Genomic DNA, 72,089 nt, shown 5'->3' on the forward strand with positions numbered 1-72,089 from the left:
AAGCAAGTAACTGAAACTGCATTTACCACAATGCCAGGGGCGAACCTTGCTGGGAGGTGAAGCGGAGTGCTCCCACCCCTGTTCCTGTTTAATAGTACTCCAGTGAATCATTGAGCTGACGAGCTCGTGGATGAAGCACCCGCATGCCCAAGAGAGGTACCTGACCTTACAAAGATGTTGGCAGCCTACTCAGCAAACCCCACATTTGAAAGACTGTAATCTCTACTGATGACCGTTAAAGAACCAGAAACACGTTTCTAGAGATCAGCACTATCTGCGCCAACTGTGGCGAAACACTAGAACACTCTTGAAGCAAGCAAGTAACCGAAACTGCATTTACCACAATGCCAGGGGCGAACTTTGCTGGGAGGTGAAGTGGTGTGCTCCCACCCCTGTTCCTGTTTAATAGTACTGCCGTCAGTCATTAAGCTGACGAGCTCGCGGATAAAGCACCCACATGCCTGTTAGAGGTACCTGACCTGAGAAAAATGTTGGCAGCCTACTCAGCAAACCCTAAATTTGAAAGACTGTAATCTCTACTGATGACCGTTAAAGAACCAGAAACACGTTTATAGAGATCAGCACTATCTGCGCCAACTGTGGCGAAACACTAGAACACTCTTGAAGCAAGCAAGTAACCGAAACTGCATTTACCACAATGCCAGGGGCGAACCTTGCTGGGAGGTGAAGCGGTGTGCTCCCACCCCTGTTCCTGTTTAGTAGTACTCCAGTGAATCATTGAGCTGACGAGCTCGTGGATGAAGCACCCGCATGCCCGAGAGAGTACCTGACCTGACAAAGATGTTGGCAGCCTACTCAGCAAACCCCACATTTGAAAGACTGTAATCTCTACTGATGACGGTTAAAGAACCAAAAACACGTGTGTAGAGATCGCCACTATCTGCGCCAACTGTGGCGAAACACTAGAACACTCTTGAAGCAAGCGAGTAACTGAAACTGCATTTACCACAATGCCAGTGGTGAACCTTGCTGGGAGGTGAAGCGGTGTGCTCCCATCCCTGTTCCTGTTTAATAGTACTGCCGTGAGTCATTAAGCTGACGAGCTCGCGTATGAAGCACCCACATGCCTGTTAGAGGTACCTGACCTGAGAAAAATGTTGGCAGCCTACTCAGCAAACCCCAAATTTGAAAGACTGTAATCTCTACTGATGACGGTTAAAGAACCAGAAACACGTGTCTAGAGATCAGCACTATCTGTGCCAACTGTGGGGAAACACTCGAACACTCTTGAAGCAAGCAAGTAACTGAAACTGCATTTACCACAATGCCAGGGGTGAACCTTGCTGGGAGGTGAAGCGGTGTGCTCCCATCCCTGTTCCTGTTTAATAGTACTCCAGTGAATCATTGAACTGACGAGCTCGTGGATGAAGCACCTGCATGCCCGAGAGAGGTATCTGACCTGACAAAGATGTTGGCAGCCTACTCAGCAAACCCCACATTTGAAAGACTGTAATCTCTATTGATGACGGTTAAAGGACCAGAAACACGTGTCTAGAGATCAGCACTATCTGCGTCAACTGTGGCGAAACAGTCAAACACTCTTGAAGCAAGCAAGTAACTGAAACTGCATTTACCACAATGCCAGGGTCGAACCTTGCTGGGATGTGAAGCGGTGTGCTCCCACTCCTGTTCCTGCTTAAGAGTACTGCCGTGAGTCATTGAGCTGACAAGCTCGTGGATGAAGCACCCACATGCCTGTTAGAGGTACCTGACCTGAGAAAGATGTTGCCAGCCCACTCAGCAAACCCCCAATTTGAAAGACTGTACTCTCTACTGATGACGGTTAAAGAACCAGAAACACGTGTCTAGAGATCAGCACTATCTGCGCCAACTGTGGCGAAACACTCGAACACTTTTGAAGCAAGCAAGTAACTGAAACTGCATTTACCACAATGCCAGGGGTGAACCTTGCTGGGAGGTGAAGTGGTGTGCTCCCACCCCTCTTCCTGCTTAATAGTACTCTTGTGAGTCATTGAGCTGACGAGCTCGTGGATGAAGCACCCGCATGCCTGTTAGAGGTACCTGACCTGAGAAAAATATTGGCAGCCTACTCAGCAAACTCCAAATTTGAAAGACTGTAATCTCTACTGATGACGGTTAAAGAACCAGAAACACGTGTCTAGAGATCAACACTATCTGCGCCAACTGTGGGGAAACACTCGAACACTCTTGAAGCAAGCAAGTAACTGAAACTGCATTTACCACAATGCCAGTGTCGAACCTTGCTGGGAGGTGAAGCGGTGTGCTCCCTCTCCTGTTCCTGCTTAAGAGTACTGCCGTGAGTCATTGAGCTGACAAGCTCGTGGATGAAGCACCCACATGCCTGTTAGAGGTACCTGACCTGAAAAAGATGTTGCCAGCCTACTCAGCAAACCCCCAATTTGAAAGACTGTAATCTCTACTGATGACGGTTAAAGAACCAGAAACACGTGTCTAGAGATCAGCACTATCTGCGCCAACTGTGGCGAAACACTCGAACACTTTTGAAGCAAGCAAGTAACTGAAACTGCATTTACCACTATGCCAGGGGTGAACCTTGCTGGGAGGTGAAGTGGTGTGCTCCCACCCCTCTTCCTGCTTAATAGTACTCTTGTGAGTCATTGAGCTGACGAGCTCGTGGATGAAGCACCCGCATGCCTGTTAGAGGTACCTGACCTGAGAAAAATATTGGCAGCCTACTCAGCAAACTCCAAATTTGAAAGACTGTAATCTCTACTGATGACGGTTAAAGAACCAGAAACACGTGTCTAGAGATCAACACTATCTGCGCCAACTGTGGGGAAACACTCGAACACTCTTGAAGCAAGCAAGTAACTGAAACTGCATTTACCACAATGCCAGGGGCGAACCTTGCTGGGAGGTGAAGCGGTGTGCTCCCACCCCTGTTCCTGTTTAATAGTACTCCAGTGAATCATTGAGCGGACGAGCTCGTGGATGAAGCACCCACATGCCCGAGAGAGGTACCTGACCTGACAAAGATGTTGGCAGCCTACTCAGCAAACCCCACATTTGAAAGACTGTAATCTCTACTGATGACGGTGAAAGAACCAGAAACACGTGTCTAGAGATCAGCACTATCTGCGCCAACTGTGGCGAAACACTAGAACACTCTTGAAGCAAGCAAGTAACTGAAACTGCATTTACCACAATGCCAGGGGTGAACCTTGCTGGGAGGTGAAGCGGTGTGCTCCCACCCCTGTTCCTGTTTAATAGTACTGTCATGAGTCATTAAGCTGACGAGCTCGCGGATGAAGCACCCGCATGCCTGTGAGAGGTACCTGACCTGAGAAAGATGTTGGCAGCCTACTCAGCAAACCCCACATGTGAAAGACTGTAATCTCTACTGATGACGGTTAAAGAACCAGAAACACGTGTCTAGAGATCAGCACTATCTGCGCCAACTGTGGAGAAACACTCGAACACTCTTGAAGCAAGCAAGTAACCGAAACTGCATTTACCACAATGCCAGGGGCGAACTTTGCTGGGAGGTGAAGTGGTGTGCTCCCACTCCTGTTCCTGTTTCATAGTACTCCAGTGAGTCATTGAGCTGACAAGCTCGAGGATGAAGCACCCTCTTGCCTGTGAGAGGTACCTGACCTGAGAAAGGTGTTCACAGCCTACTCAGGAAACCTTACATTTGAAAGACGGTAATCTCTACTGATGACGGTTAAAAACCAGAAACACGTGTCTAGAGATCAGCACTATCTGCGTCAACTGTGGCGAAACACTCGAACACTCTTGAAGCAAACAAGTAACTGAAACTGCATTTACCACAATGCCAGGGGCGAACCTTGCTGGGAGGTGAAGCGGTGCGCTCCCACCCCTGTTCCTGTTTAATAGTACTCCAGTCAATCATTGAGCTGACGAGCTTGTGGATGAAGCACCCGCATGCCCGTGAGAGGTACCTGACCTGACAAAGATGTTGGCAGCCTACTCAGCATACCCCACATTTGAAAGACTGTAATCTATACTGATGACGGTTAAAGAAACAGAAACACGTGTCTAGAGATCAGCACTGTCTGCGGTAACTGTGGCGAAACACTAGAACACTCTTGAAGCAAGCAAGTAACTGAAACTGCATTTACCACAATACCAGTGGTGAACCTTGCTGGGAAGTGAAGCGGTGTGCTCCCACCCCTGTTCCTGTTTAATAGTACTGCAGTGAGTCATTGAGCTGACGAGCTCGTGGATGAAGCACAAGCATGCCTGTGAGAGGTACCTGACCTGAGAAAGATTTTGGCAGCCTACTCATCAAACCCCAAATTTCAAAGACTGTAAACTCTACTGATGAGGGTTAAAGAACCAGAAACACATGTCTAGTGATCAGCACTATCTGCTTCAACTGTGGCAAATCACTCGAACACTTTTGAAGGAAACAAGTAACTGAAACTGCATTTACCACAATGCCAGGGGCGATCCTTGCTGGGAGGTGAAGCGGTATGCTCCCAACCCTGTTCCTGTTTAATAGTACTCCTGTGAGTCATTGAGCTGACGAGCTCGTGGATGAAGCACCCGCATCCCTGTGAGAGGTACGTGACCTGAGAAAGATGTTGGCAGCCTACTCATCAAATCCCAAATTTCAAAGAGTGTCAACTCTACTGATGAATATTAAAGAACCAGAAACACATGTCTAGAGATCAGCACTATCTGTGCCAACTGTGGCGAAACACTCAAAAACTTTTGAAGGAAGCAAGTAACTGAAACTGCATTTACCGCAATGCCAGGGGAGAACCTTGCTGGGAGGTGAAGCGGTGTGCTCCCAACCCTGTTCCTGTTCAATAGTACTCCCGTGAGTCATTGAGCTGATGAACTCGTGGATGAAGCACCCGCATGCCTGTGAGAGGTTCCTGGCCTGAGAAAGATGTTGACAGCCTACTCATCAAACCCCAAATTTCGAAGAGTGTGAACTCTACTGATGAGGGTTAAAGAACCAGAAACACATGTCTAGAGATCAGCACTATCTGGGCCAACTGTGGCGAAACACTCAAACACTTTTGAAGGAAGCAAGTAACTGAAACTGTATTTACCGCAATGCCAGGGGAGAACCTTGCTGGGAGGTGAAGCCGTGTGCTCCCAACCCTGTTCCTGTTTAATAGTACTCCCATGAGTCATTGAGCTGACAAGCTCGTGGATGAAGCACCCGCATGCCTGTGAGAGGTACCTGACCTGAGAAAGATGTTGGAAGCCTACTCAGCAAACCCCACATTTGAAAGACTGTAATCTCTACTCATGACGGTTAAAGAACCAGAAACACGTGTCTAGAGGTCAGCACTATCTGCGCCAACTGTGGCGAAACACTCAAACACTCTTGAAGCAAGCAAGTAACTGAAACTGCATTTACCACAATACCAGTGGTGAACCTTGCTGGGAGGTGAAGCGGTGTGCTCCCACCCCTGTTCCTGTTTAATAGTACTGCAGTGAGTCATTGAGCTGACGAGCTCGTGGATGAAGCACAAGCATGCCTGTGAGAGGTACCTGACCTGAGAAAGATGTTGGCAGCCTACTCATCAAACCCCAAATTTCAAAGACTGTAAACTCTACTGATGAGGGTTAAAGAACCAGAAACACATGACTAGTGACCAGCACTATCTGCGCCAACTGTGGCAAAACACGCGAACACTTTTGAAGGAAACAAGTAACTGAAACTGCATTTACCACAATGCCAGGGGCAATCCTTGCTGGGAGGTGAAGCGGTATGCTCCCCCCACCCTGTTCCTGTTTAATAGTACTCCTGTGAGTCATTGAGCTGACGAGCTCGTGGATGAAGCACCCGCATCCCTGTGAGAGGTACGTGACCTGAGAAAGATGTTGGCAGCCTACTCATCAAACCCCAAATTTCAAAAAGAGTGTCAACTCTACTGATGAATATTAAAGAACCAGAAACATATGTCTAGAGATCAGCACTATCTGTGCCAACTGTGGCGAAACACTCAAACACTTTTGAAGGAAGCAAGTAACTGAAACTGCATTTACCGCAATGCCAGGGGAGAACCTTGCTGGGAGGTGAAGCGGTGTGCTCCCAACCCAGTTCCTGTTCACTAGTACTCCCGTGAGTCATTGAGCTGATGAACTCATGGTGGAAGCACCCGCATGCCTGTGAGACGTTCCTGACCTGAGAAAGATGTTGACAGCCTACTCATCAAACCCCAAATTTCGAAGAGTGTGAACTCTACTGATGAGGGTTAAAGAACCAGAAACACATGTCTAGAGATCAGCACGATCTGCGCCAACTGTGGCGAAACACTCAAACACTTTTGAAGGAAGCAAGTAACTGAAACTGTATTTACCGCAATGCCAGGGGAGAACCTTGCTGGGAGGTGAAGCGGTGTGCTCCCAACCCTGTTCCTGTTTAATAGTACTCCCGTGTGTCATTGAGCTGACAAGCTTGTGGATGAAGCACCCGCATGTCTGTGAGAGGTACCTGACCTGAGAAAGATGTTGGAAGCCTACTCAGCAAACCCCACATTTGAAAGTCTGTAATCTCTACTCATGACGGTTAAAGAACCAGAAACACGTGTCTAGAGGTCAGCACTATCTGCGCCAACTGTGGCGAAACACTCGAACACTCTTGAAGCAAGCAAGTAACCGAAACTGCATTTACCACAATGCCAGGGGCGAACCTTGCTGGGAGGTGAAGCGGCGTGCTCCCACCCCTGTTCCTGTTTAATAGTACTCCCGTGTGTCATTGAGCTGACAAGCTTGTGGATGAAGCACCCGCATGCCTGTGAGAGGTACCTGGCCTGAGTAAGATGTTGACAGCCTACTCAGCAAACCCCACATTTGAAAGACTGTAATCTCTACTGATGACGGTTAAAGAACCAGAAACACGTGTCTAGAGATCAGCACTATCAGCGCCAACTGTGGCGAAACACTAGAACACTCTTGAAGCAAGCAAGAAACTGAAACTGCATTTACCACAATGCCAGTGGTGAACCTTGCTGGGAGGTGAAGCGGTGTGCTCTCATCCCTGTTCCTGTTTAATAGTACTCCAGTGAATCATTGAGCTGACGAGCTCGGGGATGAAGCACCCGCATGCCCGAGAGAGGTACCTGACCTGACAAAGATGTTGGCAGCCTACTCAGCAAACCCCACATTTGAAAGACTGTAATCTCTACTGATGACGGTTAAAGAACCAGAAACACGTGTCTAGAGATCAGCACTATCTGCGTCAACTGTGGCGAAACACTCGAACACTCTTGAAGCAAGCAAGTAACTGATACTGCATTTACCACAATGCCAGGGTCGAACCTTGCTGGGAGGTGAAGCGGTGTGCTCCCACTCCTGTTCCTGCTTAAGAGTACTGCCGTGAGTCATTTAGCTGACAAGCTCGTGGATGAAGCACCCACATGCCTGTTAGAGGTACCTGACCTGAGAAAGATGTTGGCAGCCTACTCAGCAAACCCCCAATTTGAAAGATTGTAATCTCTACTGATGACGGTGAAAGAACCAGAAACACGTGTCTAGAGATCAGCACTATCTGCGCCAACTGTAGCGAAACACTCGAACACTCTTGAAGTAAGCAAGTAACTGAAAGTGCATTTACCACAATGCCAGTGGTGAACCTTGCTGGGAGGTGATGCGGTGTGCTCCCACCCCTGTTCCTGTTTAATAGTACTCTTGTGAGTCATTGAGCTGACGAGCTCGTGGATGAAGCACAAGCATGCCTGTGAGAGGTACCTGACCTGAGAAAGATGTTGGCAGCCTACTCATCGAACCCCACATTTCAAAGACTGTAAACTCTACTGATGAGGGTTAAAGAACCAGAAACACATGACTAGTGACCAGCACTAGCTGCGCCAACTGTGGCAAAACACTCGAACACTTTTGAATGAAGCAAGTAACTGAAACTGCATTTACCACAATGCCAGGGGGGAACCTTGCTGGGAGGTGAAGCGGTGTTCTCCCACCCCTGTTCCTGTTTAATAGTACTCTTGTGAGTCATTGAGCTGACAAGCTCGTGGATGAAGCACCCACATGTCTGTGAGAGGTACCTGGCCTGAGAAAATGTTGACAGCCTACTCAGCAAACCCCACATTTGAAAGACTGTAATCTCTACTGATGACGGTTAAAGAACCAGAAACACGTGTCTAGAGATCAGCAATATCTGCACCAACTGTGGCGAAACACTCAAACACTTTTGAAGCAAGCAAGTAACTGAAACTGCATTTACCACAATGCCAGGGGTGAACCTTGCTGGGAGGTGAAGTGGTGTGCTCCCTCCCCTCTTCCTGCTTAATAGTACTCTTGTGAGTCATTGAGCTGACGAGCTCATGGATGAAGCACCCGCATGCCTGTGAGAGGTACCTGACCTGACAAAGATGTTGACAGCCTACTCAGCAAACCCCAAATTTGAAAGACTGTAATCTCTACTGATGATGGTTAAAGAACCAGAAACACGTGTCTAGAGATCAGCACTATCTGCGCCAACTGTGGGGAAACACTCGAACACTCTTGAAGCAAGCAAGTAACTGAAACTGCATTTACCACAATGCCAGGGGCGAACCTTGCTGGGAGGTGAAGCGGTGTGCTCCCACCCCTGTTCCTGTTTAATAGTACTCCAGTGAATCATTGAGCGGACGAGCTCGTGGATGAAGCACCCACATGCCCGAGAGAGGTACCTGACCTGACAAAGATGTTGGCAGCCTACTCAGCAAACCCCACATTTGAAAGACTGTAATCTCTACTGATGACGGTTAAAGAACCAGAAACACGTGTCTAGAGATCAGCACTATCTGCGCCAACTGTGGCGAAACACTAGAACACTCTTGAAGCAAGCAAGTAACTGAAACTGCATTTACCACAATGCCAGGGGTGAACCTTGCTGGGAGGTGAAGCGGTGTGCTCCCACCCCTGTTCCTGTTTAATAGTACTGTCATGAGTCATTAAGCTGACGAGCTCGCGGATGAAGCACCCGCATGCCTGTGAGAGGTACCTGACCTGAGAAAGATGTTGGCAGCCTACTCAGCAAACCCCACATGTGAAAGACTGTAATCTCTACTGATGACGGTTAAAGAACCAGAAACACGTGTCTAGAGATCAGCACTATCTGCGCCAACTGTGGAGAAACACTCGAACACTCTTGAAGCAAGCAAGTAACCGAAACTGCATTTACCACAATGCCAGGGGCGAACTTTGCTGGGAGGTGAAGTGGTGTGCTCCCACTCCTGTTCCTGTTTAATAGTACTCCAGTGAGTCATTGAGCTGACAAGCTCGAGGATGAAGCACCCTCTTGCCTGTGAGAGGTACCTGACCTGAGAAAGGTGTTCACAGCCTACTCAGGAAACCTTACATTTAAAAGACGGTAATCTCTACTGATGACGGTTAAAAACCAGAAACACGTGTCTAGAGATCAGCACTATCTGCGTCAACTGTGGCGAAACACTCGAACACTCTTGAAGCAAACAAGTAACTGAAACTGCATTTACCACAATGCCAGGGGTGAACCTTGCTGGGAGGTGAAGCGGTGCGCTCCCACCCCTGTTCCTGTTTAATAGTACTCCAGTCAATCATTGAGCTGACGAGCTCGTGGATGAAGCACCCGCATGCCCGTGAGAGGTACCTGACCTGACAAAGATGTTGGCAGCCTACTCAGCATACCCCACATTTGAAAGACTGTAATCTATACTGATGACGGTTAAAGAACCAGAAACACGTGTCTAGAGATCAGCACTGTCTGCGGCAACTGTGGCGAAACACTAGAACACTCTTGAAGCAAGCAAGGAACTGAAACTGCATTTACCACAATACCAGTGGTGAACCTTGCTGGGAGGTGAAGCGGTGTGCTCCCACCCCTGTTCCTGTTTAATAGTACTGCAGTGAGTCATTGAGCTGACGAGCTCGTGGATGAAGCACAAGCATGCCTGTGAGAGGTACCTGACCTGAGAAAGATTTTGGCAGCCTACTCATCAAACCCCAAATTTCAAAGACTGTAAACTCTACTGATGAGGGTTAAAGAACCAGAAACACATGTCTAGTGATCAGCACTATCTGCTCCAACTGTGGCAAAACACTCGAACACTTTTGAAGGAAACAAGTAACTGAAACTGCATTTACCACAATGCCAGGGGCGATCCTTGCTGGGAGGTGAAGCGGTATGCTCCCAACCCTGTTCCTGTTTAATAGTACTCCTGTGAGTCATTGAGCTGACGAGCTCGTGGATGAAGCACCCGCATCCCTGTGAGAGGTACGTGACCTGAGAAAGATGTTGGCAGCCTACTCATCAAACCCCAAATTTCAAAGAGTGTCAACTCTACTGATGAATATTAAAGAACCAGAAACACATGTCTAGAGATCAGCACTATCTGTGCCAACTGTGGCGAAACACTCAAAAACTTTTGAAGGAAGCAAGTAACTGAAACTGCATTTACCGCAATGCCAGGGGAGAACCTTGCTGGGAGGTGAAGCGGTGTGCTCCCAACCCTGTTCCTGTTCAATAGTACTCCCGTGAGTCATTGAGCTGATGAACTCGTGGATGAAGCACCCGCATGCCTGTGAGAGGTTCCTGGCCTGAGAAAGATGTTGACAGCCTACTCATTAAACCCCAAATTTCGAAGAGTGTGAACTCTACTGATGAGGGTTAAAGAACCAGAAACACATGTCTAGAGATCAGCACTATCTGGGCCAACTGTGGCGAAACACTCAAACACTTTTGAAGGAAGCAAGTAACTGAAACTGTATTTCCTGCAATGCCAGGGGAGAACCTTGCTGGGAGGTGAAGCCGTGTGCTCCCAACCCTGTTCCTGTTTAATAGTACTCCCATGAGTCATTGAGCTGACAAGCTCGTGGATGAAGCACCCGCATGCCTGTGAGAGGTACCTGACCTGAGAAAGATGTTGGAAGCCTACTCAGCAAACCCCACATTTGAAAGACTGTAATCTCTACTCATGACGGTTAAAGAACCAGAAACACGTGTCTAGAGGTCAGCACTATCTGCGCCAACTGTGGCGAAACACTCAAACACTCTTGAAGCAAGCAAGTAACTGAAACTGCATTTACCACAATACCAGTGGTGAACCTTGCTAGGAGGTGAAGCGGTGTGCTCCCACCCCTGTTCCTGTTTAATAGTACTGCAGTGAGTCATTGAGCTGACGAGCTCGTGGATGAAGCACAAGCATGCCTGTGAGAGGTACCTGACCTGAGAAAGATGTTGGCAGCCTACTCATCAAACCCCAAATTTCAAAGACTGTAAACTCTACTGATGAGGGTTAAAGAACCAGAAACACATGTCTAGTGATCAGCACTATCTGCTCCAACTGTGGCAAAACACGCGAACACTTTTGAAGGAAACAAGTAACTGAAACTGCATTTACCACAATGCCAGGGGCGATCCTTGCTGGGAGGTGAAGCGGTATGCTCCCAACCCTGTTCCTGTTTAATAGTACTCCTGTGAGTCATTGAGCTGACGAGCTCGTGGATGAAGCACCCGCATCCCTGTGAGAGGTACGTGACCTGAGAAAGATGTTGGCAGCCTACTCATCAAACCCCAAATTTCAAAGAGTGTCAACTCTACTGATGAATATTAAAGAACCAGAAACACATGTCTAGAGATCAGCACTATCTGTGCCAACTGTGGCGAAACACTCAAACACTTTTGAAGGAAGCAAGTAACTGAAACTGCATTTACCACAATGCCAGGGGAGAACCTTGCTGGGAGGTGAAGCGGTGTGCTCCCAACCCTGTTCCTGTTCAATAGTACTCCCGTGAGTCATTGAGCTGATGAACTCGTGGTGGAAGCACCCGCATGCCTGTGAGAGGTTCCTGGCCTGAGAAAGATGTTGACAGCCTACTCATCAAACCCCAAATTTCGAAGAGTGTGAACTCTACTGATGAGGGTTAAAGAACCAGAAACACATGTCTAGAGATCAGCACGATCTGCGCCAACTGTGGCGAAACACTCAAACACTTTTGAAGGAAGCAAGTAACTGAAACTGTATTTACCGCAATGCCAGGGGAGAACCTTGCTGGGAGGTGAAGCGGTGTGCTCCCAACCCTGTTCCTGTTTAATAGTACTCCCTTGTGTCATTGAGCTGACAAGCTTGTGGATGAAGCACCCGCATGCCTGTGAGAGGTACCTGACCTGAGAAAGATGTTGGAAGCCTACTCAGCAAACCCCACATTTGAAAGTCTGTAATCTCTACTCATGACGGTTAAAGAACCAGAAACACGTGTCTAGAGGTCAGCACTATCTGCGCCAACTGTGGCGAAACACTCGAACACTCTTGAAGCAAGCAAGTAACCGAAACTGCATTTACCACAATGCCAGGGGCGAACCTTGCTGGGAGGTGAAGCGGCGTGCTCCCACCCCTGTTCCTGTTTAATAGTACTCCTGTGTGTCATTGAGCTGACAAGCTTGTGGATGAAGCACCCGCATGCCTGTGAGAGGTACCTGGCCTGAGAAAGATGTTGACAGCCTACTCAGCAAACCCCACATTTGAAAGACTATAATCTCTACTGATGACGGTTAAAGAACCAGAAACACGTGTCTAGAGATCAGCACTATCAGCGCCAACTGTGGCGAAACACTAGAACACTCTTGAAGCAAGCAAGAAACTGAAACTGCATTTCCCACAATGCCAGTGGTGAACCTTGCTGGGAGGTGAAGCGGTGTGCTCTCATCCCTGTTCCTGTTTAATAGTACTCCAGTGAATCATTGAGCTGATGAGCTCGAGGATGAAGCACCCGCATGCCCGAGAGAGGTACCTGACCTGACAAAGATGTTGGCAGCCTACTCAGCAAACCCCACATTTGAAAGACTGTAATCTCTACTGATGACGGTTAAAGAACCAGAAACACGTGTCTAGAGATCAGCACTATCTGCGTCAACTGTGGCGAAACACTCGAACAGTCTTGAAGCAAGCAAGTAACTGATACTGCATTTACCACAATGCCAGGGTCGAACCTTGCTGGGAGGTGAAGCGGTGTGCTCCCACTCCTGTTCCTGCTTAAGAGTACTGCCGTGAGTCATTGAGCTGACAAGCTCGTGGATGAAGCACCCACATGCCTGTTTGAGGTACCGGACCTGAGAAAGATGTTGGCAGCCTACTCAGCAAACCCCCAATTTGAAAGACTGTAATCTCTACTGATGACGGTTAAAGAACCAGAAACACGTGTCTAGAGATCAGCACTATCTGCGCCAACTGTAGCGAAACACTCGAACACTCTTGAAGTAAGCAAGTAACTGAAAGTGCATTTACCACAATGCCAGTGGTGAACCTTGCTGGGAGGTGATGTGGTGTGCTCCCACCCCTGTTCCTGTTTAATAGTACTCTTGTGAGTCATTGAGCTGACGAGCTCGTGGATGAAGCACAAGCATGCCTGTGAGAGGTACCTGACCTGAGAAAGATGTTGGCAGCCTACTCATCGAACCCCACATTTCAAAGACTGTAAACTCTACTGATGAGGGTTAAAGAACCAGAAACACATGACTAGTGACCAGCACTAGCTGCGCCAACTGTGGCAAAACACTCGAACACTTTTGAATGAAGCAAGTAACTGAAACTGCATTTACCACAATGCCAGGGGGGAACCTTGCTGGGAGGTGAAGCGGTGTTCTCCCACCCCTGTTCCTGTTTAATAGTACTCTTGTGAGTCATTGAGCTGAAAAGCTCGTGGATGAAGCACCCGCATGCCTGTTTAAGGTACATGACATGAGAAAGATGTTGACAGCCTACTCAGCAAACCCCACATTTGAAAGACTGTAATCTCTACTGATGACGGTTAAAGAACCAGAAACACGTGTCTAGAGATCAGCAATATCTGCACCAACTGTGGCGAAACACTCAAACACTTTTGAAGCAAGCAAGTAACTGAAACTGCATTTACCACAATGCCAGGGGTGAACCTTGCTGGAGGTGAAGTGGTGTGCTCCCACCCCTCTTCCTGCTTAATAGTACTCTTGTGAGTCATTGAGCTGACGAGCTCATGGATGAAGCACCCGCATGCCTGTGAGAGGTACCTGACCTGACAAAGATGTTGACAGCCTACTCAGCAAACCCCAAATTTGAAAGACTGTAATCTCTACTGATGATGGTTAAAGAACCAGAAACACGTGTCTAGAGATCAGCACTATCTGCGCCAACTGTGGCGAAACACTAGAACACTCTTGAAGCAAGCATGTAACTGAAACTGCATTTACCACAATGCCAGGGGTGAACCTTGCTGGGAGGTGAAGCGGTGTGCTCCCACCCCTGTTCCTTTTTAATAGTACTGTCATGAGTCATTAAGCTGACGAGCTCGCGGATGAAGCACCCGCATGCCTGTGAGAGGTACCTGACCTGAGAAAGATGTTGGCAGCCTACTCAGCAAACCCCACATGTGAAAGACTGTAATCTCTACTGATGACGGTTAAAGAACCAGAAACATGTGTCTAGAGATCAGCACTATCTGCGCCAACTGTGGAGAAACACTCGAACACTCTTGAAGCAAGCAAGTAAGCGAAACTGCATTTACCACAATGCCAGGGGCGAACTTTGCTGGGAGGTGAAGTGGTGTGCTCCCACTCCTGTTCCTGTTTAATAGTACTCCAGTGAGTCATTGAGCTGACAAGCTCGAGGATGAAGCACCCTCTTGCCTGTGAGAGGAACCTGACCTGAGAAAGGTGTTCACAGCCTACTGAGGAAACCTTACATTTGAAAGACGGTAATCTCTACTGATGACGGTTAAAGAACCAGAAACACGTGTCTTGAGATCAGCACTATCTGCGTCAACTGTGGCAAAACACTCGAACACTCTTGAAGCAAACAAGTAACTGAAACTGCATTTACCACAATGCCAGGGGCGAACCTCCCTGGGAGGTGAAGCGGTGCGCTCCCACCCCTGTTCCTGTTTAATAGTACTCCCATGAGTCATTGAGCTGACGAGCTCGTGGATGAAGCACCCGCATGCCTGTGAGAGGTACCTGACCTGAGAAAGATGTTGGAAGCCTACTCAGCAAACCCCACATTTGAAAGACTGTAATCTCTACTCATGACGGTTAAAGAACCAGAAACACGTGTCTAGAGGTCAGCACTATCTGCGCCAACTGTGGCGAAACACTCGAACACTCTTGAAGCAAGCAAGTAACTGAAACTGCATTTACCACAATACCAGTGGTGAACCTTGCTGGGAGGTGAAGCGGTGTGCTCCCACCCCTGTTCTTGTTTAATAGTACTGCAGTGAGTCATTCAGCTGACGAGCTCGTGGATGAAGCACAAGCATGCCTGTGAGAGGTACCTGACCTGAAAAAGATGTTGGCAGCCTACTCATCAAACCCCAAATCTCACAGATTGTAAACTCTACTGATGAGGGTTAAAGAACCAGAAACACATGTCTAGTGATCAGCACTATCTGTGCCAACTGTGGTGAAACACTCAAACACTTTTGAAGGAAGCAAGTAACTGAAACTGCATTTACCACAATGCCAGGGGCGAACCTTGCTGGGAGGTGAAGCGGTGTGCTCCCACCCCTGTTCCTGTTTAATAGTACTCCCGTGAGTCATTGAGCTGAAAAGCTCGTGGATGAAGCACCCGCATGCCTGTGTAAGGTACATGACATGAGAAAGATGTTGACAGCCTACTCAGCAAACCCCACATTTGAAAGACTGTAATCTCTACTGATGATGTTTAAAGAACCAGAAACACGTGTCTAGAGATCAGCACTATCTGCGCCAAATGTGGCGAAACACTCGAACTCTCTTGAAGCAAGCAAGTAACCGAAACTGCATTTACCACAATGCCAGGGGCGAACCTTGCTAGGAGATGAAGCGGTGTGCTCCCACCCCTGTTCCTGTTTAATAGTACTCCCGTGAGTCATTGAGCTGACAAGCTCGTGGATGAAGCACCCGCATGCCTGTGAAAGGTACCTGGCCTGAGAAGGATGTTGACAGTCTACTCAGCAAACCCCACATTTGAAAGACTGTAATCTCTACTGATGACGGTTAAAGAACCAGAAACATGTGTCTAGAGATCAGCAATATCTGCGCCAACTGTGGGGAAACACTTGAACACTTTTGAAGCAAGCAAGTAACTGAAACTGCATTTACCACAATGCCAGGGACGAACCTTGCTGGGAGGTGAAGCGGTGTGCTCCCACCCCTGTTCCTGCTTAATAGTACTCTTGTGAGTCATTGAGCTGACGAGCTCGTGGATGAAGCACCCGCATGCCTGTGTAAGGTACATGACATGAGAAAGATGTTGACAGCCTACTCAGCAAACCCCACATTTGAAAGACTGTACTCTCTACTGATGACGTTTAAAGAACCAGAAACACGTGTATAGAGATCAGCACTATCTGCGCCAAATGTGGCGAAACACTCGAACACTCTTGAAGCAAGCAAGTAACCGAAACTGCATTTACCACAATGCCAGGGGCGAACCTTGCTAGGAGATGAAGCGGTGTGCTCCCACCCCTGTTCCTGTTTAATAGTACTCCCGTGAGTCATTGAGCTGACACGCTCCTGGATGAAGCACCCGCATGCCTGTGAAAGGTACCTGGCCTGAGAAGGATGTTGACAGTCTACTCAGCAAACCCCACATTTGAAAGACTGTAATCTCTACTGATGACGGTTAAAGAACCAGAAAATCGTGTCTAGAGATCAGCAATATCTGCGCCAACTGTGGGGAAACACTTGAACACTTTTGAAGCAAGCAAGTAACTGAAACTGCATTTACCACAATACCAGTGGTGAACCTTGCTGGGAGGTGAAGCGGTGTGCTCCCACCCCTGTTCTTGTTTAATAGTACTGCAGTGAGTCATTCAGCTGACGAGCTCGTGGATGAAGCACAAGCATGCCTGTGAGAGGTACCTGACCTGAAAAAGATGTTGGCAGCCTACTCATCAAACCCCAAATCTCACAGATTGTAAACTCTACTGATGAGGGTTAAAGAACCAGAAACACATGTCTAGTGATCAGCACTATCTGTGCCAACTGTGGTGAAACACTCAAACACTTTTGAAGGAAGCAAGTAACTGAAACTGCATTTACCACAATGCCAGGGACGAACCTTGCTGGGAGGTGAAGCGGTGTGCTCCCACCCCTGTTCCTGCTTAATAGTACTCTTGTGAGTCATTGAGCTGACGAGCTTGTGGATGAAGGACCCGCATGCCTGTGAGAGGTACCTGACCCGAGAAAGATGTTGACAGCCTACTCAGCAAACCCCACATTTGAAAAACTGTAATCTCTACTGATGACGGTTAAAGATCTATAAACATGTGTCTAAAGATCAGCACTATCTTCGCCAACTGTGGCAAAACACTCAAACACTCTTGAAGCAAGCAAGTAACCGAAACTGAATTTACCACAATGCCAGGGGCGAACCTTGCTGGGAGGTGAAGCGGTGTGCTCCCACCCCTGTTCCTGTTTAATAGTACTCCTGTGAGTCATTGAGCTGACAAGCTAGTGGATGAAGCACCCGCATGCCCCTGAGAGGTACCTGACCTGACAAAGATGTTGGCAGCCTACTCAGCAAAACCCCACATTTGAAAGACTGTAATCTCTACTGATGACGATTAAAGAACCAGAAACACGTGTCTAGAGATCAGCACTATCTGCGCCAACTGTGGCGAAACACTAGAACACTCTTGAAGCAAGCAAGTAACTGAAACTGCATTTACCACAATGCCAGGGGCGAACCTTGCTGGGAGATGAAGCGGTGTGCTCCCACCCCTGTTCCTGTTTAATAGTACTCCCGTGAGTCATTGAGCTGACAAGCTCGTGGATGAAGCACCCGCATGCCTGTGAGAGGTACCTGGCCTGAGAAAGATGTTGACAGTCTACTTAGCAAACCCCACATTTGAAAGACTGTAATCTCTACTGATGACAGTTAAAGAACCAGAAACACGTGTCTAGAGATCAGCAATATCTGCGCCAACTGTGGTGAAACACTTGAACACTTTTGAAACAATCAAGTAAGCCAAACTGCATTTACCACAATGCCAGGGGCGAACCTTGCTGGGAGGTGAAGCGGTGTGCTCCCACTCCTGTTCCTGCTTAATAGTACTGCCGTGAGTCATTGAGCTGAAAAGCTCGTGGATGAAGCACCCCCATGCCTGTTAGAGGTACCCGTCCTGAGAATGGTGTTGGCAGCCTACTCAGCAAACCCCAAATTTGAAAGACTGTAATCTCTACTGATGAGGGTTAAAGAACCAGAAACACGTGTCTAGAGATCAGCACTATCTGCGCCAACTGTGGCGAAACACTCGAACACTCTTGAAACAAGCAAGTAACTGAAACTGAATTTAACACAATGCCAGGGGCGAACCTTGCTGGGAGGTGAAGCGGTGTGCTCCCACCCCTGTTCCTGTTTAATAGTACTCCAGTGAAACATTGAGCTGATGACCTCGTCTATGAAGCACCCGCATGCCCGTGAGAGGTACCTGACCTGACAAAGATGTTGGCAGCCTACTCAGCAAACCCCACATTTGAAAGGCTGTAATCTCTACTGATGACGGTTAAAGAACCAGAAACACGTGTCTAGAGATCAGCACTATCTGCGCCAACTGTGGCGAAACACTAGAACACTCTTGAAGCAAGCAAGTTACTGAAACTGCATTTACCACAATGCCAGGGGTGAACCTTGCTGGGAGGTGAAGCTGTGTGCTCCCACCCCTGTTCCTGTTTAATAGTACTGCAGTGAGTCATTGAGCTGACGAGCTCGTAGATGAAGCACAAGCATTCGTGTGAGTGGTACCTGACCTGAGAAAGATGTTGGCAGCCTACTCATCAAACCCCAAATTTCAAAGACTGTAAACTCTACTGATAAGGGTTAAAGAACCAGAAACACATGTCTATTGATCAGCACTATCTGCGCCACCTGTGGCAAAACACTTGAACACTTTTGAAGGAAGCAAGTAACTGAAACTGCATTTACCACAATGCCAGTGGTGAACCTTGCTGGGAGGTGAAGCGGTGTGCTAACAACCCTGTTCCTGTTTAATAGTACTCCTGTGAGTCATTGAGCTGACGAGCTCGTGGATGAAGCACCTGCATGCCTGTAAGAGGTACCCGACCTGGGAAAGATGTTGGCAGCCCACTCAGCAAACCCCACATTTGAAAGACTGTAATCTCTACTGATGACGGTTAAAGAACCATAAACACGTGTCTAGAGATCAGCACTATCTGCGCCAACTGTGGCAAAACACTCGAACACTCTTGAATCAAGCAAGTAACCTAAACTGCATTTACCACAATGCCAGGGGTGAACCTTGCTGGGAGGTGAAGCGGTGTGCTCCCAACTCTGTTCCTGTTTAATAGTACTCCTGTGAGTGATTGAGCTGACGAGCTCGTGGATGAGGCACCCGCATGCCTGTGAGAGGTACCTGGCCTGAGAAAGATGTTGACAGCCTACTCAGCAAACTCCGCATTTGAAAGACTGTAATCTCTACTGATGACGGTTAAAGAACCAGAAACACGTGTCTAGAGATAAGCACTATCTGCATCATCTGTGGCAAAACACTCGAACACTCTTGAAGCAAGCAAGTAACTGAAACTGCATTTCCCACAATGCCAGGGGCGAACCTTGCTGGGAGGTGAAGCGGTGTGCTCCCACTCCTGTTCCTGCTTCATAGTACTGCTGTGAGTCATTGAGCTGACAAGCTCGTGGATGAAGCACCCACATGCCTGTGAGAGGTACCTGACCTGAGAAAGATGTTGGCTGCCTACTCATCAAACCCCACATTTGAAAGACTGTAATCTCTACTGATGACGGTTAAAGAACCAGAAACAAGTGTCTAGAGATCAGCACTATCTGCACCAACTGTGGCGAAACACTCCAACACTCTTGAAACAAGCAAGTAACTGAAACTGCATTTACCACAATGCCAGGGGTGAACCTTGCTGGGAGGTGAAGCGGTGTGCTCCCACCACTGTTCCTGTTTAATAGTACTGCCGTGAGTCATTGAGCTGACGAGCTCGTGGATGAAGCACAAGCATGCCTCTGAGAGGTACCTGACCTGAGAAAGATTTTGGCAGCCTACTCAGCAAACCCCACATTTGAAAGACTGTAAACTCTACTGATGAGGGTTAAAGAACTACAAACACATGTCTAGTGATCAGCACTATCTGTGCCAACTGTGGCGAAACACTCGAACACTTTTGAAGGAAGGAAGTAACTGAAACTGCATTTACCACAATGCCAGGGGCGAACCTTGCTGGGAGGTGAAGCGGTATGCTCCCAACCCTGTTCCTGTTTAATAGTACTCCTGTGAGTCATTGAGCTGACGAACTCGTGGATGAAGCACCTGCATGCCTGTGAGAGGTACCTGACCTGAGAAAGATGTTGGCAGCCCACTCAGCAAACCCCACATTTGAAAGAATGTAATCTCTACTGATGACGGTTAAAGAACCATAAACACGTGTCTAGAGATCAGCACTATCTGCGCCAACTGTGGCGAAACACTCGAACACTCTTGAAGCAAGCAAGTAACCGAAACTGCATTTACCACAATGCCAGGGGTGAACCTTGCTGGGAGGTGAAGCGTTGTGCTCCCACCCCTATTCCTGTTTAATAGTACTCCCGTGAGTCATTGAGCTGACAAGCTAGTGGATGAAGCACCCGCATGCCTGTGAGAGGTACCTGGCCTGAGAAAGATGTTGACAGCCTACTCAGCAAACCCCACATTTGAAAGACTGTAATCTCTACTGATGACGGTTAAAGAACCAGAAACACGTGTCTAGAGATCAGCACTATCTGCGCCAACTGTGGAGAAACACTCGAACACTCTTGAAGCAAGCAAGTAACCGAAACTGCATTTACCACAATGCCAGGGGCGAACTTTGCTGGGAGGTGAAGTGGTGTGCTCCCACTCCTGTTCCTGTTTAATAGTACTCCAGTGAGTCATTGAGCTGACAAGCTCGAGGATGAAGCACCCTCTTGCCTGTGAGAGGTACCTGACCTGAGAAAGGTGTTCACAGCCTACTCAGGAAACCTTACATTTAAAAGACGGTAATCTCTACTGATGACGGTTAAAAACCAGAAACACGTGTCTAGAGATCAGCACTATCTGCGTCAACTGTGGCGAAACACTCGAACACTCTTGAAGCAAACAAGTAACTGAAACTGCATTTACCACAATGCCAGGGGTGAACCTTGCTGGGAGGTGAAGCGGTGCGCTCCCACCCCTGTTCCTGTTTAATAGTACTCCAGTCAATCATTGAGCTGACGAGCTCGTGGATGAAGCACCCGCATGCCCGTGAGAGGTACCTGACCTGACAAAGATGTTGGCAGCCTACTCAGCATACCCCACATTTGAAAGACTGTAATCTATACTGATGACGGTTAAAGAACCAGAAACACGTGTCTAGAGATCAGCACTGTCTGCGGCAACTGTGGCGAAACACTAGAACACTCTTGAAGCAAGCAAGGAACTGAAACTGCATTTACCACAATACCAGTGGTGAACCTTGCTGGGAGGTGAAGCGGTGTGCTCCCACCCCTGTTCCTGTTTAATAGTACTGCAGTGAGTCATTGAGCTGACGAGCTCGTGGATGAAGCACAAGCATGCCTGTGAGAGGTACCTGACCTGAGAAAGATTTTGGCAGCCTACTCATCAAACCCCAAATTTCAAAGACTGTAAACTCTACTGATGAGGGTTAAAGAACCAGAAACACATGTCTAGTGATCAGCACTATCTGCTCCAACTGTGGCAAAACACTCGAACACTTTTGAAGGAAACAAGTAACTGAAACTGCATTTACCACAATGCCAGGGGCGATCCTTGCTGGGAGGTGAAGCGGTATGCTCCCAACCCTGTTCCTGTTTAATAGTACTCCTGTGAGTCATTGAGCTGACGAGCTCGTGGATGAAGCACCTGCATCCCTGTGAGAGGTACGTGACCTGAGAAAGATGTTGGCAGCCTACTCATCAAACCCCAAATTTCAAAGAGTGTCAACTCTACTGATGAATATTAAAGAACCAGAAACACATGTCTAGAGATCAGCACTATCTGTGCCAACTGTGGCGAAACACTCAAAAACTTTTGAAGGAAGCAAGTAACTGAAACTGCATTTACCGCAATGCCAGGGGAGAACCTTGCTGGGAGGTGAAGCGGTGTGCTCCCAACCCTGTTCCTGTTCAATAGTACTCCCGTGAGTCATTGAGCTGATGAACTCGTGGATGAAGCACCCGCATGCCTGTGAGAGGTTCCTGGCCTGAGAAAGATGTTGACAGCCTACTCATTAAACCCCAAATTTCGAAGAGTGTGAACTCTACTGATGAGGGTTAAAGAACCAGAAACACATGTCTAGAGATCAGCACTATCTGGGCCAACTGTGGCGAAACACTCAAACACTTTTGAAGGAAGCAAGTAACTGAAACTGTATTTCCTGCAATGCCAGGGGAGAACCTTGCTGGGAGGTGAAGCCGTGTGCTCCCAACCCTGTTCCTGTTTAATAGTACTCCCATGAGTCATTGAGCTGACAAGCTCGTGGATGAAGCACCCGCATGCCTGTGAGAGGTACCTGACCTGAGAAAGATGGAAGGAAGCCTACTCAGCAATCCCCACATTTGAAAGACTGTAATCTCTACTCATGACGGTTAAAGAACCAGAAACACGTGTCTAGAGGTCAGCACTATCTGCGCCAACTGTGGCGAAACACTCAAACACTCTTGAAGCAAGCAAGTAACTGAAACTGCATTTACCACAATACCAGTGGTGAACCTTGCTGGGAGGTGAAGCGGTGTGCTCCCACCCCTGTTCCTGTTTAATAGTACTGCAGTGAGTCATTGAGCTGACGAGCTCGTGGATGAAGCACAAGCATGCCTGTGAGAGGTACCTGACCTGAGAAAGATGTTGGCAGCCTACTCATCAAACCCCAAATTTCAAAGACTGTAAACTCTACTGATGAGGGTTAAAGAACCAGAAACACATGTCTAGTGATCAGCACTATCTGCTCCAACTGTGGCAAAACACGCGAACACTTTTGAAGGAAACAAGTAACTGAAACTGCATTTACCACAATGCCAGGGGCGATCCTTGCTGGGAGGTGAAGCGGTATGCTCCCAACCCTGTTCCTGTTTAATAGTACTCCTGTGAGTCATTGAGCTGACGAGCTCGTGGATGAAGCACCCGCATCCCTGTGAGAGGTACGTGACCTGAGAAAGATGTTGGCAGCCTACTCATCAAACCCCAAATTTCAAAGAGTGTCAACTCTACTGATGAATATTAAAGAACCAGAAACACATGTCTAGAGATCAGCACTATCTGTGCCAACTGTGGCGAAACACTCAAACACTTTTGAAGGAAGCAAGTAACTGAAACTGCATTTACCACAATGCCAGGGGAGAACCTTGCTGGGAGGTGAAGCGGTGTGCTCCCAACCCTGTTCCTGTTCAATAGTACTCCCGTGAGTCATTGAGCTGATGAACTCGTGGTGGAAGCACCCGCATGCCTGTGAGAGGTTCCTGGCCTGAGAAAGATGTTGACAGCCTACTCATCAAACCCCAAATTTCGAAGAGTGTGAACTCTACTGATGAGGGTTAAAGAACCAGAAACACATGTCTAGAGATCAGCACGATCTGCGCCAACTGTGGCGAAACACTCAAACACTTTTGAAGGAAGCAAGTAACTGAAACTGTATTTACCGCAATGCCAGGGGAGAACCTTGCTGGGAGGTGAAGCGGTGTGCTCCCAACCCTGTTCCTGTTTAATAGTACTCCCTTGTGTCATTGAGCTGACAAGCTTGTGGATGAAGCACCCGCATGCCTGTGAGAGGTACCTGACCTGAGAAAGATGTTGGAAGCCTACTCAGCAAACCCCACATTTGAAAGTCTGTAATCTCTACTCATGACGGTTAAAGAACCAGAAACACGTGTCTAGAGGTCAGCACTATCTGCGCCAACTGTGGCGAAACACTCGAACACTCTTGAAGCAAGCAAGTAACCGAAACTGCATTTACCACAATGCCAGGGGCGAACCTTGCTGGGAGGTGAAGCGGCGTGCTCCCACCCCTGTTCCTGTTTAATAGTACTCCTGTGTGTCATTGAGCTGACAAGCTTGTGGATGAAGCACCCGCATGCCTGTGAGAGGTATCTGGCCTGAGAAAGATGTTGACAGCCTACTCAGCAAACCCCACATTTGAAAGACTATAATCTCTACTGATGACGGTTAAAGAACCAGAAACACGTGTCTAGAGATCAGCACTATCAGCGCCAACTGTGGCGAAACACTAGAACACTCTTGAAGCAAGCAAGAAACTGAAACTGCATTTCCCACAATGCCAGTGGTGAACCTTGCTGGGAGGTGAAGCGGTGTGCTCTCATCCCTGTTCCTGTTTAATAGTACTCCAGTGAATCATTGAGCTGATGAGCTCGAGGATGAAGCACCCGCATGCCCGAGAGAGGTACCTGACCTGACAAAGATGTTGGCAGCCTACTCAGCAAACCCCACATTTGAAAGACTGTAATCTCTACTGATGACGGTTAAAGAACCAGAAACACGTGTCTAGAGATCAGCACTATCTGCGTCAACTGTGGCGAAACACTCGAACAGTCTTGAAGCAAGCAAGTAACAGATACTGCATTTACCACAATGCCAGGGTCGAACCTTGCTGGGAGGTGAAGCGGTGTGCTCCCACTCCTGTTCCTGTTTAAGAGTACTGCCGTGAGTCATTGAGCTGACAAGCTCGTGGATGAAGCACCCACATGCCTGTTTGAGGTACCGGACCTGAGAAAGATGTTGGCAGCCTACTCAGCAAACCCCCAATTTGAAAGACTGTAATCTCTACTGATGACGGTTAAAGAACCAGAAACACGTGTCTAGAGATCAGCACTATCTGCGCCAACTGTAGCGAAACACTCGAACACTCTTGAAGTAAGCAAGTAACTGAAAGTGCATTTACCACAATGCCAGTGGTGAACCTTGCTGGGAGGTGATGTGGTGTGCTCCCACACCTGTTCCTGTTTAATAGTACTCTTGTGAGTCATTGAGCTGACGAGCTCGTGGATGAAGCACAAGCATGCCTGTGAGAGGTACCTGACCTGAGAAAGATGTTGGCAGCCTACTCATCGAACCCCACATTTCAAAGACTGTAAACTCTACTGATGAGGGTTAAAGAACCAGAAACACATGACTAGTGACCAGCACTAGCTGCGCCAACTGTGGCAAAACACTCGAACACTTTTGAATGAAGCAAGTAACTGAAACTGCATTTACCACAATGCCAGGGGGGAACCTTGCTGGGAGGTGAAGCGGTGTTCTCCCACCCCTGTTCCTGTTTAATAGTACTCTTGTGAGTCATTGAGCTGAAAAGCTCGTGGATGAAGCACCCGCATGCCTGTTTAAGGTACATGACATGAGAAAGATGTTGACAGCCTACTCAGCAAACCCCACATTTGAAAGACTGTAATCTCTACTATTGACGGTTAAAGAACCAGAAACACGTGTCTAGAGATCAGCAATATCTGCACCAACTGTGGCGAAACACTCAAACACTTTTGAAGCAAGCAAGTAACTGAAACTGCATTTACCACAATGCCAGGGGTGAACCTTGCTGGAGGTGAAGTGGTGTGCTCCCACCCCTCTTCCTGCTTAATAGTACTCTTGTGAGTCATTGAGCTGACGAGCTCATGGATGAAGCACCCGCATGCCTGTGAGAGGTACCTGACCTGACAAAGATGTTGACAGCCTACTCAGCAAACCCCAAATTTGAAAGACTGTAATCTCTACTGATGATGGTTAAAGAACCAGAAACACGTGTCTAGAGATCAGCACTATCTGCGCCAACTGTGGCGAAACACTAGAACACTCTTGAAGCAAGCATGTAACTGAAACTGCATTTACCACAATGCCAGGGGTGAACCTTGCTGGGAGGTGAAGCGGTGTGCTCCCACCCCTGTTCCTTTTTAATAGTACTGTCATGAGTCATTAAGCTGACGAGCTCGCGGATGAATCACCCGCATGCCTGTGAGAGGTACCTGACCTGAGAAAGATGTTGGCAGCCTACTCAGCAAACCCCACATGTGAAAGACTGTAATCTCTACTGATGACGGTTAAAGAACCAGAAACATGTGTCTAGAGATCAGCACTATCTGCGCCAACTGTGGAGAAACACTCGAACACTCTTGAAGCAAGCAAGTAAGCGAAACTGCATTTACCACAATGCCAGGGGCGAACTTTGCTGGGAGGTGAAGTGGTGTGCTCCCACTCCTGTTCCTGTTTAATAGTACTCCAGTGAGTCATTGAGCTGACAAGCTCGAGGATGAAGCACCCTCTTGCCTGTGAGAGGAACCTGACCTGAGAAAGGTGTTCACAGCCTACTGAGGAAACCTTACATTTGAAAGACGGTAATCTCTACTGATGACGGTTAAAGAACCAGAAACACGTGTCTTGAGATCAGCACTATCTGCGTCAACTGTGGCAAAACACTCGAACACTCTTGAAGCAAACAAGTAACTGAAACTGCATTTACCACAATGCCAGGGGCGAACCTTGCTGGGAGGTGAAGCGGTGCGCTCCCACCCCTGTTCCTGTTTAATAGTACTCCCATCAGTCATTGAGCTGACGAGCTCGTGGATGAAGCACCCGCATGCCTGTGAGAGGTACCTGACCTGAGAAAGATGTTGGAAGCCTACTCAGCAAACACCACATTTGAAAGACTGTAATCTCTACTCATGACGGTTAAAGAACCAGAAACACGTGTCTAGAGGTCAGCACTATCTGCGCCAACTGTGGCGAAACACTCGAACACTCTTGAAGCAAGCAAGTAACTGAAACTGCATTTACCACAATACCAGTGGTGAACCTTGCTGGGAGGTGAAGCGGTGTGCTCCCACCCCTGTTCTTGTTTAATAGTACTGCAGTGAGTCATTTAGCTGACGAGCTCGTGGATGAAGCACAAGCATGCCTGTGAGAGGTACCTGACCTGAAAAAGATGTTGGCAGCCTACTCATCAAACCCCAAATCTCACAGATTGTAAACTCTACTGATGAGGGTTAAAGAACCAGAAACACATTTCTAGTGATCAGCACTATCTGTGCCAACTGTGGTGAAACACTCAAACACTTTTGAAGGAAGCAAGTAACTGAAACTGCATTTACCACAATGCCAGGGGCGAACCTTGCTGGGAGGTGAAGCGCTGTGCTCCCACCCCTGTTCCTGTTTAATAGTACTCCCGTGAGTCATTGAGCTGAAAAGCTCGTGGATGAAGCACCCGCATGCCTGTGTAAGGTACATGACATGAGAAAGATGTTGACAGCCTACTCAGCAAACCCCACATTTGAAAGACTGTAATCTCTACTGATGATGTTTAAAGAACCAGAAACACGTGTCTAGAGATCAGCACTATCTGCGCCAAATGTGGCGAAACACTCGAACTCTCTTGAAGCAAGCAAGTAACCGAAACTGCATTTACCACAATGCCAGGGGCGAACCTTGCTAGGAGATGAAGCGGTGTGCTCCCACCCCTGTTCCTGTTTAATAGTACTCCCGTGAGTCATTGAGCTGACAAGCTCGTGGATGAAGCACCCGCATGCCTGTGAAAGGTACCTGGCCTGAGAAGGATGTTGACAGTCTACTCAGCAAACCCCACATTTGAAAGACTGTAATCTCTACTGATGACGGTTAAAGAACCAGAAACATGTGTCTAGAGATCAGCAATATCTGCGCCAACTGTGGGGAAACACTTGAACACTTTTGAAGCAAGCAAGTAACTGAAACTGCATTTACCACAATGCCAGGGACGAACCTTGCTGGGAGGTGAAGCGGTGTGCTCCCACCCCTGTTCCTGCTTAATAGTACTCTTGTGAGTCATTGAGCTGACGAGCTCGTGGATGAAGCACCCGCATGCCTGTGTAAGGTACATGACATGAGAAAGATGTTGACAGCCTACTCAGCAAACCCCACATTTGAAAGACTGTACTCTCTACTGATGACGTTTAAAGAACCAGAAACACGTGTATAGAGATCAGCACTATCTGCGCCAAATGTGGCGAAACACTCGAACACTCTTGAAGCAAGCAAGTAACCGAAACTGCATTTACCACAATGCCAGGGGCGAACCTTGCTAGGAGATGAAGCGGTGTGCTCCCACCCCTGTTCCTGTTTAATAGTACTCCCGTGAGTCATTGAGCTGACACGCTCCTGGATGAAGCACCCGCATGCCTGTGAAAGGTACCTGGCCTGAGAAGGATGTTGACAGTCTACTCAGCAAACCCCACATTTGAAAGACTGTAATCTCTACTGATGACGGTTAAAGAACCAGAAACACGTGTCTAGAGATCAGCAATATCTGCGCCAACTGTGGGGAAACACTTGAACACTTTTGAAGCAAGCAAGTAACTGAAACTGCATTTACCACAATACCAGTGGTGAACCTTGCTGGGAGGTGAAGCGGTGTGCTCCCACCCCTGTTCTTGTTTAATAGTACTGCAGTGAGTCATTCAGCTGACGAGCTCGTGGATGAAGCACAAGCATGCCTGTGAGAGGTACCTGACCTGAAAAAGATGTTGGCAGCCTACTCATCAAACCCCAAATCTCACAGATTGTAAACTCTACTGATGAGGGTTAAAGAACCAGAAACACATGTCTAGTGATCAGCACTATCTGTGCCAACTGTGGTGAAACACTCAAACACTTTTGAAGGAAGCAAGTAACTGAAACTGCATTTACCACAATGCCAGGGACGAACCTTGCTGGGAGGTGAAGCGGTGTGCTCCCACCCCTGTTCCTGCTTAATAGTACTCTTGTGAGTCATTGAGCTGACGAGCTTGTGGATGAAGGACCCGCATGCCTGTGAGAGGTACCTGACCCGAGAAAGATGTTGACAGCCTACTCAGCAAACCCCACATTTGAAAGACTGTAATCTCTACTGATGACGGTTAAAGATCTATAAACACGTGTCTAAAGATCAGCACTATCTTCGCCAACTGTGGCAAAACACTCAAACACTCTTGAAGCAAGCAAGTAACCGAAACTGAATTTACCACAATGCCAGGGGCGAACCTTGCTGGGAGGTGAAGCGGTGTGCTCCCACCCCTGTTCCTGTTTAATAGTACTCCTGTGAGTCATTGAGCTGACAAGCTAGTGGATGAAGCACCCGCATGCCCCTGAGAGGTACCTGACCTGACAAAGATGTTGGCAGCCTACTCAGCAAAACCCCACATTTGAAAGACTGTAATCTCTACTGATGACGATTAAAGAACCAGAAACACGTGTCTAGAGATCAGCACTATCTGCGCCAACTGTGGCGAAACACTAGAACACTCTTGAAGCAAGCAAGTAACTGAAACTGCATTTACCACAATGCCAGGGGCGAACCTTGCTGGGAGATGAAGCGGTGTGCTCCCACCCCTGTTCCTGTTTAATAGTACTCCCGTGAGTCATTGAGCTGACAAGCTCGTGGATGAAGCACCCGCATGCCTGTGAGAGTTACCTGGCCTGAGAAGGATGTTGGCAGCCTACTCAGCAAACCCCAAATTTGAAAAACTGTAATCTCTACTGATGACGATTAAAGAACCAGAAACACGTGTCTAGAGATCAGCACTATCTGCGCCAACTGTGGCGAAACACTCGAACACTCTTGAAACAATCAAGTAACTGAAACTGAATTTAACACAATGCCAGGGGCGAACCTTGCTGGGAGGTGAAGCGGTGTGCTCCCACCCCTGTTCCTGTTTAATAGTACTCCAGTGAAACATTGAGCTGATGACCTCGTCTATGAAGCACCCGCATGCCCGTGAGAGGTACCTGACCTGACAAAGATGTTGGCAGCCTACTCAGCAAACCCCACATTTGAAAGGCTGTAATCTCTACTGATGACGGTTAAAGAACCAGAAACACGTGTCTAGAGATCAGCACTATCTGCGCCAACTGTGGCGAAACACTAGAACACTCTTGAAGCAAGCAAGTTACTGAAACTGCATTTACCACAATGCCAGGGGTGAACCTTGCTGGGAGGTGAAGCTGTGTGCTCCCACCCCTGTTCCTGTTTAATAGTACTGCAGTGAGTCATTGAGCTGACGAGCTCGTAGATGAAGCACAAGCATTCGTGTGAGTGGTACCTGACCTGAGAAAGATGTTGGCAGCCTACTCATCAAACCCCAAATTTCAAAGACTGTAAACTCTACTGATAAGGGTTAAAGAACCAGAAACACATGTCTATTGATCAGCACTATCTGCGCCACCTGTGGCAAAACACTTGAACACTTTTGAAGGAAGCAAGTAACTGAAACTGCATTTACCACAATGCCAGTGGTGAACCTTGCTGGGAGGTGAAGCGGTGTGCTAACAACCCTGTTCCTGTTTAATAGTACTCCTGTGAGTCATTGAGCTGACGAGCTCGTGGATGAAGCACCTGCATGCCTGTAAGAGGTACCCGACCTGGGAAAGATGTTGGCAGCCCACTCAGCAAACCCCACATTTGAAAGACTGTAATCTCTACTGATGACGGTTAAAGAACCATAAACACGTGTCTAGAGATCAGCACTATCTGCGCCAACTGTGGCAAAACACTCGAACACTCTTGAATCAAGCAAGTAACCTAAACTGCATTTACCACAATGCCAGGGGTGAACCTTGCTGGGAGGTGAAGCGGTGTGCTCCCAACTCTGTTCCTGTTTAATAGTACTCCTGTGAGTGATTGAGCTGACGAGCTCGTGGATGAGGCACCCGCATGCCTGTAAGAGGTACCTGGCCTGAGAAAGATGTTGACAGCCTACTCAGCAAACTCCGCATTTGAAAGACTGTAATCTCTACTGATGACGGTTAAAGAACCAGAAACACGTGTCTAGAGATAAGCACTATCTGCATCAACTGTGGCAAAACACTCGAACACTCTTGAAGCAAGCAAGTAACTGAAACTGCATTTCCCACAATGCCAGGGGCGAACCTTGCTGGGAGGTGAAGCGGTGTGCTCCCACTCCTGTTCCTGCTTCATAGTACTGCTGTGAGTCATTGAGCTGACAAGCTCGTGGATGAAGCACCCACATGCCTGTGAGAGGTACCTGACCTGAGAAAGATGTTGGCTGCCTACTCATCAAACCCCACATTTGAAAGACTGTAATCTCTACTGATGACGGTTAAAGAACCAGAAACACGTGTCTAGAGATCAGCACTATCTGCACCAACTGTGGCGAAACACTCCAACACTCTTGAAACAAGCAAGTAACTGAAACTGCATTTACCACAATGCCAGGGGTGAACCTTGCTGGGAGGTGAAGCGGTGTGCTCCCACCACTGTTCCTGTTTAATAGTACTGCCGTGAGTCATTGAGCTGACGAGCTCGTGGATGAAGCACAAGCATGCCTCTGAGAGGTACCTGACCTGAGAAAGATTTTGGCAGCCTACTCAGCAAACCCCACATTTGAAAGACTGTAAACTCTACTGATGAGGGTTAAAGAACTACAAACACATGTCTAGTGATCAGCACTATCTGTGCCAACTGTGGCGAAACACTCGAACACTTTTGAAGGAAGGAAGTAACTGAAACTGCATTTACCACAATGCCAGGGGCGAACCTTGCTGGGAGGTGAAGCGGTGTGCTCCCAACCCTGTTCCTGTTTAATAGTACTCCTGTGAGTCATTGAGCTGACGAACTCGTGGATGAAGCACCTGCATGCCTGTGAGAGGTACCTGACCTGAGAAAGATGTTGGCAGCCCACTCAGCAAACCCCACATTTGAAAGAATGTAATCTCTACTGATGACGGTTAAAGAACCATAAACACGTGTCTAGAGATCAACACTATCTGCGCCAACTGTGGCAAAACACTCGAACACTCTTGAAGCAAGCAAGTAACCGAAACTGCATTTACCACAATGCCAGGGGCGAACCTTGCTGGGAGGTGAAGCGGTGTGCTCCCACCCCTATTCCTGTTTAATAGTACTCCCGTGAGTCATTGAGTTGACAAGCTAGTGGATGAAGCACCCGCATGCCTGTGAGAGGTACCTGGCCTGAGAAAGATGTTGACAGCCTACTCAGCAAACCCCACATTTGAAAGACTGTAATCTCTACTGATGACGGTTAAAGAACCAGAAACACGTGTCTAGAGATCAGCACTATCTGCTCCAACTGTGGCGAAACACTCGAACACTCTTGAAACAAGCAAGTAACTGAAACTGCATTTACCACAATGCCAGGGACGAACCTTGCTGGGAGGTGAAGCGGTGTGCTCCCACCCCTGTTCCGGCTTAATAGTACTCTTGTGAGTCATTGAGCTGACGAGCTCGTGGATGAAGCACCCGCATGCCTGTGAGAGGTACCTGACCCGAGAAAGATGTTGACAGCCTACTCAGCAAACCCCACATTTGAAAGACTGTAATCTCTACTGATGACGGTTAAAGAACCAGAAATACGTGTCCAGAGATCAGCACTATCTGCTCCAACTGTGGCGAAACACTCAAACACTCTTGAAACAAGCAAGTAACTGAAACTGCATTTACCACAATGCCAGGGGCGAACCTTGCTGGGAGGTGAAGCGGTGTGCTCCCACCCCTGTTCCTGTTTAATAGTACTCCAGTGAAACATTGAGCTGACGAACTCGTGTATGAAGCACCCGCATGCCCGTGAGAGGTACCTGACCTGACAAAGATGTTGGCAGCCTACTCAGCAAACCCCACATATGAAAGACTGTAATCTCTACTGATGACGGTTAAAGAACCAGAAACACGTGTCTAGAGATCTGCACTATCTGTGCCAACTGTGGCGAAACACTAGAACACTCTTGAAGCAAGCAAGTAACTGAAACTGCATTTACCACAATGCCAGGGGCGAACCTTGCTGGGAGGTGAAGCGGTGTGCTCCCACCCCTGTTCCTGTTTAATAGTACTCCAGTGAAACATTGAGCTGACGAACTCGTGTATGAAGCACCCGCATGCCCGTGAGAGGTACCTGACCTGACAAAGATGTTGGCAGCCTACTCAGCAAACCCCACATATGAAAGACTGTAATCTCTACTGATGACGGTTAAAGAACCAGAAACACGTGTCTAGAGATCTGCACTATCTGTGCCAACTGTGGCGAAACACTAGAACACTCTTGAAGCAAGCAAGTAACTGAAACTGCATTTACCACAATGCCAGGGGCGAACCTTGCTGGGAGATGAAGCGGTGTGCTCCCACCCCTGTTCCTGTTTAATAGTACTCCCGTGAGTCATTGAGCTGACAAGCTCGTGGATGAAGCACCCGCATGCCTGTGAGAGTTACCTGGCCTGAGAAGGATGTTGACCGTCTACTTAGCAAACCCCACATTTGAAAGACTGTAATCTCTACTGATGACAGTTAAAGAACCAGAAAAACGTGTCTAGAGATCAGCAATATCTGCGCCAACTGTGGCGAAACACTTGAACACTTTTGAAACAATCAAGTAAGCGAAACTGCATTTACCACAATGCCAGGGGCGAACCTTGCTGGGAGGTGAAGCGGTGTGCTCCCACTCCTGTTCCTGCTTAATAGTACTGCCGTGAGTCATTGAGCTGAAAAGCTCGTGGATGAAGCATCCACATGCCTGTTAGAGGTACCCGACCTGAGAAAGGTGTTGGCAGCCTACTCAGCAAACCCCAAATTTGAAAAACTGTAATCTCTACTGATGACGATTAAAGAACCAGAAACACGTGTCTAGAGATCAGCACTATCTGCGCCAACTGTGGCGAAACACTCGAACACTCTTGAAACAAGCAAGTAACTGAAACTGAATTTAACACAATGCCAGGGGCGAACCTTGCTGGGAGGTGAAGCGCTGTGCTCCCACCCCTGTTCCTGTTTAATAGTACTCCAGTGAAACATTGAGCTGATGACCTCGTCTATGAAGCACCCGCATGCCCGTGAGAGGTACCTGACCTGACAAAGATGTTGGCAGCCTACTCAGCAAACCCCACATTTGAAAGACTGCAATCTCTACTGATGACGGTTAAAGAACCAGAAACACGTGTCTAGAGATCAGCACTATCTGCGCCAACTGTGGCGAAACACTAGAACACTCTTGAAGCAAGCAAGTAACTAAAACTGCATTTACCACAATGCCAGGGGTGAACCTTGCTGGGAGGTGAAGCTGTGTGCTCCCACCCCTGTTCCTGTTTAATAGTACTGCAGTGAGTCATTGAGCTGACGAGCTCGTAGATGAAGCACAAGCATTCCTGTGAGTGGTACCTGACCTGAGAAAGATGTTGGCAGCCTACTCATCAAACCCCAAATTTCAAAGACTGTAAACTCTACTGATAAGGGTTAAAGAACCAGAAACACATATCTATTGATCAGCACTATCTGCGCCACCTGTGGCAAAACACTCGAACACTTTTGAAGGAAGCAAGTAACTGAAACTGCATTTACCACAATGCCAGTGGTGAACCTTGCTGGGAGGTGAAGCGGTGTGCTCCCAACCCTGTTCCTGTTTAATAGTACTCCTGTGAGTCATTGAGCTGACGAGCTCGTGGATGAGGCACCCGCATGCCTGTGAGAGGTACCCGACCTGGGAAAGATGTTGGCAGCCCACTCAGCAAACCCCACATTTGAAAGACTGTAATCTCTACTGATGACGGTTAAAGAACCATAAACACGTGTCTAGAGATCAGCACTATCTGCGCCAACTGTGGCAAAACACTCGAACACTCTTGAATCAAGCAAGTAACCTAAACTGCATTTACCACAATGCCAGGGGTGAACCTTGCTGGGAGGTGAAGCGGTGTGCTCCCAACCCTGTTCCTGTTTAATAGTACTCCTGTGAGTCATTGAGCGGACGAGCTCGTGGATGAGGCACCCGCATGCCTGTGAGAGGTACCTGGCCTGAGAAAGATGTTGACAGCCTACTCAGCAAACCCCACATTTGAAAGACTGTAATCTCTACTGATGACGGTTAAAGAACCGGAAACACGTGTCTAGAGATCAGCACTATCTGCGTCAACTGTGGCGAAACACTCGAACACTCTTGAAGCAAGCAAGTAACTGAAACTGCATTTACCACAATGCCAGGGGCGAACCTTGCTAGGAAATGAAGCAGTGTGCTCCCATCCCTGTTCCTGTTTAATAGTACTCCCGTGAGTCATTCAGCTGACGAGCTCGTGGATGAAGCACAAGCATGCCTCTGAGAGGTACCTGACCTGAGAAAGATTTTGGCAGCCTACTCAGCAAACCCCACATTTGAAAGACTGTAAACTCTACTGATGAGGGTTAAAGAACCAGAAACACATATCTAGTGATCAGCACTATCTGTGCCAACTGTGGCGAAACACTCGAACACTTTTGAAGGAAGGAAGTAACTGAAACTGCATTTACCACTATGCCAGGGGCGAACCTTGCTGGGAGGTGAAGCGGTGTGCTCCCAACCCTGTTCCTGTTTAATAGTACTCCTGTGAGTCATTGAGCTGACGAACTCGTGGATGAAGCACCTGCATGCCTGTGAGAGGTACCTGACCTGAGAAAGATGTTGGCAGCCCACTCAGCAAACCCCACATTTGAAAGAATGTAATCTCTACTGATGACAGTTAAAGAACCATAAACACGTGTCTAGAGATCAGCACTATCTGCGCCAACTGTGGCAAAACACTCGAACACTATTGAAGCAAACAAGTAACCGAAACTGCATTTACCACAATGCCAGGGGCGAACCTTGCTGGGAGGTGAAGCGGTGTGCTCCCACCCCTATTCCTGTTTAATAGTACTCCCGTGAGTCATTGAGCTGACAAGCTAGTGGATGAAGCACCCGCATGCCTGTGAGAGGTACCTGGCCTGAGAAAGATGTTGACAGCCTACTCAGCAAACCCCACATTTGAAAGACTGTAATCTCTACTGATGACGGTTAAAGAACCAGAAACACGTGTCTAGAGATCAGCACTATCTGCTCCAACTGTGGCGAAACACTCGAACACTCTTGAAACAAGCAAGTAACTGAAACTGCATTTACCACAATGCCAGGGGCGAACCTTGCTGGGAGGTGAAGCGGTGTGCTCCCACCCCTGTTCCTGTTTAATAGTACTCCAGTGAAACATTGAGCTGATGACCTCGTCTATGAAGCACCCGCATGCCCGTGAGAGGTACCTGACCTGACAAAGATGTTGGCAGCCTACTCAGCAAACCCAACATTTGAAAGACTGTAATCTCTACTGATGACGGTTAAAGAACCAGAAACACGTGTCTAGAGATCAGCACTATCTGCGCCAACTGTGGCGAAACACTAGAACACTCTTGAAGCAAGCAAGTAACTGAAACTGCATTTACCACAATGCCAGGGGTGAACCTTGCTGGGAGGTGAAGCTGTGTGCTCCCACCCCTGTTCCTGTTTAATAGTACTGCAGTGAGTCATTGAGCTGACGAGCTCGTAGATGAAGTACAAGCATTCCTGTGAGTGGTACCTGACCTGAGAAAGATGTTGGCAGCCTACTCATCAAACCCCACATTTGAAAGACTGTAATCTCTACTGATGACGGTTGAAGAACCGGAAACACGTGTCTAGAGATCAGCACTATCTGCGTCAACTGTGGCGAAACACTCGAACACTCTTGAAGCAAGCAAGTAACTGAAACTGCATTTACCACAATGCCAGGGGCGAACCTTGCTAGGAAATGAAGCAGTGTGCTCCCATCCCTGTTCCTGTTTAATAGTACTCCCGTGAGTCATTCAGCTGACGAGCTCGTGGATGAAGTACAAGCATGCCTCTGAGAGGTACCTGACCTGAGAAAGATTTTGGCAGCCTACTCAGCAAACCCCACATTTGAAAGACTGTAATCTCTACTGATGACGGTTAAAGAACCAGAAACACGTGTCTAGAGATCAGCACTATCTGCTCCAACTGTGGCGAAACACTCGAACACTCTTGAAACAAGCAAGTAACTGAAACTGCATTTACCACAATGCCAGGGACGAACCTTGCTGGGAGGTGAAGCGGTGTGCTCCCACCCCTGTTCCTGCTTAATAGTACTCTTGTGAGTCATTGAGCTGACGAGCTCGTGGATGAAGCACCCGCATGCCTGTGAGAGGTACCTGACCCGAGAAAGATGTTGACAGCCTACTCAGCAAACCCCACATTTGAAAGACTGTAATCTCTACTGATGACGGTTAAAGAACCAGAAATACGTGTCCAGAGATCAGCACTATCTGCTCCAACTGTGGCGAAACACTCAAACACTCTTGAAACAAGCAAGTAACTGAAACTGCATTTACCACAATGCCAGGGGCGAACCTTGCTGGGAGGTGAAGCGGTGTGCTCCCACCCCTGTTCCTGTTTAATAGTACTCCAGTGAAACATTGAGCTGACGAACTCGTGTATGAAGCACCCGCATGCCCGTGAGAGGTACCTGACCTGACAAAGATGTTGGCAGCCTACTCAGCAAACCCCACATATGAAAGACTGTAATCTCTACTGATGACGGTTAAAGAACCAGAAACACGTGTCTAGAGATCTGCACTATCTGTGCCAACTGTGGCGAAACACTAGAACACTCTTGAAGCAAGCAAGTAACTGAAACTGCATTTACCACAATGCCAGGGGCGAACCTTGCTGGGAGGTGAAGCGGTGTGCTCCCACCCCTGTTCCTGTTTAATAGTACTCCAGTGAAACATTGAGCTGACGAACTCGTGTATGAAGCACCCGCATGCCCGTGAGAGGTACCTGACCTGACAAAGATGTTGGCAGCCTACTCAGCAAACCCCACATATGAAAGACTGTAATCTCTACTGATGACGGTTAAAGAACCAGAAACACGTGTCTAGAGATCTGCACTATCTGTGCCAACTGTGGCGAAACACTAGAACACTCTTGAAGCAAGCAAGTAACTGAAACTGCATTTACCACAATGCCAGGGGCGAACCTTGCTGGGAGATGAAGCGGTGTGCTCCCACCCCTGTTCCTGTTTAATAGTACTCCCGTGAGTCATTGAGCTGACAAGCTCGTGGATGAAGCACCCGCATGCCTGTGAGAGTTACCTGGCCTGAGAAGGATGTTGACCGTCTACTTAGCAAACCCCACATTTGAAAGACTGTAATCTCTACTGATGACAGTTAAAGAACCAGAAAAACGTGTCTAGAGATCAGCAATATCTGCGCCAACTGTGGCGAAACACTTGAACACTTTTGAAACAATCAAGTAAGCGAAACTGCATTTACCACAATGCCAGGGGCGAACCTTGCTGGGAGGTGAAGCGGTGTGCTCCCACTCCTGTTCCTGCTTAATAGTACTGCCGTGAGTCATTGAGCTGAAAAGCTCGTGGATGAAGCATCCACATGCCTGTTAGAGGTACCCGACCTGAGAAAGGTGTTGGCAGCCTACTCAGCAAACCCCAAATTTGAAAAACTGTAATCTCTACTGATGACGATTAAAGAACCAGAAACACGTGTCTAGAGATCAGCACTATCTGCGCCAACTGTGGCGAAACACTCGAACACTCTTGAAACAAGCAAGTAACTGAAACTGAATTTAACACAATGCCAGGGGCGAACCTTGCTGGGAGGTGAAGCGCTGTGCTCCCACCCCTGTTCCTGTTTAATAGTACTCCAGTGAAACATTGAGCTGATGACCTCGTCTATGAAGCACCCGCATGCCCGTGAGAGGTACCTGACCTGACAAAGATGTTGGCAGCCTACTCAGCAAACCCCACATTTGAAAGACTGCAATCTCTACTGATGACGGTTAAAGAACCAGAAACACGTGTCTAGAGATCAGCACTATCTGCGCCAACTGTGGCGAAACACTAGAACACTCTTGAAGCAAGCAAGTAACTGAAACTGCATTTACCACAATGCCAGGGGTGAACCTTGCTGGGAGGTGAAGCTGTGTGCTCCCACCCCTGTTCCTGTTTAATAGTACTGCAGTGAGTCATTGAGCTGACGAGCTCGTAGATGAAGCACAAGCATTCCTGTGAGTGGTACCTGACCTGAGAAAGATGTTGGCAGCCTACTCATCAAACCCCAAATTTCAAAGACTGTAAACTCTACTGATAAGGGTTAAAGAACCAGAAACACATATCTATTGATCAGCACTATCTGCGCCACCTGTGGCAAAACACTCGAACACTTTTGAAGGAAGCAAGTAACTGAAGCTGCATTTACCACAATGCCAGTGGTGAACCTTGCTGGGAGGTGAAGCGGTGTGCTCCCAACCCTGTTCCTGTTTAATAGTACTCCTGTGAGTCATTGAGCTGACGAGCTCGTGGATGAGGCACCCGCATGCCTGTGAGAGGTACCCGACCTGGGAAAGATGTTGGCAGCCCACTCAGCAAACCCCACATTTGAAAGACTGTAATCTCTACTGATGACGGTTAAAGAACCATAAACACGTGTCTAGAGATCAGCACTATCTGCGCCAACTGTGGCAAAACACTCGAACACTCTTGAATCAAGCAAGTAACCTAAACTGCATTTACCACAATGCCAGGGGTGAACCTTGCTGGGAGGTGAAGCGGTGTGCTCCCAACCCTGTTCCTGTTTAATAGTACTCCTGTGAGTCATTGAGCGGACGAGCTCGTGGATGAGGCACCAGCATGCCTGTGAGAGGTACCTGGCCTGAGAAAGATGTTGACAGCCTACTCAGCAAACCCCACATTTGAAAGACTGTAATCTCTACTGATGACGGTTAAAGAACCGGAAACACGTGTCTAGAGATCAGCACTATCTGCGTCAACTGTGGCGAAACACTCGAACACTCTTGAAGCAAGCAAGTAACTGAAACTGCATTTACCACAATGCCAGGGGCGAACCTTGCTAGGAAATGAAGCAGTGTGCTCCCATCCCTGTTCCTGTTTAATAGTACTCCCGTGAGTCATTCAGCTGACGAGCTCGTGGGTGAAGCACAAGCATGCCTCTGAGAGGTACCTGACCTGAGAAAGATTTTGGCAGCCTACTCAGCAAACCCCACATTTGAAAGACTGTAAACTCTACTGATGAGGGTTAAAGAACCAGAAACACATATCTAGTGATCAGCACTATCTGTGCCAACTGTGGCGAAACACTCGAACACTTTTGAAGGAAGGAAGTAACTGAAACTGCATTTACCACTATGCCAGGGGCGAACCTTGCTGGGAGGTGAAGCGGTGTGCTCCCAACCCTGTTCCTGTTTAATAGTACTCCTGTGAGTCATTGAGCTGACGAACTCGTGGATGAAGCACCTGCATGCCTGTGAGAGGTACCTGACCTGAGAAAGATGTTGGCAGCCCACTCAGCAAACCCCACATTTGAAAGAATGTAATCTCTACTGATGACAGTTAAAGAACCATAAACACGTGTCTAGAGATCAGCACTATCTGCGCCAACTGTGGCAAAACACTCGAACACTATTGAAGCAAGCAAGTAACCGAAACTGCATTTACCACAATGCCAGGGGCGAACCTTGCTGGGAGGTGAAGCGGTGTGCTCCCACCCCTATTCCTGTTTAATAGTACTCCCGTGAGTCATTGAGCTGACAAGCTAGTGGATGAAGCACCCGCATGCCTGTGAGAGGTACCTGGCCTGAGAAAGATGTTGACAGCCTACTCAGCAAACCCCACATTTGAAAGACTGTAATCTCTACTGATGACGGTTAAAGAACCAGAAACACGTGTCTAGAGATCAGCACTATCTGCTCCAACTGTGGCGAAACACTCGAACACTCTTGAAACAAGCAAGTAACTGAAACTGCATTTACCACAATGCCAGGGGCGAACCTTGCTGGGAGGTGAAGCGGTGTGCTCCCACCCCTGTTCCTGTTTAATAGTACTCCAGTGAAACATTGAGCTGATGACCTCGTCTATGAAGCACCCGCATGCCCGTGAGAGGTACCTGACCTGACAAAGATGTTGGCAGCCTACTCAGCAAACCCAACATTTGAAAGACTGTAATCTCTACTGATGACGGTTAAAGAACCAGAAACACGTGTCTAGAGATCAGCACTATCTGCGCCAACTGTGGCGAAACACTAGAACACTCTTGAAGCAAGCAAGTAACTGAAACTGCATTTACCACAATGCCAGGGGTGAACCTTGCTGGGAGGTGAAGCTGTGTGCTCCCACCCCTGTTCCTGTTTAATAGTACTGCAGTGAGTCATTGAGCTGACGAGCTCGTAGATGAAGTACAAGCATTCCTGTGAGTGGTACCTGACCTGAGAAAGATGTTGGCAGCCTACTCATCAAACCCCACATTTGAAAGACTGTAATCTCTACTGATGACGGTTGAAGAACCGGAAACACGTGTCTAGAGATCAGCACTATCTGCGTCAACTGTGGCGAAACACTCGAACACTCTTGAAGCAAGCAAGTAACTGAAACTGCATTTACCATAATGCCAGGGGCGAACCTTGCTAGGAAATGAAGCAGTGTGCTCCCATCCCTGTTCCTGTTTAATAGTACTCCCGTGAGTCATTCAGCTGACGAGCTCGTGGATGAAGCACAAGCATGCCTCTGAGAGGTACCTGACCTGAGAAAGATTTTGGCAGCCTACTCAGCAAACCCCACATTTGAAAGACTGTAAACTCTACTGATGAGGGTTAAAGAACCAGAAACACATATTTAGTGATCAGCACTATCTGTGCCAACTGTGGCGAAACACTCGAACACTTTTGAAGGAAGGAAGTAACTGAAACTGCATTTACCACAATGCCAGGGGCGAACCTTGCTGGGAGGTGAAGCGGTGTGCTCCCAACCCTGTTCCTGTATAATAGTACTCCTGTGAGTCATTGAGCTGACAAACTCGTGGATGAAGCACCTGCATGCCTGTGAGAGGTACCTGACCTGAGAAAGATGTTGGCAGCCCACTCAGCAAACCCCACATTTGAAAGAATGTAATCTATACTGATGACGGTTAAAGAACCATAAACACGTGTCTAGAGATCAGCACTATCTGCGCCAACTGTGGCAAAACACTCGAACACTCTTGAAGCAAGCAAGTAACCGAAACTGCATTTACCACAATGCCAGGGGCGAACCTTGCTGGGAGGTGAAGGGGTGTGCTCCCACCCCTATTCCTGTTTAATAGTACTCCCGTGAGTCATTGAGCTGACAAGCTAGTGGATGAAGCACCCGCATGCCTGTGAGAGGTACCTGGCCTGAGAAAGATGTTGACAGCCTACTCAGCAAACCCCACATTTGAAAGACTGTAATCTCTACTGATGACGGTTAAAGAACCAGAAACACGTGTCTAGAGATCAGCACTATCTGCTCCAACTGTGGCGAAACACTCGAACACTCTTGAAACAAGCAAGTAACTGAAACGGCATTTACCACAATGCCAGGGGCGAACCTTGCTGGGAGGTGAAGCGGTGTGCTCCCAACCCTGTTCCTGTTTAATAGTACTCCTGTGAGTCATTGAGCTGACGAACTCGTGGATGAAGCACCTGCATGCCTGTGAGAGGTACCTGACCTGAGAAAGATGTTGGCAGCCCACTCAGCAAACCCCACATTTGAAAGAATGTAATCTCTACTGATGACGGTTAAAGAACCATAAACACGTGTCTAGAGATCAGCACTATCTGCGCCAACTGTGGCGAAACACTCGAACACTCTTGAAACAAGCAAGTAACTGAAACTGCATTTACCATAATGCCAGGGGCGAACCTTGCTGGGATGTGAAGCGGTGTGCTCCCACCCCTGTTCCTGTTTAATAGTACTCCAGTGAATCATTGAGCGGACGAGCTCGTGGATGAAGCACCCACATGCCCGAGAGAGGTACCTGACCTGACAAAGATGTTGGCAGCCTACTCAGCAAACCCCACATTTGAAAGACTGTAATCTCTACTGATGACGATTAAAGAACCAGAAACACGTGTCTAGAGATCAGCACTATCAGCGTCAACTGTGGCGAAACACTCGAACACTCTTGAAGCAAGCAAGTAACTGAAACTGCATTTACCACAATGCCAGGGGCGAACCTTGCTGGGAGGTGAAGCGGTGTGCTCCCACTCCTGTTCCTGCTTAATAGTACTACCGTGAGTCATTGAGCTGAAAAGCTCGTGGATGAAGCACCCACATGCCTGTTAGAGGTACCCGACCTGAGAAAGGTGTTGGCAGCCTACTCAGCAAACCCCAAATTTGAAAGACTGTAATCTCTACTGATGACGGTTAAAGAACCAGAAACACGTGTCTAGAGATCAGCACTATCTGCTCCAACTGTGGCGAAACACTCAAACACTCTTGAAACAAGCAAGTAACTGAAACTGCATTTACCACAATGCCAGGGGCAAACCTTGCTGGGAGGTGAAGCGGTGTGCTCCCACCCCTGTTCCTGTTTAATAGTATTCCAGTGAAACATTGAGCTGACGAACTCGTGTATGAAGCACCCGCATGCCCGTGAGAGGTACCTGACCTGACAAAGATGTTGGCAGCCTACTCAGCAAACCCCACATATGAAAGACTGTAATCTCTACTGATGACGGTTAAAGAACCAGAAACACGTGTCTAGAGATCTGCACTATCTGTGCCAACTGTGGCGAAACAGTAGAACACTCTTGAAGCAAGCAAGTAACTGAAACTGCATTTACCACAATGCCAGGGGTGAACCTTGCTGGGAAGTGAAGCTGTGTGCTCCCACCCCTGTTCCTGTTTAATAGTACTGTCGTGAGTCATTGAGCTGACGAGCTCGTGGATGAAGCACAAGCATGCCTGTGAGAGGTACCTGACCTGAAAAAGATGTTGGCAGCCTACTCAGCAAACCCCACATTTGAAAGACTGTAAACTCTACTGATAAGGGTTAAAGAACCAGAATAACATATCTAGTGATCAGCACTATCTGTGCCAACTGTGGCAAAAAACTCGAACACTCTTGAAACAAGCAAGTAACTGAAACTGCATTTACCACAATGCCAGGGGCGAACCTTGCTGGGAGGTGAAGCGGTGTGCTCCCACCCCTGTTCCTGTTTAATAGTTCTCCAGTGAATCATTGAGCTGACGAGATCGTGGATGAATCACCCGCATGCCCGTGAGAGGCACCTGACCTGACAAAGATGTTGGCAGCCTACTCAGCAAACCCCACATTTGAAAGACTGTAATCTCTACTGATGACGGTTAAAGAACCAGAAACACGTGTCTAGAGATCTGCACTATCTGTGCCAACTGTGGCGAAACATTAGAACACTTTTGAAGGAAGGAAGTAACTGAAACTGCATTTACCACAATGCCAGGGGCGAACCTTGCTGGGAGATGAAGCGGTGTGCTCCCACCCCTGTTCCTGTTTAACAGTACTCTTGTGAGTCATTGAGCTGACGAGCTTGTGGATGAATTACCCGCATGCCTGTGAGAGGTACCTGACCCGAGAAAGATGTTGACAGCCTACTCAGCAAACCCCAAATTTGAAAGACTGTAATCTCTACTGATGACGATTAAAGAACCAGAAACACGTGTCTAGAGATCAGCACTATCTACACCAACTGTGGCGAAACACTCGAACACTCTTGAAACAAGCAAGTAACTGAAACTGCATTTACCACAATGCCAGGGGCGAACCTTGCTGGTAGGTGAAGCGGTGTGCTCCCACCCCTGTTCCTGTTTAATAGTACTCCAGTGAATCATTGAGCTGACGAGATCGTGGATGAAGCACCTGCATGCCCGTGAGAGGCACCTGACCTGACAAAGATGTTGGCAGCCTACTCAGCAAACCCCACATTTGAAAGACTGTAATCTCTACTGATGACGGTTAAAGAACCAGAAACACATGTCTATAGATCAGCACTATCTGTGCCAACTGTGGCGAAACACTAGAACACTCTTGAAGCAAGCAAGTAACTGAAACTGCATTTACCACAATGCCAGGGGTGAACCTTGCTGGGAGGTGAAGCGGTGTACTCCCACCCCTGTTCCTGTTTAATAGTACTGCCGTGAGTTATTGAGCTGACGAGCTCGTGGATGAAGCACCCGCATGCCCCTGAGAGGTACCTGACCTGACAAAGATGTTGGCAGACTACTCAGCAAACCCCATATTTGAAAGACTGTAAACTCTACTGATGACGGTTAAAGAACCGGAAAGACATGTCTAGAGATCAGCAATATCTGCGTCAACTGTGGCGAAACACTACAACACTCTTGAAGCAAGCAAGTAACTGAAACTGCATTTACCACAATGCCAGGGGCGAACCTTGCTGGGAGGTGAAGCGGTGTGCTCCCACTCCTGTTCCGGCTTAATAGTACTGCCGTGAGTCATTGAGCTGACAAGCTCGTGGATGAAGCACCTGCATGCCTGTGAGAGGTACCTGACCTGAGAAAGATGTTGGCAGCCTACTCAGCAAACCCCACATTTGAAAGAATGTAATCTCTACTGATGACGGTTAAAGAACCAGAAACACATGTCTATAGATCAGCACTATCTGTGCCAACTGTGGCGAAACACTAGAACACTCTTGAAGCAAGCAAGTAACTGAAACTGCATTTACCACAATGCCAGGGGTGAACCTTGCTGGGAGGTGAAGCGGTGTGCTCCCACCCCTGTTCCTGTTTAATAGTACTCCAGTGAAACATTGAGCTGACAAACTCGTGTATGAAGCACCCACATGCCCGTGAGAGGTACCTGACCTGACAAAGATGTTGGCAGCCTACTCAGCAAACCCCACATATGAAAGACTGTAATCTCGACTGATGACAGTTAAAGAACCAGAAACACGTGTCTAGAGATCAGCAATATCTGCGCCAACTGTGGCGAAACACTTGAACACTTTTGAAGCAAGCAAGTAACTGAAACGGCATTTACCACAATGCCAGGGACGAACCTTGCTGGGAGGTGAAGCGGTGTGCTCCCACCCCTGTTCCTGCTTAATAGTACTCTTGTGAGTCATTGAGCTGACGAGCTTGTGGATGAATTATCCGCATGCCTGTGAGAGGTACCTGACCCGAGAAAGATGTTGACAGCCTACTCAGCAAACCCCACATTTGAAAGACTGTAATCTCTACTGATGACGGTTAAAGAACCAGAAACACGTGTCTAGAGATCAGCACTATCAGCGTCAACTGTGGTGAAACACTAGAACACTCTTGAAACAAGCAAGTAACTGAAACTGCATTTACCACAATGCCAGGGGCGAACCTTACTGGGAGGTGAAGCGGTGTGCTCCCACCCCTGTTTCTGTTTAATAGTACTCCAGTGAATCATTGAGCTGACGAGCTCGTGGATGAAGCACCCGCATGCCCGTGAGAGGTACCTGACCTGACAAAGATGTTGGCAGACTACTCAGCAAACCCCATATTTGAAAGACTGTAAACTCTACTGATGACGGTTAAAGAACCGGAAAGACGTGTCTAGAGATCAGCAATATCTGCGTCAACTGTGGCGAAACACTAGAACACTCTTGAAGCAAGCAAGTAACTGAAACTGCATTTACCACAATGCCAGGGGCGAACCTTGCTGGGAGGTGAAGCGGTGTGCTCCCACTCCTGTTCCGGCTTAATAGTACTGCCGTGAGTCATTGAGCTGACAAGCTCGTGGATGAAGCACCCGCATGCCTGTGAGAGATACCTGACCTGAGAAAGATGTTGGCAGCCTACTCAGCAAACCCCACATTTGAAAGACTGTAATCTCTACTGATGACGGTTAAAGAACCAGAAACACTTGTCTAGTGATCAGCACTATCAGAGACAACTGTGGCAAACACTAGAACACTCTTGAATCAAGCAAGTAACTGAAACTGCATTTACCACAATGCCAGGGGTGAACCTTGCTGGGAGGTGAAGCGTTGTGCTCCCACCCTTGTTCCTGTTTAATAGTACTCCAGTGAAACATTGAGCTGACAAACTCGTGTATGAAGCACCCACATGCCCGTGAGAGGTACCTGACCTGACAAAGATGTTGGCAGCCTACTCAGCAAACCCCACATATGAAAGACTGTAATCTCTACTGATGATGGTTAAAGAACCAGAAACACGTGTCTAGAGATCTGCACTATCTGTGCCAACTGTGGCGAAACAGTAGAACACTGTTGAAGCAAGCAAGTAACTGAAACTGCATTTACCACAATGCCAGGGGTGAACCTTGCTGGGAGGTGAAGCTGTGTGCTCCCACCCCTGTTCCTGTTTAATAGTACTGTCGTGAGTCATTGAGCTGACGAGCTCGTGGATGAAGCACAAGCATGCCTGTGAGAGGTACCTGACCTGAGAAAGATGTTGGCAGCCTACTCAGCAAACCCCACATTTGAAAGACTGTAAACTCTACTGATAAGGGTTAAAGAACCAGAAACACATATCTAGTGATCAGCACTATCTGTGCCAACTGTGGCGAAACACTGGAACACTTTTGAAGCAAGCAAGTAACTGAAACTGCATTTACCACAATGCCAGAGGCGAACCTTGCTGGGAGATGAAGCGGTGTGCTCCCACCCCTGTTCCTGTTTAATAGTACTCCCGTGAGTCATTGAGCTGACAAGCTCGTGGATGAAGCACCCGCATGCCTTTGAGAGGTACCTGGACTGAGAAGGATGTTGACAGTCTACTTAGCAAACCCCAAATTTGAAAGACTGTAATCTCTACTGATGACGGTTAAAGAACCAGAAACACGTGTCTAGAGATCAGCACTATCTACACCACCTGTGGCGAAACACTCGAACACTCTTGAAACAAGCAAGTAACTGAAACTGCATTTACCACAATGCCAGGAACGAACCTTGCTGGGAGGTGAAGCGGTGCGCTCCCACCCCTGTTCCTGTTTAATAGTACTCCAGTGAATCATTGAGCTGACGAGATCGTGGATGAAGCAACCGCATGCCCGTGAGAGGCACCTGACCTGACAAAGATGTTGGCAGCCTACTCAGCAAACCCCACATTTGAAAGACTGTATTCTCTACTGATGACGGTTAAAGAACCATAAACACGTGTCTAGAGATCAGCACTATCTGCGCCAACTGTGGCAAAACACTCAAACACTCTTGAAGCAAGCAAGTAACCGAAACTGAATTTACCACAATGCCAGGGGCGAACCTTGCTGGGATGTGAAGCGGTGTGCTCCCACCCCTGTTCCTGTTTAATAGTACTCCTGTGAGTCATTGAGCTGACAAGCTAGTGGATGAAGCACACGCATGCCCGTGAGAGGTACCTGACCTGACAAAGATGTTGGCAGCCTACTCAGCAAAACCCCACATTTGAAAGACTGTAATCTCTACTGATGACGATTAAAGAACCAGAAACACGTGTCTAGAGATCAGCACTATCTGCGCCAACTGTGGCGAAACACTAGAACACTCTTGAAGCAAGCAAGTAACTGAAACTGCATTTACCACAATGCCAGGGGCGAACCTTGCTGGGAGATGAAGCGGTGTGCTCCCACCCCTGTTCCTGTTTAATAGTACTCCCGTGAGTCATTGAGCTGACAAGCTCGTGGATGAAGCACCCGCATGCCTGTGAGAGGTACCTGGCCTGAGAAGGATGTTGACAGTCTACTTAGCAAACCCCACATTTGAAAGACTGTAATCTCTACTGATGACGGTTAAAGAACCAGAAACACGTGTCTAGAGATCAGCAATATCTGCGCCAACTGTGGCGAAACACTTGAACACTTTTGAAACAATCAAGTAAGCGAAACTGCATTTACCACAATGCCAGGGGCGAACCTTGCTGGGAGGTGAAGCGGTGTGCTCCCACTCCTGTTCCTGCTTAATAGTATTGCCGTGAGTCATTGAGCTGAAAAGCTCGTGGATAAGCACCCACATGCCTGTTAGAGGTACCCGACCTGAGAAAGGTGTTGGCAGCCTACTCAGCAAACCCCAAATTTGAAAAACTGTAATCTCTACTGATGACGATTAAAGAACCAGAAACACGTGTCTAGAGATCAGCACTATCTGCGCCAACTTTGGCGAAACACTCGAACACTCTTGAAACAAGCAAGTAACTGAAACTGAATTTACCACAATGCCAGGGGCGAACCTTGCTGGGAGGTGAAGCGGTGTACTCCCACCCCTGTTCCTGTTTAATAGTACTGCCGTGAGTTATTGAGCTGACGAGCTCGTGGATGAAGCACCCGCATGCCCCTGAGAGGTACCTGACCTGACAAAGATGTTGGCAGACTACTCAGCAAACCCCATATTTGAAAGACTGTAAACTCTACTGATGACGGTTAAAGAACCGGAAAGACATGTCTAGAGATCAGCAATATCTGCGTCAACTGTGGCGAAACACTACAACACTCTTGAAGCAAGCAAGTAACTGAAACTGCATTTACCACAATGCCATGGCTAACCTTGCTGGGAGGTGAAGCGGTGCGCTCCCACCCCTGTTCCTGTTTAATAGTACTCCAGTGAATCATTGAGCTGACGAGATCGTGGATGAAGCAACCGCATGCCCGTGAGAGGCACCTGACCTGACAAAGATGTTGGCAGCCTACTCAGCAAACCCCACATTTGAAAGACTGTATTCTCTTTTGATGACGGTTAAAGAACCATAAACACGTGTCTAGAGATCAGCACTATCTGCGCCAACTGTGGCAAAACACTCAAACACTCTTGAAGCAAGCAAGTAACCGAAACTGAATTTACCACAATGCCAGGGGCGAACCTTGCTGGGAGGTGAAGCGGTGTGCTCCCACCCCTGTTCCTGTTTAATAGTACTCCTGTGAGTCATTGAGCTGACAAGCTAGTGGATGAAGCACACGCATGCCCGTGAGAGGTACCTGACCTGACAAAGATGTTGGCAGCCTACTCAGCAAAACCCCACATTTGAAAGACTGTAATCTCTACTGATGACGATTAAAGAACCAGAAACACGTGTCTAGAGATCAGCACTATCTGCGCCAACTGTGGCGAAACACTAGAACACTCTTGAAGCAAGCAAGTAACTGAAACTGCATTTACCACAATGCCAGGGGCGAAACTTGCTGGGAGATGAAGCGGTGTGCTCCCACCCCTGTTCCTGTTTAATAGTACTCCCGTGAGTCATTGAGCTGACAAGCTCGTGGATGAAGCACCCGCATGCCTGTGAGAGGTACCTGGCCTGAGAAGGATGTTGACAGTCTACTTAGCAAACCCCACATTTGAAAGACTGTAATCTCTACTGATGACGGTTAAAGAACCAGAAACACGTGTCTAGAGATCAGCAATATCTGCGCCAACTGTGGCGAAACACTTGAACACTTTTGAAACAATCAAGTAAGCGAAACTGCATTTACCACAATGCCAGGGGCGAACCTTGCTGGGAGGTGAAGCGGTGTGCTCCCACTCCTGTTCCTGCTTAATAGTATTGCCGTGAGTCATTGAGCTGAAAAGCTCGTGGATAAGCACCCACATGCCTGTTAGAGGTACCCGACCTGAGAAAGGTGTTGGCAGCCTACTCAGCAAACCCCAAATTTGAAAAACTGTAATCTCTACTGATGACGATTAAAGAACCAGAAACACGTGTCTAGAGATCAGCACTATCTGCGCCAACTTTGGCGAAACACTCGAACACTCTTGAAACAAGCAAGTAACTGAAACTGAATTTACCACAATGCCAGGGGCGAACCTTGCTGGGAGGTGAAGCGGTGTGCTCCCACCCCTGTTCCTGTTTAATAGTACTCCAGTGAAACATTGAGCTGATGACCTCGTCTATGAAGCACCCGCATGCCCGTGAGAGGTACCTGACCTGACAAAGATGTTGGCAGCCTACTCAGCAAACCCCACATTTGAAAGACTGTAATCTCTACTGATGACGGTTAAAGAACCAGAAACACGTGTCTAGAGATCAGCACTATCTGCGCCAACTGTGGCGAAACACTAGAAGACTCTTGAAGCAAGCAAGTAACTGAAACTGCATTTACCACAATGCCATGGGTGAACCTTGCTGGGAGGTGAAGCTGTGTGCTCCCACCCCTGTTCCTGTTTAATAGTACTGCAGTGAGTCATTGAGCTGACGAGCTCCTAGATGAAGCACAAGCATTCCTGTGAGTGGTACCTGACCTGAGAAAGATGTTGGCAGCCTACTCATCAAACCCCAAATTTCAAAGACTGTAAACTCTACTGATAAGGGTTAAAGAACCAGAAACACATGTCTATTGATCAGCACTATCTGCGCCACCTGTGGCAAAACACTCGAACACTTTTGAAGGAAGCAAGTAACTGAAACTGCATTTACCACAATGCCAGTGGTGAACCTTGCTGGGAGGTGAAGCGGTGTGCTCCCAACCCTGTTCCTGTTTAATAGTACTCCTGTGAGTCATTGAGCTGACGAGCTCGTGGATGAGGCACCCGCATGCCTGTGAGAGGTACCTGGCCTGAGAAAGATGTTGACAGCCTACTCAGCAAACTCCGCATTTGAAAGACTGTAATCTCTACTGATGACGGTTAAAGAACCAGAAACACGTGTCTAGAGATAAGCACCATCTGCATCAACTGTGGCAAAACACTCGAACACTCTTGAAGCAAGCAAGTAACTGAAACTGCATTTCCCACAATGCCAGGGGCGAACCTTGCTGGGAGGTGAAGCGGTGTGCTCCCACTCCTGTTCCTGCTTCATAGTACTGCTGTGAGTCATTGAGCTGACGAGCTCGTGGATGAAGCACAAGCATGCCTGTGAGAGGTACCTGACCTGAGAAAGATTTTGGCAGCCTACTCAGCAAACCCCACATTTGAAAGACTGTAAACTCTACTGATGAGGGTTAAAGAACCAGAAACACATATCTAGTGATCAGCACTATGTGTGCCAACTGTGGCGAAACACTCGAACACTTTTGAAGGAAGGAAGTAACTGAAACTGCATTTACCACAATTCCAGGGGCGAACCTTGCTGGGAGGTGAAGCGGTGTGCTCCCAACCCTGTTCCTGTTTAATAGTACTCCTGTGAGTCATTGAGCTGACGAACTCGTGGATGAAGCACCTGCATGCCTGTGAGAGGTACCTGACCTGAGAAAGATGTTGGCAGCCCACTCAGCAAACCCCACATTTGAAAGAATGTAATCTCTACTGATGACGGTGAAAGAACCATAAACACGTGTCTAGAGATCAGCACTATCTGCGCCAACTGTGGCAAAACACTCGAACACTCTTGAAGCAAGCAAGTAACCGAAACTGCATTTACCACAATGCCAGGGGCGAACCTTGCTGGGAGGTGAAGCGGTGTGCTCCCACCCCTATTCCTGTTTAATAGTACTCCCGTGAGTCATTGAGCTGACGAGCTCGGGGATGAAGCACCCGCATGTCTGTGAGAGGTACCTGGCCTGAGAAAGATGTTGACAGCCTACTCAGCAAACCCCACATTTGAAAGACTGTAATCTCTACTGATGACGGTTAAAGAACCAGAAACACGTGTCTAGAGATCAGCACTATCAGCGTCAACTGTGGCGAAACACTCGAACACTCTTGAAGCAAGCAAGTAACTGAAACTGCATTTACCACAATGCCAGGGACGAACCTTGCTGGGAGGTGAAGCGGTGTGCTCCCACCACTGTTCCTGCTTAATAGTACTCTTGTGAGTCATTGAGCTGACGAGCTCGGGGATGAAGCACCCGCATGCCTGTGAGAGGTACCTGACCCGAGAAAGATGTTGACAGCCTACTCAGCAAACCCCACATTTGAAAGACTGTAATCTCTACTGATGACGGTTAAAGAACCAGAAACACGTGTCTAGAGATCAGCACTATCAGCGTCAACTGTGGCGAAACACTCGAACACTCTTGAAGCAAGCAATTAACTGAAACTGCATTTACCACAATGCCAGGGGCGAACCTTGCTGGGAGGTGAAGCGGTGTGCTCCCACTACTGTTCCTGCTTAATAGTACTGCCGTGAGTCATTGAGCTGAAAAGCTCGTGGATGAAGCACCCACATGCCTGTTAGAGGTACCCGACCTGAGAAAGGTGTTGGCAGCCTACTCAGCAAACCCCAAATTTGAAAGACTGTAATCTCTACTGATGACGGTTAAAGAACCAGAAACACGTGTCTAGAGATCAGCACTATCTGCTCCAACTGTGGCGAAACACTCAAACACTCTTGAAACAAGCAAGTAACTGAAACTGCATTTACCACAATGCCAGGGGCAAACCTTGCTGGGAGGTGAAGCGGTGTGCTCCCACCCCTGTTCCTGTTTAATAGTACTCCAGTGAAACATTGAGCTGACGAACTCGTGTATGAAGCACCCGCATGCCCGTGAGAGGTACCTGACCTGACAAAGATGTTGGCAGCCTACTCAGCAAACCCCACATATGAAAGACTGTAATCTCTACTGATGACGGTTAAAGAACCAGAAACACGTGTCTAGAGATCTGCACTATCTGTGCCAACTGTGGCGAAACAGTAGAACACTCTTGAAGCAAGCAAGTAACTGAAACTGCATTTACCACAATGCCAGGGGCGAACCTTGCTGGGAGGTGAAGCGGTGTGCTCCCACTCCTGTTCCGGCTTAATAGTACTGCCGTGAATCATTGAGCTGACAAGCTCGTGGATGAAGCACCCGCATGCCTGTTAGAGGTACCTGACCTGAGAAAGATGTTGGCAGCCTACTCAGCAAACCCCACATTTGAAAGACTGTAATCTCTACTGATGACGGTTAAAGAACCAGAAACACTTGTCTAGTGATCAGCACTATCAGAGCCAACTGTGGCAAACACTAGAACACTCTTGAATCAAGCAAGTAACTGAAACTGCATTTACCACAATGCCAGGGGTGAACCTTGCTGGGAGGTGAAGCGGTGTGCTCCCACCCCTGTTCCTGTTTAATAGTACTGCCGTGAGTCATTGAGCTGACGAGCTCGTAGATGAAGCACAAGCATGCCTGTGAGAGGTACCTGACCTGAGAAAGATGTTGGGAGCATACTCAGCAAACCCCACATTTGATAGACTGTAATACCTTCTGATGACAGTTAAAGAACCAGAAACACGTGTCTAGAGATCAGCACTATCTGCTCCAACTGTGGCGAAAAACTTGAACACTCTTGAAGCAAGCAAGTAACTGAAACTGCATTTACCACAATGCCAGGGGCGAACCTTGCTGGGAGGTGAAGCGGTGTGCTCCCACCCCTGTTCCTGTTTAATAGTACTTCCGTGAATCATTGAGCTGACAATCTCATGGATGAAACACCCGCATGCCTGTGAGAGGTACCAGACCTGACAAAGATGTTGACAGCCTACTCAGCAAACCCCAAATTTGAAAGACTGTAATCTCTACTGATGATGGTTAAAGAACCAGAAACAAGTGTCTAGAGATCAGCAATATCTGCGCCAACTGTGGTGAAACACTCGAACACTCTTGAAGCAAGCAAGTAACTGAAACTGCATTTACCACAATGCCTGGGGCGAACCTTGCTGGGAGGTGAAGCGGTGTGCTCCCACCCCTGTTCCTGTTTAATAGTACTTCCGTGAATCATTGAGCTGACAATCTCATGGATGAAACACCCGCATGCCCGTGAGAGGTACCTGACCTGACAAAGATGTTGACAGCCTACTCAGCAAACCCCAAATTTGAAAGACTGTAATCTCTACTGATGATTGTTAAAGAACCAGAAACAAGTGTCTAGAGATCAGCAATATCTGCGCCAACTGTGGCGAAACACTAGAACACTCTTGAAGCAAGCAAGTAACTGAAACTGCATTTACCACAATGACAGGGGTGAACCTTGCTGGGAGCTGAAGCGGTGTGCTCCCACCCCTGTTACTGTTTAATAGTACTCCCGTGAGTCATTGAGCTGGAGAACTCGTGGATGAAGCACCCGCATGCCTGTGAGAGGTACCTGACCTGAGAAAGATGTTGACAGCCTACTCTGTAAACCCCACATTTGAAAGAATGTAATCTCTACTGATGACGGCTAAAGAACCATAAACACGTGTCTAGAGATCAGCACTATCTGCACCAACTGTGGCAAAACACTCGAACTCTCTTCAAGCAAGCAAGTAACCGAAACTGCATTTACCACAATGCCAGGGGCGAACCTTGCTGGGAGATGAAGCGGTGTGCTCCCACCCCTGTTCCTGTTTAATAGTACTCCGGTGAGTCATTGAGCTGACAAGCTCGTGGATGAAGCACCCGCATGCCTGTGAGAGGTACCTGGCCTGAGAAGGATGTTGACAGTCTACTCAGCAAACCCCACATTTGAAAGACTGTAACCCATACTGATGACAGTTAAAGAACCATAAACACATGTCTAGAGATCAGCACTATCTGCGCCAACTGTGGCAAAACACTCGAACTCTCTTCAAGCAAGCAAGTAACCGAAACTGCATTTACCACAATGCCAGGGGCGAACCTTGCTGGGAGATGAAGCGGTGTGCTCCCACTCCTGTTCCTGCTTAATAGTACTGCTGTGAGTCATTGAGCTGAAAAGCTCGTGGATGAAGCACCCACATGCCTGTTAGAGGTACCTGACCTGAGAAAGGTGTTGACAGCCTACTCAGCAAACCCCAAATTTGAATAGACTGTAATCTCTAATGATGACGGTTAAAGAACCAGAAACACATGTCTAGAGATCAGCACTATCTGCGCCAACTGTGGCGAAACACTAGAACACTCTTGAAACAAGCAAGTAACTGAAACTGCATTTACCACAATGCCAGGGGCGAACCTTGCTGGGAGGTGAAGCGGTGTGCTCCCACCCCTGTTTCTGTTTAATAGTACTGCCGTGTGTCATTGAGCTGACAAGCTCGTAGATGAAGCACCCCCATGCCTGTGAGAGGTACCTGACCTGAGAAAGATGTTGGCAGCCTACTCAGCAAACCCCAAATTTCAAAGACTGTAATCTCTACTGATGAGGATTAAAGAATAAGAAACACATGTCAAGAGATCAACGCTATCTGCGCCAACTGTGGTAAAACACTTGAACACTCTTGAAGCAAGCAAGTAACCGAAACTGCATTTGCCACAATGCCAGGGACAAACCTTGCTGGGAAGTGAAGCGGTGTGCTCACACCCCTGTTCCAGTTTAATAGTACTCCCGTGAGTCATTGAGCAGACGAGCTCGTGAATGAAGCACCCGCATACCTGTGAGAGGTGCCTGACCTAAGAAAGATGTTGGCAGCCTACTCAGCAAACCTCACCTTTGAAAGACTGTAATCTCTACTGATGATGGTTAAAGAACCAGAAACACGTGTCTAGAGATCAGCACTATCTGCGCCAACTGTGGTGAAACACTTGAACACTCTTGAAGCAAGCAAGTAACTGAAACTGCATTTACCACAATGACAGGGGTGAACCTTGCTGGGAGCTGAAGCGGTGTGCTCCCACCCCTGTTACTGTTTAATAGTACTCCCGTGAGTCATTGAGCTGGAGAACTCGTGGATGAAGCACCCGCATGCCTGTGAGAGGTACCTGACCTGAGAAAGATGTTGACAGCCTACTCTGTAAACCCCACATTTGAAAGACTGTAATCTCTACTGATGACGGTTAAAGAACCAGAAACACGTGTTTAGAGATCAGCACTATCTGCGCCAACTGTGGCGAAACACTAGAACACTCTTGAAGCAAGCAAGTAACTGAAACTGCATTTACCACAATGCCTGGGGTGAACCTTGCTGGGAGGTGAAGCGGTGTGCTCCCACCCCTGTTCCTGTTTAATAGTACTCCAGTGAGTCATTGAGCTGACGAGCTCGTGGATGAAGCACCCGCATGCCTGTGAGAGGTACCTCACCTGAGAAAGATGTTGGCAGCCTACTCAGCAAACCACACATTTGAAAGACTGTAATCTCTACTGATGACGGTTAAGGAACCAGAAACACGTGTCTAGAGATCAGCACTATCTGCGCCAACTGTGGCGAAACACTCGAACACTCTTGAAGCAAGCAAGTAACTGAAACTGCATTTACCACAATGCCAGGGACGAACCTTGCTGGGAGGTGAAGCGATGTTCTCCCACCCCTGTTCCTCCTTAATAGTACTCTTGTGAGCCATTGAGCTGACGAGCTTGTGGATGAAGCACCCGCATGACTGTGAGAGGTACCTGACCCGAGAAAGATGTGGACAGCCTACTCAGCAAACCCTACATTTGAAAGAATGTAATCTCTTCTGATGACGGTTAAAGAACCAGAAACACGTGTCTAGAGATCAGCACTTTCAGCGACAACTGTGGTGAAACACTCAACCACTCTTGAAGCAATCAAGTAACTGAAACTGCATTTACCACAATGCCAGGGACGAACCTTGCTGGGAGGTGAAGCGGTGTGCTCCCACCCCTGTTCCTGCTTAATAGTACTCTTGTGAGTCATTGAGCTGACGAGCTTGTGGATGAATCACCCGCATGACCGTGAGAGGTACCTGACCTGACAAAGATGTTGGCAGACTACTCAGCAAACCCCACATTTGATAGACTGTAATCTCTACTGATGACGGTTAAAGAACCAGAAACACGTGTCTATAGATCAGCACTATCTGTGCCAACTGTGGTGAAACACTAGAACACTCTTGTAGCAAGCAAGTAACTGAAACTGCATTTACCACAATGCCAGGGGTTAACCTTGCTGGGAGGTGAAGCGGTGTGCTCCCACCCCTGTTCCTGTTTAATAGTACTGCCGTGAGTCATTGAGCTGACGAGCTTGTGGATGAAGCACAAGAATGCCTGTGAGAGGTACCTGACCTGAGAAAGATGTTGGCAGCCTACTCAGCAAACCCCACATTTGAAAGACTGTAAACTCTACTGATGAGGGTTAAAGAACCAGAAACACATACCTAGTGATCAGCACTATCTGCGCCAACTGTGGCGAAACACTCGAAACTTTTGAAGGAAGCAAGTAACTGAAACTGCATTTACCACAATGCCAGGGGCGAACCTTGCTGGGAGGTGAAGCGGTGTGCTCCCAACCCTGTTCCTGTTTAATAGTACTCCCGTGAGTCATTGAGCTTACGAACTCGTGGATGAAGCACCCGCATGCCTGTGAGAGGTACCTGACCTGAGAAAGATGTTGGCAGCCCACTCAGCAAACCCCACATTTGAAAGAATGTAATCTCTACTGATGACGGTTAAAGAACCATAAACACGTGTCTAGAGATCAGCACTATCTGCGCCAACTGTGGCAAAACACTCGAACTCTCTTGAAGCAAGCAAGTAACCGAAACTGCATTTACCACAATGCCAGGGGCGAATCTTGCTGGGAGATGAAGCGGTGTGCTCCCACCCCTGTTCCTGTTTAATACTACTCCCTTGAGTCATTGAGCTGACAAGCTCGTGGATGAAGCACCCGCATGCCTGTGAGAGGTACCTGGCCTGAGAAGTATGTTGACAGTCTACTCAGCAAACCCCACATTTGAAAGACTGTAATCTCTACTGATGACAGTTAAAGAACCAGAAACACGTGTCTAGAGATCAGCAATATCTGCGCCAACTGTGGTAAAACACTTGAACACTTTTGAAGGAAGCAAGTAACTGAAACGGCATTTACCACAATGCCAGGGACGAACCTTGCTGGGAGGTGAAGCGGTGTGCTCCCACCCCTGTTCCTGCTTAATAGTACTCTTGTGAGTCATTGAGCTGATGAGCTTGTGGATGAATCACCCGCATGCCCGTGAGAGGTACCTGACCTGACAAAGTTGTTGGCAGACTACTCAGCAAACCCCACATTTGATAGACTGTAATCTCTACTGATGACGGTTAAAGAACCAGAAACACGTGTCTATAGATCAGCACTATCTGCACCAACTGTGGTGAAACACTAGAACACTCTTGAAGCAAGCAAGTAACTGAAACTGCATTTACCACAATGCCAGGGGTGAACCTTGCTGGGAGGTGAAGCGGTGTGCTCCCACCCCTGTTCCTGTTTAATAGTACTGCCGTGAGTCATTGAGCTGACGAGCTAGTGGATGAAGCACTAGAATGCCTGTGAGAGGTACCTGACCTGAGAAAGATGTTGGCAGCCTACTCAGCAAACCCCACATTTGAAAGACTGTAATCTCTACTGATGACAGTTAAAGAACCAGAAACACGTGTCTAGAGATCAGCAATATCTGCGCCAACTGTGGTGAAACACTTGAACACTTTTGAAGCAAGCAAGTAACTGAAACGGCATTTACCACAATGCCAGGGACGAACCTTGCTGGGAGGTGAAGCGGTGTGCTCCCACCCCTGTTCCTGTTTAATAGTACTGCCGTGAGTCATTGAGCTGACGAGCTCGTGGATGAAGCACAAGAATGCCTGTGAGAGGTACCTGACCTGAGAAAGATGTTGGTAGCCTACTCAGCAAACCCCACATTTGAAAGACTGTAAACTCTACTGATGAGGTTTAAAGAACCAGAAACACATATCTAGTGATCACCACTATCTGTGCCAACTCTGGCGAAACACTTGAAACTTTTGAAGGAAGCAAGTAACTGAAACTGCATTTACCACAATGCCAGGGGCGAACCTTGCTGGGAGGTGAAGCGGTGTGCTCCCAACCCTGTTCCAGTTTTATAGTACTCCCGTGAGTCATTGATCTGACGAACTCGTGGATGAAGCACCCGCATGCCTGTGAGAGGTACCTGACCTGAGAAAGATGTTGTCAGCCCACTCAGCAAACCCCACATTTGAAAGAATGTAATCTCTACTGATGACGGTTAAAGAACCATAAACACGTGTCTAGAGATCAGCACTATCTGCACCAACTGTGGCAAAACACTCGAACTCTCTTCAAGCAAGCAAGTAACCGAAACTGCATTTACCACAATGCCAGGGGCGAACCTTGCTGGGAGATGAAGCGGTGTGCTCCCACCCCTGTTCCTGTTTAATAGTACTCCGGTGAGTCATTGAGCTGACGAGCTCGTGGATGAAGCACCCGCATGCCTGTGAGAGGTACCTGGCCTGAGAAGGATGTTGACAGTCTACTCAGCAAACCCCACATTTGAAAGACTGTAACCTCTACTGATGACAGTTAAAGAACCATAAACACATGTCTAGAGATCAGCACTATCTGCGCCAACTGTGGCAAAACACTCGAACTCTCTTCAAGCAAGCAAGTAACCGAAACTGCATTTACCACAATGCCAGGGGCGAACCTTGCTGGGAGATGAAGCGGTGTGCTCCCACTCCTGTTCCTGCTTAATAGTACTGCTGTGAGTCATTGAGCTGAAAAGCTCGTGGATGAAGCACCCACATGCCTGTTAGAGGTACCTGACCTGAGAAAGGTGTTGACAGCCTACTCAGCAAACCCCAAATTTGAATAGACTGTAATCTCTAATGATGACGGTTAAAGAACCAGAAACACATGTCTAGAGATCAGCACTATCTGCGCCAACTGTGGCGAAACACTAGAACACTCTTGAAACAAGCAAGTAACTGAAACTGCATTTACCACAATGCCAGGGGCGAACCTTGCTGGGAGGTGAAGCGGTGTGCTCCCACCCCTGTTTCTGTTTAATAGTACTGCCGTGTGTCATTGAGCTGATAAGCTCGTAGATGAAGCACCCCCATGCCTGTGAGAGGTACCTGACCTGAGAAAGATGTTGGCAGCCTACTCAGAAAACCCCAAATTTCAAAGACTGTAATCTCTACTGATGAGGATTAAAGAATAAGAAACACATGTCAAGAGATCAACGCTATCTGCGCCAAATGTGGTAAAACACTTGAACACTCTTGAAGCAAGCAAGTAACCGAAACTGCATTTGCTACAATGCCAGGGACAAACCTTGCTGGGAAGTGAAGCGGTGTGCTCACACCCCTGTTCCAGTTTAATAGTACTCCCGTGAGTCATTGAGCAGACGAGCTCGTGAATGAAGCACCCGCATACCTGTGAGAGGTGCCTGACCTGAGAAAGATGTTGGCAGCCTACTCAGCAAACCTCACCTTTGAAAGACTGTAATCTCTACTGATGATGGTTAAAGAACCAGAAACACGTGTCTAGAGATCAGCACTATCTGCGCCAACTGTGGTGAAACACTTGAACACTCTTGAAGCAAGCAAGTAACTGAAACTGCATTTACCACAATGACAGGGGTGAACCTTGCTGGGAGCTGAAGCGGTGTGCTCCCACCCCTGTTACTGTTTAATAGTACTCCCGTGAGTCATTGAGCTGGAGAACTCGTGGATGAAGCACCCGCATGCCTGTGAGAGGTACCTGACCTGAGAAAGATGTTGACAGCCTACTCAGCAAACCTCACATTTAAAAGACTGTAATCTCTACTGATGACGGTTAAAAAACCAGAAACACGTGTCTAGAGATCAGCACTATCTGCGTCAACTATGGCGAAACACTCGAACACTCTTGAAGCAAGCAAGTAACTGAACCTGCATTTACCACCATGCCAGGGGCGAACCGTGCTGGGAGGTGAAGCGGTGTGCTCCAACTCCTGTTCCCGCTTAAAAGTAGTGCCGTGAGTCATTGAGCAGACAAGCTCGTGGATGAAGCACCCGCATGCCTGTGAGAGGTACCTGACCTGAGAAAGATGTTGGCAGCCTACTCAGCAAACCCCAAATTTGAAAAATTGTAATCTCTACTGATGACGGTTAAAGAACCAGAAACGCGTGTCTAGAGATCAGCACTATCTGCGCCAACTGTGGCGAAACACGCGAACACTCTTGAAGCAAGCAAGTAACTGAAACTGCATTTATCACAATGCCAGGGTTGAAACTTGCTGGGAGGTGAAGTGGTGTGCTCCCACCCCAGGTCCAGTTTAATAGTACTCCCGTGACTCATTGAGCTGACGAGCTCGTGGATGAAGCACCCGCACGTCTGTGAGAGGTACCTGACCTGACAAAGATGTTGGCAGCCTACTCAGCAAACCCCACATTTCAAAGACTGTAATCTCTACTGATGACGGTTAAAGAACCAGAAACACGTGTCTAGAGATCAGCACTATCAGCGCCATCTGTGGCGAAACACTCGAACACTCTTGAAGCAAGCAAATAACTGAAACTGCATTTACCACAATGCCAGGGGCGAACCTTACTGGGAGGTAAAGCTGTGTGCTCCCACTCCTGTTCCTGCTTAATAGTACTGCCGTGAGTCATTGAGCTGACGAGCTCGTCGATGAAGCACCCGCATGCCTGTGATAGGTACCTGACCTGAGAAAGATGTTGGCAGCCTACTCATCAAACCCCAAATTTCAAAGAATGTAATCTCTACTGATTAGGGTTGAAGAACCTGAAATACGTGTCTAGAGATCAGCACTATCAGCGGCAACTGTGGCGAAACACTCGAACACTCTTGAAGCAAGCAAGTAACTGAAACTGCAATTACCAAAATGCCAGTGCCGAACCTTGCTGGGAGCTGAAGCGGTGTGCTCCCACCCCTGTTCCTGTTTAATAGTACTCCCATGAGTCATTGAGCTGGCGAGCTTGTGGCTGAAGCACCCGCATGCCTGTGAGAGGTACCTGACCTGAGAAAGATGTTGACAGCCTACTCAGCAAACCATACATTTGAAAGACTGTAATCTCTACTGATGATGGTTAAAGAACCAGAAACACGTGTCTAGAGATCAGCACTATCTGCGCCAACTGTGGCAAAGCACTCGAACACTCTTGAAGCAAGAAAGTAACTGAATTTGCATTTACCACAATGCCAGGGGCGAACCTTGCTGGGAGGTGAAGCGGTGTGCTCCCACCCCTGTTCCTGTTTAAAAGTACTCCCGTGAATCATTGAGCTGACGAGCTCGTGGATGAAGCACCCGCATGCCTGGAGAGGTACCTGACCTGACAAAGATGTTGGCAGCCTACTCAGCAAACCCCACATTTGAAAGACTGTAATCTCTTCTGATGACGGTTAAAGAACCAGAAACACGTGTCTAGAGATCAGCACTATCAGCGCCATCTGTGGCGAAACACTCGAACACTCTTGAAGCAAGCAAATAACTGAAACTGCATTTACCACAATGCCAGGGGCGAACCTTGCTGGGAGGTGAAGCGGTGTGCTCCCACCCCTATTCCTGTTTAATAGTACTCCTGTGAGTCATTGAGCTGACAAGCTAGTGGATGAAGCACCCGCATGCCTGTGAGAGGTACCTGGCCTGAGAAAGATGTTGACAGCCTACTCAGCAAACCCCACATTTGAAAGACTGTAATCTCTACTGATGACGGTTAAAGAACCGGAAACACGTGTATAGAGATCAGCACTATCTGCGTCAACTGTGGCGAAACACTCGAACACTCTTGAAGCAAGCAAGTAACCGAAACTGCATTTACCACAATGCCAGGGACAAACCTTGCTGGGAGGTGAAGCAGTGTGCTCCCACCCCTGTTCCTGTTTATTAGTACTCCCGTGAGTCATTGAGCTGACGAGCTCGTGAATGAAGCACCCGCATGCCTGTGAGAGGTACCTGACCTGAGAAAGATGTTGGCAGCCTACTCAGCAAACCCCACATTTGAAAGACTGTAATCTCTACTGATGACGGTTAAAGAACCAGAAACACGTGTCTAGAGATCAGCACTATCTGCGCCAACTGTGGCGAAACACTCGAACACTCTTGAAGCAAGCAAATAACTGAAACTGCATTTACCACAAGGCCAGGGGCGATCCTTGCTGGGAGGTGAAGCGGTGTGCTCCCACCCCTGTTCCTGTTTAATAGCACTCCCGTGAATCATTGAGCTGACAAGCTCGTGGATGAAGCATCCGCATGCCTGTGAGAGGTACCTGACCTGACGAAGATGTTGGCAGCCTACTCAGCAAACCCCAAATTTGAAAGACTGTAATCTCTACTGATGATGGTTAAAGAACCAGAAACACGTGTCTAGAGATCAGCACTATCTGCGCCAACTGTGGCGAAACACTCGAACACTCTTGAAGCAAGCAAGTAACCGAAACTGCATTTGCCACAATGCCAGGGAGAAACCTTGCTGGGAAGTGAAGCGGTGTGCTCCCACGCCTGTTCCAGTTTAATAGTACTCCCGTGAGTCATTGAGCTGACGAGCTCGTGAATGAAGCACCCGCATGCCTGTGAGAGGTGCCTGACCTGAGAAAGATGTTGGCAGCCTACTCAGCAAACCCCAAATTTGAAAGACTGTAATCTCTACTGATGATGGTTAAAGAACCAGAAACACGTGTCTAGAGATCAGCACTATCTGTGCCAACTGTGGTGAAACACTCGAACACTCTTGAAGCAAGCAAGTAACTGTAACTGCATTTACCACCATGCCAGGGGCGAACCGTGCTGGGAGGTGAAGCGGTGTGCTTCCACCCCTGTTCCTGTTTAATAGTACTCCAGTGAATCATTGAGCTGACGAGCTCGTGGATGAAGCACCCGCATGCCCGTGAGAGGTACCTGACCTGACAAAGATGTTGGCAGCCTACTCAGCAAACCCCAAATTTGAAAGACTGTAATCTCTACTGATGACGGTTAAAGAACCAGAAACACGTGTCTAGAGATCAGCACTATCTGCGCCAACTGTGGCGAAATACTCGAACACTCTTGAAGCAAACAAGTAACTGAAACTGCATTTATCACAATGCCAGGGTTGAAACTTGCTGGGATGTGAAGTGGTGTGCTCCCACCCCAGGTCCTGTTTAATAGCACTCCCGTGACTCATTGAGCTGACGAGCTCGTGGATGAAGCACCCGCATGCCTGTGAGAGGTACCTGACCTGACAAAGATGTTGGCAGCCTACTCAGCAAAACCCACTTTTGAAAGACTGTAATATCTACTGATGATGGTTACAGAACCAGAAACACGTGTCTAGAGATCAGCACTATCTGCGCCAACTGTGGCGAAACACTCGAACAATTTTGAAGCAAGCAAGTAACTGTAACTGCATTTACCACCATGCCAGGGGCGAACCGTGCTGGGAGGTGAAGCGGTGTGCTCCCACTCCTGTTCCCGCTTAATAGTAGTGCCGTGAGTCATTGAGCACACAAGCTCGTGGATGAAGTACCCGCATGCCTGTGAGAGGTACCTGACCTGAGAAAGATGTTGGCTGTCTACTCAGCAAACCCCAAATTTGAAAGACTGTAATCTCTACTGATGACGGTTAAAGAACCAGAAACACGTGTCTAGAGATCAGCACTATCTGCGCCAACTGTGGCGAAACACTCGAACACTCTTGAAGCAAGCAAGTAACTGAAACTGCATTTATCACAATGCCAGTGTTGAAACTTGCTGGGATGTGAAGTGGTGTGCTCCCACCCCAGGTCCTGTTTAATAGCACTCCCGTAACTTATTGAGCTGACGAGCTTGTGGATGAAGCACCCGCATGCCTGTGAGAGGTACCTGACCTGACAAAGATGTTGGCAGCCTACTCAGCAAAACCCACTTTTGAAAGACTGTAATATCTACTGATGATGGTTAAAGAACCAGAAACACGTGTCTAGAGATCAGCACTATCTGCGCCAACTGTGGTGAAACACTCGAACACTCTTGAAGCAAGCAAGTAACTGTAACTGCATTTACCACCATGCCAGGGGCGAACCGTGCTGGGAGGTGAAGCGGTGTGCTCCCACCCCTGTTCCTGTTTAATAGTACTCCAGTGAATCATTGAGCTGACGAGCTCGTGGATGAAGCACCCGCATGCCTGTGAGAGGTACCTGGCCTGAGAAAGATGTTGACAGCCTACTCAGCAAACCCCACATTTGAAAGACTGTAATCTCTACTGATGACGGTTAAAGAACCGGAAACACGTGTATAGAGATCAGCACTATCTGCGTCAACTGTGGCGAAACACTCGAACACTCTTGAAGCAAGCAAGTAACCGAAACTGCATTTACCACAATGCCAGGGACAAACCTTGCTGGGAACTGAAGCGGTGTGCTCCCACCATTGTTCCTATTTAATAGTACTCCTGTGAGTCATTGAGCTGACGAGCTTGTGGATGAAGCACACGCATGCCTGTGAGAGGTACCTGACCTGACAAAGATGTTGGCAGCCTACTCAGCAAACCCTACTTTTGAAAGACTGTAACCTCTACTGATGACGGTTAAAGAACCAGAAACACGTGTCTAGAGATCAGTACTATCAGCGCCAACTGTGGCGAAACACTCGAACACTCGTGAAGCAAGGAAGTAACTGAAACTGCATTACCACAATGCCAGGGGTGAACCTTGCTGGGAGGTAAAGCTGTGTGCTCCCACCCCTGTTCCTGTTTAATAGTACTCCCATGAGTCATTGAGCTGACGAGCTCGTGGATAAAGCACCCGCATGCCTGTGAGAGGTACCTAAATTGAGAAAGATGTTGACAGCCTACTCAGCAAACCTCACATTTGAAAGACTGTAATCTCTACTGATGATGGTTAAAGAACCAGAAACACGTGTCTAGAGATCAGCACTATCTGCGCCAACTGTGGTGAAACACTCGAACACTCTTGAAGCAAGCAAGTAACTGTAACTGCATTTACCACCATGCCAGGGGCGAACCGTGCTGGGAGGTGAAGCGGTGTGCTCCCACTCCTGTTACCGCTTAATAGTAGTGCCGTGAGTCATTGAGCACACAAGCTCGTGGATGAAGTACCCGCATGGCTGTGAAAGGTACCTGACCTGAGAAAGATGTTGGCTGCCTACTCTGCAAACCCAAAATTTGAAAGACTGTAATCTCTACTGATGACGGTTAAAGAACCAGAAACACGTGTCTAGAGATCAGCACTATCTGCGCCAACTGTGGCGAAACACTCGAACACTCTTGAAGCAAGCAAGTAACTGAAACTGCATTTATCACAATGCCAGTGTTGAAACTTGCTGGGATGTGAAGTGGTGTGCTCCCACCCCAGGTCCTGTTTAATAGCACTCCCGTAACTTATTGAGCTGACGAGCTTGTGGATGAAGCACCCGCATGCCTGTGAGAGGTACCTGACCTGACAAAGATGTTGGCAGCCTACTCAGCAAAACCCACTTTTGAAAGACTGTAATATCTACTGATGATGGTTAAAGAACCAGAAACACGTGTCTAGAGATCAGCACTATCTGCGCCAACTGTGGTGAAACACTCGAACACTCTTGAAGCAAGCAAGTAACTGTAACTGCATTTACCACCATGCCAGGGGCGAACCGTGCTGGGAGGTGAAGCGGTGTGCTCCCACCCCTGTTCCTGTTTAATAGTACTCCAGTGAATCATTGAGCTGACGAGCTCGTGGATGAAGCACCCGCATGCCTGTGAGAGGTACCTGGCCTGAGAAAGATGTTGACAGCCTACTCAGCAAACCCCACATTTGAAAGACTGTAATCTCTACTGATGACGGTTAAAGAACCGGAAACACGTGTATAGAGATCAGCACTATCTGCGTCAACTGTGGCGAAACACTCGAACACTCTTGAAGCAAGCAAGTAACTGAAACTGCATTTACCACAATGCCAGGGGCGAACCTTGCTGGGAGGTGAAGCGGTGTGCTCCCACCCCTGTTTCTGTTTAATAGTACTGCCGTGTGTCATTGAGCTGATAAGCTCGTAGATGAAGCACCCCCATGCCTGTGAGAGGTACCTGACCTGAGAAAGATGTTGGCAGCCTACTCAGAAAACCCCAAATTTCAAAGACTGTAATCTCTACTGATGAGGATTAAAGAATAAGAAACACATGTCAAGAGATCAACGCTATCTGCGCCAAATGTGGTAAAACACTTGAACACTCTTGAAGCAAGCAAGTAACCGAAACTGCATTTGCCACAATGCCAGGGACAAACCTTGCTGGGAAGTGAAGCGGTGTGCTCACACCCCTGTTCCAGTTTAATAGTACTCCCGTGAGTCATTGAGCAGACGAGCTCGTGAATGAAGCACCCGCATACCTGTGAGAGGTGCCTGACCTGAGAAAGATGTTGGCAGCCTACTCAGCAAACCTCACCTTTGAAAGACTGTAATCTCTACTGATGATGGTTAAAGAACCAGAAACACGTGTCTAGAGATCAGCACTATCTGCGCCAACTGTGGTGAAACACTTGAACACTCTTGAAGCAAGCAAGTAACTGAAACTGCATTTACCACAATGACAGGGGTGAACCTTGCTGGGAGCTGAAGCGGTGTGCTCCCACCCCTGTTACTGTTTAATAGTACTCCCGTGAGTCATTGAGCTGGAGAACTCGTGGATGAAGCACCCGCATGCCTGTGAGAGGTACCTGACCTGAGAAAGATGTTGACAGCCTACTCAGCAAACCTCACATTTAAAAGACTGTAATCTCTACTGATGACGGTTAAAAAACCAGAAACACGTGTCTAGAGATCAGCACTATCTGCGTCAACTATGGCGAAACACTCGAACACTCTTGAAGCAAGCAAGTAACTGAACCTGCATTTACCACCATGCCAGGGGCGAACCGTGCTGGGAGGTGAAGCGGTGTGCTCCAACTCCTGTTCCCGCTTAAAAGTAGTGCCGTGAGTCATTGAGCAGACAAGCTCGTGGATGAAGCACCCGCATGCCTGTGAGAGGTACCTGACCTGAGAAAGATGTTGGCAGCCTACTCAGCAAACCCCAAATTTGAAAAATTGTAATCTCTACTGATGACGGTTAAAGAACCAGAAACGCGTGTCTAGAGATCAGCACTATCTGCGCCAACTGTGGCGAAACACGCGAACACTCTTGAAGCAAGCAAGTAACTGAAACTGCATTTATCACAATGCCAGGGTTGAAACTTGCTGGGAGGTGAAGTGGTGTGCTCCCACCCCAGGTCCAGTTTAATAGTACTCCCGTGACTCATTGAGCTGACGAGCTCGTGGATGAAGCACCCGCACGTCTGTGAGAGGTACCTGACCTGACAAAGATGTTGGCAGCCTACTCAGCAAACCCCACATTTCAAAGACTGTAATCTCTACTGATGACGGTTAAAGAACCAGAAACACGTGTCTAGAGATCAGCACTATCAGCGCCATCTGTGGCGAAACACTCGAACACTCTTGAAGCAAGCAAATAACTGAAACTGCATTTACCACAATGCCAGGGGCGAACCTTACTGGGAGGTAAAGCTGTGTGCTCCCACTCCTGTTCCTGCTTAATAGTACTGCCGTGAGTCATTGAGCTGACGAGCTCGTCGATGAAGCACCCGCATGCCTGTGATAGGTACCTGACCTGAGAAAGATGTTGGCAGCCTACTCATCAAACCCCAAATTTCAAAGAATGTAATCTCTACTGATTAGGGTTGAAGAACCTGAAATACGTGTCTAGAGATCAGCACTATCAGCGGCAACTGTGGCGAAACACTCGAACACTCTTGAAGCAAGCAAGTAACTGAAACTGCATTTACCAAAATGCCAGTGCCGAACCTTGCTGGGAGCTGAAGCGGTGTGCTCCCACCCCTGTTCCTGTTTAATAGTACTCCCATGAGTCATTGAGCTGGCGAGCTTGTGGCTGAAGCACCCGCATGCCTGTGAGAGGTACCTGACCTGAGAAAGATGTTGACAGCCTACTCAGCAAACCATACATTTGAAAGACTGTAATCTCTACTGATGATGGTTAAAGAACCAGAAACACGTGTCTAGAGATCAGCACTATCTGCGCCAACTGTGGCAAAGCACTCGAACACTCTTGAAGCAAGAAAGTAACTGAATTTGCATTTACCACAAAGCCAGGGGCGAACCTTGCTGGGAGGTGAAGCGGTGTGCTCCCACCCCTGTTCCTGTTTAAAAGTACTCCCGTGAATCATTGAGCTGACGAGCTCGTGGATGAAGCACCCGCATGCCTGGAGAGGTACCTGACCTGACAAAGATGTTGGCAGCCTACTCAGCAAACCCCACATTTGAAAGACTGTAATCTCTTCTGATGACGGTTAAAGAACCAGAAACACGTGTCTAGAGATCAGCACTATCAGCGCCATCTGTGGCGAAACACTCGAACACTCTTGAAGCAAGCAAATAACTGAAACTGCATTTACCACAATGCCAGGGGCGAACCTTGCTGGGAGGTGAAGCGGTGTGCTCCCACCCCTATTCCTGTTTAATAGTACTCCTGTGAGTCATTGAGCTGACAAGCTAGTGGATGAAGCACCCGCATGCCTGTGAGAGGTACCTGGCCTGAGAAAGATGTTGACAGCCTACTCAGCAAACCCCACATTTGAAAGACTGTAATCTCTACTGATGACGGTTAAAGAACCGGAAACACGTGTATAGAGATCAGCACTATCTGCGTCAACTGTGGCGAAACACTCGAACACTCTTGAAGCAAGCAAGTAACCGAAACTGCATTTACCACAATGCCAGGGACAAACCTTGCTGGGAGGTGAAGCAGTGTGCTCCCACCCCTGTTCCTGTTTATTAGTACTCCCGTGAGTCATTGAGCTGACGAGCTCGTGAATGAAGCACCCGCATGCCTGTGAGAGGTACCTGACCTGAGAAAGATGTTGGCAGCCTACTCAGCAAACCCCACATTTGAAAGACTGTAATCTCTACTGATGACGGTTAAAGAACCAGAAACACGTGTCTAGAGATCAGCACTATCTGCGCCAACTGTGGCGAAACACTCGAACACTCTTGAAGCAAGCAAATAACTGAAACTGCATTTACCACAAGGCCAGGGGCGATCCTTGCTGGGAGGTGAAGCGGTGTGCTCCCACCCCTGTTCCTGTTTAATAGCACTCCCGTGAATCATTGAGCTGACAAGCTCGTGGATGAAGCATCCGCATGCCTGTGAGAGGTACCTGACCTGACGAAGATGTTGGCAGCCTACTCAGCAAACCCCAAATTTGAAAGACTGTAATCTCTACTGATGATGGTTAAAGAACCAGAAACACGTGTCTAGAGATCAGCACTATCTGCGCCAACTGTGGCGAAACACTCGAACACTCTTGAAGCAAGCAAGTAACCGAAACTGCATTTGCCACAATGCCAGGGAGAAACCTTGCTGGGAAGTGAAGCGGTGTGCTCCCACGCCTGTTCCAGTTTAATAGTACTCCCGTGAGTCATTGAGCTGACGAGCTCGTGAATGAAGCACCCGCATGCCTGTGAGAGGTGCCTGACCTGAGAAAGATGTTGGCAGCCTACTCAGCAAACCCCAAATTTGAAAGACTGTAATCTCTACTGATGATGGTTAAAGAACCAGAAACACGTGTCTAGAGATCAGCACTATCTGTGCCAACTGTGGTGAAACACTCGAACACTCTTGAAGCAAGCAAGTAACTGTAACTGCATTTACCACCATGCCAGGGGCGAACCGTGCTGGGAGGTGAAGCGGTGTGCTCCCACCCCTGTTCCTGTTTAATAGTACTCCAGTGAATCATTGAGCTGACGAGCTCGTGGATGAAGCACCCGCATGCCCGTGAGAGGTACCTGACCTGACAAAGATGTTGGCAGCCTACTCAGCAAACCCCAAATTTGAAAGACTGTAATCTCTACTGATGACGGTTAAAGAACCAGAAACACGTGTCTAGAGATCAGCACTATCTGCGCCAACTGTGGCGAAATACTCGAACACTCTTGAAGCAAACAAGTAACTGAAACTGCATTTATCACAATGCCAGGGTTGAAACTTGCTGGGATGTGAAGTGGTGTGCTCCCACCCCAGGTCCTGTTTAATAGCACTCCCGTGACTCATTGAGCTGACGAGCTCGTGGATGAAGCACCCGCATGCCTGTGAGAGGTACCTGACCTGACAAAGATGTTGGCAGCCTACTCAGCAAAACCCACTTTTGAAAGACTGTAATATCTACTGATGATGGTTACAGAACCAGAAACACGTGTCTAGAGATCAGCACTATCTGCGCCAACTGTGGCGAAACACTCGAACAATTTTGAAGCAAGCAAGTAACTGTAACTGCATTTACCACCATGCCAGGGGCGAACCGTGCTGGGAGGTGAAGCGGTGTGCTCCCACTCCTGTTCCCGCTTAATAGTAGTGCCGTGAGTCATTGAGCACACAAGCTCGTGGATGAAGTACCCGCATGCCTGTGAGAGGTACCTGACCTGAGAAAGATGTTGGCTGTCTACTCAGCAAACCCCAAATTTGAAAGACTGTAATCTCTACTGATGACGGTTAAAGAACCAGAAACACGTGTCTAGAGATCAGCACTATCTGCGCCAACTGTGGCGAAACACTCGAACACTCTTGAAGCAAGCAAGTAACTGAAACTGCATTTATCACAATGCCAGTGTTGAAACTTGCTGGGATGTGAAGTGGTGTGCTCCCACCCCAGGTCCTGTTTAATAGCACTCCCGTAACTTATTGAGCTGACGAGCTTGTGGATGAAGCACCCGCATGCCTGTGAGAGGTACCTGACCTGACAAAGATGTTGGCAGCCTACTCAGCAAAACCCACTTTTGAAAGACTGTAATATCTACTGATGATGGTTAAAGAACCAGAAACACGTGTCTAGAGATCAGCACTATCTGCGCCAACTGTGGTGAAACACTCGAACACTCTTGAAGCAAGCAAGTAACTGTAACTGCATTTACCACCATGCCAGGGGCGAACCGTGCTGGGAGGTGAAGCGGTGTGCTCCCACCCCTGTTCCTGTTTAATAGTACTCCAGTGAATCATTGAGCTGACGAGCTCGTGGATGAAGCACCCGCATGCCTGTGAGAGGTACCTGGCCTGAGAAAGATGTTGACAGCCTAC

The sequence above is a fragment of the Triturus cristatus genome, chromosome 1_1, assembly GCF_964204655.1.
Source record: "Triturus cristatus chromosome 1_1, aTriCri1.1, whole genome shotgun sequence".
Lineage (NCBI taxonomy): Eukaryota > Metazoa > Chordata > Amphibia > Caudata > Salamandridae > Triturus > Triturus cristatus.